The sequence below is a fragment of the Hordeum vulgare genome, chromosome 3H (assembly GCF_904849725.1).
Source record: "Hordeum vulgare subsp. vulgare chromosome 3H, MorexV3_pseudomolecules_assembly, whole genome shotgun sequence".
Taxonomy (NCBI): Eukaryota; Viridiplantae; Streptophyta; class Magnoliopsida; order Poales; family Poaceae; genus Hordeum; species Hordeum vulgare.
Window position 1 is genome coordinate 545,379,238 of NC_058520.1, and position 72,089 is coordinate 545,451,326.

The 72,089-nt window shown below is 46.5% G+C and overlaps 2 protein-coding genes, 1 long non-coding RNA gene and 1 pseudogene across 3 annotated transcripts; 1 reads left to right on the plus strand and 3 right to left on the minus strand.

Annotated features, from left to right (window-relative positions):
• Positions 1 to 26,740: 26,740 nt before the first annotated feature.
• Positions 26,741 to 28,224, minus strand: LOC123444866 (leucine-rich repeat extensin-like protein 3). Its single transcript, XM_045121733.1, has one exon. It carries the CDS (start codon positions 28,117 to 28,119, stop codon positions 27,013 to 27,015), a length of 1,107 nt encoding a protein of 368 aa, XP_044977668.1. The 5' UTR covers positions 28,120 to 28,224; the 3' UTR covers positions 26,741 to 27,012.
• Positions 28,225 to 41,435: 13,211 nt separating this feature from the next.
• On the minus strand, positions 41,436 to 44,200 carry LOC123444867 (pentatricopeptide repeat-containing protein At2g41080). Its single transcript, XM_045121734.1, has one exon. The coding sequence runs from the start codon at positions 44,082 to 44,084 to the stop codon at positions 42,141 to 42,143; it is 1,944 nt and encodes a 647-aa protein (XP_044977669.1). The 5' UTR covers positions 44,085 to 44,200; the 3' UTR covers positions 41,436 to 42,140.
• Positions 44,201 to 45,205: 1,005 nt separating this feature from the next.
• LOC123442005 lies at positions 45,206 to 47,849 on the plus strand (annotated as a pseudogene).
• Positions 47,850 to 49,053: 1,204 nt separating this feature from the next.
• LOC123440521 lies at positions 49,054 to 49,879 on the minus strand. Its single transcript, XR_006630323.1, has 3 exons — positions 49,787 to 49,879; positions 49,303 to 49,440; positions 49,054 to 49,210 (listed from the first exon to the last, which is right to left on the minus strand). It is a non-coding gene; the product is annotated as an uncharacterized LOC123440521 (long non-coding RNA).
• Between the last annotated feature and the right edge of the window lie 22,210 nt (positions 49,880 to 72,089).

The window sequence follows — 72,089 nt, forward strand, 5'->3', positions numbered from 1 at the left end:
AAAACACTCGGGGCCGGACACGATGGTCCTGCAGCCACTTGGACGATCCAGATCGTTGCCATCGCGGTGGGCTCGACCCCTGTCGACTCTTCGCTGGGCGATTCGCCCTCTTGCGTCGGGTCTCGGGTCGTAAGTGTCGCCGACTGAACGCCGATCATCATGATGTCGGGACCCATAGGGCCCACCCCGCGGAGGGGTGCGCGAACGGCGACGATCTTCACGGACCATGGAACGACTGCCTCCCCTGTGGTGCTGATAGGAGCCGTGGCTGTGAACCGACCGATGTGTGTTTGCATGGGCGGAACTATTGTGGATCCGATTGTGCGACTAGGAGACTGCCGAATTCTGCTGCTGCGCCGTGTGCAACAGAGCACGGATCTGCTCGATTCCTCTTCCTGCCTCTGAATCAGTCGGCTGGAGGGAATCGGCGATCTTGGCTGCCGCAGCCAAGTTGAGGAGAGGTGTGCGGAACAACTCTACGTTGCTCTGCCGGGTGTGCCGACTGGCAGAACGGCGAGGCGGACGGCGTGCACCGGATGCTTCACCGGCTTCGCGCTCGTTCCGGCCAGCCTGATGGGGATCTTCATGGGTGTTGGCCATGTGAACTTCTGCTGCAGGCCCGAGGCCCATGTACTCGGAAGGGAGCTCAGTCGGAACCGAGCCCGAGCACTCGGGACGCAGGGCAACCACAACAGACTCCAGAACCGCCACTTGAGAGGACGCGAACTGACGCGCTCGGGCATGTTGCACCCAACGTTGTAGACGCGGACTGCGAGATCGTTTGCTGCGGCGCGTGACGAAGGTGCAAGCCGGCAATGGAGCCGATTGTTGGAGAAGAAGAACGCCGCGAGCGCCGACACGGAAGTGTGTGGCCCCGCGACGAGGAAGCGCCTCGACGTCGAGAGGTGCCTCTCGAAGCCACGCCGAATCGTCGACGACGAAGGAGAGAGCGCCGAAAAGGATCTGGTGACCCATGCTCGAACCTCCACCGGACGACATGACAAAAGGAAGTAGTCGCAAACTCGCCGGAAGTCGCTTAGACGCCTGCCCCACGGTGGGCGCCAACTGTCGTGGGTATAAGCCTGATAGTAGATGTGTAGGGTACGAATGAGATGGGCAGAGTCCTAGCTACGGCGAGGTTGTATGAGTTCGGGCCCCTCTGCGGTGGAGGTAACAGCCCTACGTCTCAGTGCTCTCGGAGCTTGTTACCGAGTGTGATATGGAGTACAAAGATTTGCTAACCCTTTTACCAGTGGGGGAGGGCGGCTTATATAGAGTGCGCTGCCCTCCACAACGGTTCTGATTCAAGGGTGGAGTAGTGGCGATTGAATGCATACGTTACAGGTAACGTATGCTCTAAATGCTAGTAAATGCACCCGAAAACGTACAACAGTTTCCCTCGAGAGAGGTTATGGCGCACCGAGTGTATCCAGTCGGTAGGCCGGGTGTTCTCCGAATGTTAGTCTCCGACTGGATGATTTCGGGCCTGCTACCGACTGGATGATGGGGGCACCTTAATTCAGTCGGGGCATACTTAAGGTCCTGTCCCTTGTGTGGGGTAGTCCTTGGGTAGGACGTGTAGGGCAGGCCTATGACCCTACCCTAGGACTATGACCCCATCAATATTCATCAGCATCATCTCCTCTCCAAACCCTAGTTCATCTCTTATATCTGATCTTTGTCTCAAAACCTGAGGTTGGTACTTGTGAGTTGCTAGTAGTGTTGATTACTCCTTGTAGTTGATGCTAGTTGGTTTATTTGGTGGAAGATTATATGTTCAAATCCTTTATGATTATTAATAATCCTATGGTCATAAATATGAATATGCTTTGTGAGTAGTTATGTTTGTTCCTGAGGACATGGGATAAGTCTTGTTATAAGTAATCATGTGAATTTGGTATTCGTTCGTTATTTTAATAAGTTATATGTTTCTCTCCTCTAGTGGTGTCATGTGAACGTCGACTACAAGACACATCACCATAATTTGGGCCTATAGGAGGGCATTGGGAAGTAATAAGTAGATGATGGGTTGCTAGAGTGATAGAAGCTTAAACCCTAGTTTATGTGTTGCTTCATAAGGGGCTGATTTGGATCCATATGTTTAATGCTATGGTTAGATTTATCTTAATTCCTATTTCGTAGTTCTGGACGCTTGTGAGAGAGGTTAATCATAAGTGGGAGGTTTGTCCAAGTAAGGGCAGCACCCAAGAATCGGTCCACCCACATACCAAATTATCAAAGTAACGAACGCGAATCATATGAGCATGAGGAAAAGTAGCTTGACATAAATTCCCATGTGTCCTCGGGAGCGCTTTTCTTTATACAAGAGTTTGTCCATGCTTGTCCTTTGCTACAAAAAGGATTGGGACACCTTGCTGCACCATTGTTACAATTGTTACTTGCTACCTTATCACAAAACTACCGATAATTTCAGTGCTTGCAGAGAATACCTTAGTGAAAACCGCTTGTCATTTCCTTCTGCTCCTCGTTGGGTTCGACACTCTTACTTATTGAAAGGAGTACGATAGATCCCCTACACTTGTGGGTCATCAAGACTCTTTTCTCGCGCTGTTGTCGGGGAGTGAAGCGCCTTTGGTAAGTGGAACTTGGTAAGGAAAAAATTATATATTGTGCTGAAATTTACTGTCACTTGTCACTATGGAAAATAATCCTTTGAGGAGCTTGTTCAGGGTATCTTCACCCCCCCACCGGAAGCACAAATAGATGCTCCTCAACCTTCTGCACCTACTAAAAATATTTATTACGAAATTCCTTCGGGTATGATAGAAACACTGTTAGCTAATCCTTATGCAGGAGATGGAACACGGTATAGGCTATGTGATGATATTGGATCTTGGAACTACAACCGATTGAAATTGGAATTTCATCAGAAATTTTATCCTATGCATCTGGTTCATCGTGATCGGAATTATATTTATAATTTTTGGCCTCATGAAGGAGAAAGAATCGCTCAAGATTGGGGGAGGCTTAAGTCAATGTCATATTGAGGCCCCAATCATGAGCTCCCGAGATAAATTATTATTTAGAATTTTTATGCTCGGCTCTCTCGTAATGATCAACTCATGCTCGACACTTCTTGTGTTGGTTCCTTTATGAAGAAAAATATTGAATTCAAATGGGATTTATTGGAGAGAATTAAACGCAACTCTGAGGATTGGGAACTCGACGAAGGTAATGAGTCGGGTATAAGCCTTAAGTTTGATTGTGTTAAATCCTTTATAAACACCAATATTTTTCATGATTTTAGCACTAAATATGGACTTGACTCTCAGGTAGTAGCTTCATTTTGTGAATCTTTTGCTACTCATGTTGATCTCCTCAAGGAGAAGTGGTTTAAATATCATCCTCCCATTGAAGTTAAAGTGGCAGGACCTATTAAAGTTGAAGAAGAAACTACTATTTATAATGCTGGTCATGTTATTCCTACTACTTATATTGAGAAACCACCCTTTCTTGTTAGGATAAAGGAACATGCTAAAGCTTCAACTGTGGTTCGTAAGAGTTGTGCTAGAACACCTATACCTCCTGAACAAAGTAGAGTAGAACCTAATATTGCTATGGTTAAAGATCTCTTGGTTGATAATATTGATGGGCATGTCATTCACTTCTGTGATGAAGCCGCTAGAATTGCTAGACCTGATACTAAGGGTAAACATAGACCTATTGTTGGTGTGCATGTTGTTTCTGTTAAAATAGGGGATCATTGTTATCATGGCTTACGTGATGTGGGTGCTAGTGTGAGTGCAATTCCCTTTACCTTATACCAAGAAATTATAAATGATATTGCACGAGCCGAATTAGAGGAAATAGATGTTACCATCAAGCTTGCTAATAGAGATACTATTTCACCAATTGGGATTGTTAGAGATGTTGAAGTCTTGTGTGGGAAAATAAAGTATCCTATTGATTTTCTTGTTCTTGGTTCCCCACAAGATGATTCTTGCCCCATTATATTCGGTAGACCCTTCTTGAATACTGTTAACGCTAAGATTGATTGTGAAAAAGAAACGGTTACTGTAAGTTTTGGGGATGCATCTCATGAGTTCAATTTCTCTAAATTTCGTAGACAACCCCATGACAAAGAATTGCCTAGTAAAGATGAAATTATTGGTCTTACTTCTATCATTGTGCCTCCTACTGATCCATTAGAACAATATTTGCTAGACCATGAAAATGATATGTATATGAATGAAAGGAATGAAATAGATAAGATTTTCTTTGATCAGCAGCCTATCCTGAAACACAACCTACCTGTTAAAATACTTGGGGATCCTCCTTCACCCAAGGGTGATCCCGTTTTTCAGCTTAAACAATTACCTAATACTCTGAAGTATGCTTATCTTGATGAAAACGAGATATATCCTGTTATTATTAGTGCTAACCTTTCAGAGCATGAAGGAAATAGATTATTGAAAACTCTAAGAAGAATCATGCCGCTATTGGATATACTCTTGATGATCTTAAGGGCATTAGTCCCACTCTATGTCAGCACAAAATGAATATGGAGCCTGATGCTAAACCAGTTGTTGATCACCAATGACGATTAAATCCTAAAATGAACGAAGTGGTAAGAAACGAAATACTAAAGCTTTTGGAGGAACGAATAATTTATCCTATTGCTGATAGTAGATGGGTTAGTCCCGTTCATTGTGTCCCTAAAAAGGGAGGTATTACCGTTGTTCCTAATGATAAAGATGAATTGATCCCACAAAGAATTGTTACAGGATATATAATGGTAATTGATTTCAGGAAATTAAATAAGGCTACTAGGAAATATCATTATCCGCTACCTTTTATTGATCAAATGCTAGAAATACTATCCAAACATGCACATTTTTGCTTTCTAGATGGTTATTCTGGCTTCTCTCAAATACCTGTATCAAAAGAGGATCAAGAGAAGACCACTTTTACTTGCCCTTTTGGTACATTTGCTTATAGACGTATGCCCTTCGTTTTATGCAATGCACCTGCTGCCTTTCAAAGATGTATGATGGCTATATTCTCTGACTTTTGTGAAAAGATTGTTGAGATTTTCATGGATGATTTTTCCATTTTGAGAACTTCTTTTGATGATTGCTTGAGCAACCTTGATCGAGTTTTGTAGAGATGTGAAGAAACTAATCTTGTCTTGAATTGGGAGAAGTTTCACTTTATGGTTAATGAAGGCATCGTCTTGGGACATAAAATCTCCAAAAAAGGTATTGAAGTTGATAAAGCTAAAGTTGATGGTATTGAAAAAATGTCGTGTCCAACAGATATTAAAGGTATAAGAACTTTCCTTGGCCATGTTGGTTTCTATAGGATATTTATTAAAGACTTCTATAAAATTTCTAAGCCTCTCACTAATATTTTACAAAAGGATATTCCATTCGTTTTCGATGATGATTGTGTAGAAGCATTTGAAATTCTTAAGAAAGCCTTGATAACTGCACCTATTGTTCAACCACCTGATTGGAACCTAGCCTTTGAAATTATGTGTGATACTAGTGATTATGCTGTTGGTGTTGTTCTAGGACAAAGATTTGATAAGAAATTAAATGCCATCCATTACGCTAGTAAAACTCTAGACGGTGCTCAAAGAAACTACGCTACCACTGAAAAGGAATTTTTAGCAGTTGTGTTTGCTTGCGATAAGTTTAGACCTTATATAGTTGATTCCAAAGTAACTATTCACACTGATCATGCTGCTATCAAGTACCTTATGGAAAATAAAGATGATAAACCTAGACTTATTAGATGGGTTCTTGTGCTACAAGAATTTGATTTGCATATTATTGATAGAAAGGGCGTTGATAACCCCGTAGCAGATAACTTGTCTAGATTACAGAATGTTCTTGATGACCCACTACCTATTGATGATATATTTCCTGATGAACAATTAGCTATCATATATGCTTCACGCAATGCTCCTTGGTATGCTGATTATGCTAATTACATTGTTGCTAAATTTATACCGCCTAGCTTCACATACCAACAAAAGAAAAAGTTCTTCTATGATTTAAGACATTACTTTTGGGACGATCCGCACCTTTATAAAGAAGGTAGATGGTATTATTAGACGTTGTATACCTGAGCATGAACAAGGACAAATCCTATAAAAGTGTCACTCCGAGGCCTATGGAGGACACCACGCTAGAGATAGAACTGCACACAAGGTATTACAATCTGGTTGTTATTGGCCTACTCTCTTCAAGGATGCCCGTAAGTTTGTTTTGTCTTGTGATGAATGTCAAAGAATTGGTAATATTAGTAGACGTTGGGAAATGCCTATGAATTACTCACTGTTTATTGAACCATTTGATGTTTGGGGTTTCGATTATATGGGACCTTTTCCAAAATCCAACGAGTATACTCATATTCTAGTTGATGTTGATTATGTTACTAAGTGGGTAGAAGCTATTCCAACTAGTAGTGTTGATCATAACACTTCTATTAAAATGCTGAAAGTGGTTATTTTCTCTAGATTTGGAGTCCCTAGATATTTAATGACTGATGGTGGTTCACACTTTATTCATGGTGCTTTCCGTAAATTGCATATCCTTATCATCCTCAGTCTAGTGGGCAAGTAGAATTGAGCAATAGAGAAATTAAGTTGATCTTGCAAAAGACCGTTAATAGATCTAGAAAGGATTGGTCTAAGAAACTTGACGATGCATACGTTCCCCCAACATGCCGCTCCGTGTGTGTCGCGGCCCAGAAGCAATCTTACGCGGGAAGGATGGCCCAAGTGGGTGGTGTTGGTCAAGAGAGCAATGATGGCAGACGTTGCACACAAGGTTTATGTCAACTCACTCGGGGTGGTTCCCGAAGCGTTGCAGGAACGAGAAGAGCCCCACAACCCGTCGGGTGCCACGCGTCGAGCCTAGCCCACAGGAGGTTAGGGCCCGCGTCGCTTCGCCCCTCCCATCGAGGGGAAACATGCACGACGCAGGCCCAGGGGTTACTTGTTGGGTTCCGTAGCATAAATTCAAAAAAATTCCAACGCATATTTAGATCTACCTATGGAGAGACCAGCAAAGAGAGAGGGGTGAGTGCATCTTCATACCTTTGAAGATCGCTAAGCGGAAGCGTTACTAGAACGCGGTTGATGGATTCGTACTCGCGGCGATTCAGATCGCGGTGTGATTCCGATCTAGTGCCGAACTACGGCACCTCCGCGTTCAACACACGTGCAGCCCGGTGACGTCTCCCACACCTTGATCCAGCAAGGAGGAGGGAGAGGTTGGGGAAGAACTCCAGCAGCACGACGGCATGGTGTCGATGGAGAGACGAGGTCTCCCGGCAGGGCTTCGCCAAGCACCGGCAGAGAGGAGGAGAAAGAAGGGCAGGGCTGCGCTGAGGGAGAGGGAAAAGTGTGTCCCCCAATGGCCAAAACCCCTCTCTATTTATAGGAGGAGGGGAGGGGGGTTAGCCACCCCTAGGGTTCCCTCCCTAAGGGCCGGTTGCCACCAGATGAAAGAGGGGGGCGGCGGCCAGGGCAGGGAAAGGGGGGCGCGCCCTAGGTGGGCCTTGGGCCTCCCCTGCGCCTAGGGTTCCCCCTCCCTCCCTCTCTGGTGCGCATGGGCAGGGTGTGGGGGCGCACCAGCCCACCTAGGGGCTGGTTCCCTCCCACACTTGGCCCATGTAGCCCTCCGGGGCTTGTGGCCCCTCCCGGTGGGCCTCCGGAACCCTTTCGGTGGTCCCGGCACTTTGCCGGTGGTGCCCGAAACATTTTCGGCGTCCAAACCCATCCATCCTATATATCAATCTTTACCTCCGGACCATTCCGGAGCTCCTCGGGACGTCCGGGATATCATCCGGGACTCCGAACATCCTTTGGTAACCTCGTATAACAATTCCCTATAACCCTAGCGTCATCGAACCTTAAGTGTGTAGACCCTACGGGTTCGGAAGACAGGCAGACATGACCGAGACACCTCTCTGGATAATAACCATCAGCGGGGTCTGGATACCCATGGTGGCTCCCACTTGCTCCATGATGATCTCATCGGATGAACCACGATGTCAAGGATTCAATCAATCCCGTATACAATTCCCTTTGTCTGTCGGTATAGAACTTGCTCGAGATTCGATCGTCGGTATACCTATACCTTGTTCAATCTCGTTACCGGTAAGTCTCTTTACTCGTTCCGTAGCTCGTCATCGTGTGACTAACTCCTTAGTCACATTGAGCTCATGATGATGTTCTACCGAGTGGGCCCAGAGATACCTCTCCGTCACACGGAGTGACAAATCCCGATCTCGATTCGTACCAACCCAACAGACACTTTCGGAGGTACCCGTAGTGCACCTTTATAGTCACCCAGTTACGTTGTGACGTTTGATACACCCAAAGCACTCCTACGGTATCCGGGAGTTGCACAATCTCACGGTCGAAGGAAAAGACACTTGACATTAGAAAAGCTTTAGCATACGAACAATACGATCTAGTGTTATGCTTAGGATTGGGTCTTGTCCATTACATCATTCTCCCAATGATGTGATCCCGTTATCAATGACATCTAATACCCATGACCAGGAAACCATGATCATCTATTGACTAACGAGCTAGCCAACTAGAGGCTTGCTAGGGACACATTGTGATCTATTTATTCACACATGTATTACTGTTTCCTGTTAATACAATTATAGCATGAACAATAGACGATTATCATGAACAAGGAAATATGATAATAACCATTTTATTATTGCCTCTAGGGCATATTTCCAACAGTCTCCCACTTGCACTAGAGTCAATAATCTAGTTACATTGTGATGTATCGAACACCCATAGCATTATGGTGTTGATCATGTTTTTCTCGTGGAAGAGGTTTAGTCAACGGGTCTGCAATATTTAGATTTGTGTGTACTTTACAAATATCTATTACTCCACTCTGGACATGGTCGTGGATGGAGTTGTAGCGGCGTTTGATGTGCTTGGTCTTCCGGTGAAACCTGGGCTCCTTGGCAATGGCAATGGCCCTAGTGTTATCACAGAAGAGTGTCATTGGACCCGACACGCTTGGAACCACTCCAAGGTCGGTGATGAGCTCCTTCATCCGAATTCCTTCATGAGCCGCTTCTGAAGCAGCTATGTACTCCGCTTCACATGTAGACGCTGCCACGACTTCTTGCTTGCTGCTGCACCAGCTCACTGCCCCACCATTCAAAACATATACGTATCCGGTCTGTGACTTAGAGTCATCCGGATCTGTGTCGAAGCTAGCGTCGACGTAACTCTTTACGACGAGCTCTTCGTCACCTCCATACACGAGAAACATTTCCTTAGTCCTTTTCAGGTACTTAAGGATATTCTTGACCGCTGTCCAGTGTTCCATACCGGGATCACTTTGGTACCTCCCTACCAAACTTATGGCAAGGTTTATATCAGGTCTGGTACACAGCATGGCATACATAAGAGAGTCTATGGCTGAAGCCGCGGTCGGCGACTGAGTCTTACTCAATCTCATACCTTGCAAAACTGGCAAGAACCCTTTCTTTGAGTTTTCCATATTGAACTTCTTCAATATCTTGTCAAGGTATGTACTTTGCGAAAGACCTATGAGGTGTCTCGATCTATCTCTATAGATCTTGATGCCTAATATGTATGCAGCTTCTCCAAGGTCCTTCATTGAAAAACTCTTGTTCAAATAGGCCTATATGCTTTCCAACATCTCTATATTGTTCCCCATCAATAATATGCCATCCACATACAGTATGAGGAAAGCTACAGAGCTCCCACTCACTTTCTTGTACAGACAGGCTTCTCCGTAAACCTGTATGAACCCAAACGCTTTAATCACCTCATTAAAGAAAATGTTCCAACTCCGAGATGCTTGCACCAGCCCATAGATGAAGTGCTGGAGCTTGCACACTTTGTTAGCACCCTTAGGGTCGACAAAACCTTCTGGTTGCATCATATACAACTCTTCCTTAAGGTTCCCGTTAAGGAACACTGTTTTGACGTCCATTTGCCAAATTTCATAATCATAAAAGGCGGCAATTGCTAACATGATTTGGACTGATTTCAGCTTCGCTACGGGAGAGAAAGTCTCTTCGTAGTCAACTCCTTGAATTTGTCGAAAACCCTTTGCGACAAGTCGAGCTTTATAAACGGTTACATTACCGTTTGCATTAGTCTTCTTCTTGAAGATCCATTTATTTTCTATGGCTCGCCGGTCATCGGGCAAGTCCACCAAAGTCCATACTTTGTTCTCATACATGGATCCTATCTCGGATTTCATAGCTTCAAGACATTTGTTGGAATTCGGGCCCGCCATCGCTTCTTCATAGTTCGAAGGTTCACCATTGTCTAACAACATGATTTCCATCACAGGGTTGCCGTACCACTCTGGTGCGGAGCGTGCCCTCGTGGACCTTCGCAGTTCAGTAGTAACTTGATCCGAAGCTTCATGATCATTATCATTAACTTCCTCTTCAGTTGGTGTAGGCGCCACAGGAACAACTTCCCGCGCTGCGCTACTATCCGGTTCGAGAGGGGGTGTAATTACCTCATCAAGTTCTACCTTCCTCCCACTTACTTCTTTCGAGAGAAACTCTTTCTCTAGAAAGGATCCGTTCTTGGCAACAAAGGTTTTACCTTCGGATCTAAGATAGAAGGTATACCCTATAGTTTCCTTAGGGTATCCTATGAATACGCATTTCTCCGCTTTGGGTTCGAGCTTTTCTGGTTGAAGTTTCTTCACATAAGCATCGCAGCCCCAAACTTTAAGAAACGACAACTTAGGTTTCTTGCCAAACCATAGTTCATACGGTGTCGTCTCAACGGATTTAGACGGTGCCCTATTTAAAGTGAATGCTGCAGTTTCTAATGCGTATCCCCAAAATGATAGCGGTAAGTCGGTAAGAGACATCATAGATCGTACCATATCTAATAAAGTGCGATTACGACATTCAGACACTCCTTTGCGTTGCGGTGTGCCACGCGGCGTCAGTTGTGAAACGATCCCACACTTCCTTAGGCGTGTGCCAAACTCGTGACTCAAATATTCTCCTCCACGATCAGATCGTAGACACTTAATTTTTCTGTCACGTTGATTCTCGACCTCACTCTGAAATTCCTTGAACTTTTCAAATGTCTCAGATTTGTGTTTCATCAAGTAGATATACCCATACCTACTCAAATCAGCGGTGAGAGTGAGAACATAACGATAGCCACCGCGAGCTTCAACGTTCATTGGACCACACACATCAGTATGTATTATTTCCAATAAGTCAGTTTCTCTCTCCATTATTCCTGAGAATGGAGTCTTAGTCATCTTGCCCATGAGGCATGGTTCGCATGTGTCAAATGATTCAAAATCAAGAGACTCTAATAGTCCATCAGTATGGAGCTTCTTCATGCGCTTAACGCCGATATGACCAAGGCGGCAGTGCCACAAGTATGTGGGACTATCATTATCAACTTTACATCTTTTGGTACTCACACTATGAATATGCATAACATCACGATCGAGATTCATCAAGAATAAACCATTCACCAGCGGAGCATGACCATAAAACATATCACTCATATAAATAGAACAACCATTATTCTCTGACTTAAATGAGTAGCCGTCTCGCATTAAGCAAGACCCTGATACAATGTTCATGCTTAAAGCTGGTACTAAATAACAATTATTAAGGTTTAAAACTAATCCCGGCGGTAGATGTAGAGGTAGCGTGCCGACGGCGATCACATCGACCTTGGAGCCATTCCCGACGCGCATCGTCACCTCGTCCTTTGCCAGTCTCCGCTTATTCCGCAGTTCCTGCTTTGAGTTGCAAATGTGAGCAATAGCACCGCTATCAAATACCCAGGAGCCACTACGAGCGCTGGTAAGGTACACATAAATAACATGTATATCACATATACCTTTAACGTTGCTGGCCTTCTTGTCCGCTAAGTATTTGGGGCAGTTCCGTTTCCCGTGACCCTTTCCCTTGCAATAGAAGCACTCAGTCTCAGGCTTGGGTCCATTCTTTTTCTTCTTCCCGGCATCTGGCTTACCGGGCGCGGCAACGGCTTTGCCGTCTTTCTTGAAGTTTTTCTTACCCTTGCCCTTCTTGAAACTAGTGGTCTTGTTGACCATCAACACTTGATGCTCTTTCTTGATTTCTACTTCTGCAGACTTGAGCATCGAGTACAACTCGGGAATGGTCTTCTCCATCCCTTGCATGTTGTAGTTCAGCACAAAACCTTTGTAGCTTGGTGGGAGAGATTGGAGGATTCTGTCAATTATAGCATCATCCGGAAGTTCGACTCCAAGTGAAGTCAGACGACCGTGTAACCCAGACATATTGAGTATGTGCTCACTGACAGAACTGTTCTCCTCCATCTTACAACTAAAGAACTTTTCGGAGACTTCATATCTCTCGACACGGGCATGAGCTTGAAAAACTAGCTTCAGCTCTTGGAACATCTCATATGCACCGTGTTGCTCAAAACGCCTTTGGAGCCCCGTTTCTAAACTGTATAACATGCCACACCTAACCAGAGAGTAGTCATCACTCCGCGTTTGCCAGACGTTCAGAATGTCCTGGGCTGCTGCGGGAGCGGGAGGGTCACCTAGCGGCGCATCAAGGACATAAGCCTTTTTAGTTGCTTCAAGGATGAGCTTCAAGTTGCGAACCCAGTCCGCATAGTTGCTACCATCATCTTTCAGCTTGTTTTTCTCTAGGAATGCGTTGAAATTGAGGTTGACGTTGGCCATCTACAATATTTATAAAGAAAACTTTTAGACTAAGTTCATGACAATTAAGTTCATTTAATCAAATTAAGTATGAACTCCCACTTAAATCGACATCCCTCTAGTCATCTAAGTGATACATGATCCATGTTGACTAACCCGTGTCCGATCATCACGTGAGACGGACTAGTCACCATGGTGAGCAACTTCATGCTGATCGTATTCAACCATACGACACATGTTCGACCTTTCGGTCTCTTGTATTAGAGGTCATGTCTGTACATGCTAAGCTTGTCGAGTCAACCTAGGTGTTTCGCGTGTGTAAATCTGGCTTACACCCGTTGTATGCGAACGTTAGAATCTATCACACCCGATCATCACGTGGTGCTTCGAGACAATGATCCTTCGCAACGGTGCACACTTAGGGGAATACATTCTCGAAATTTTAAGAGGGATCATCTTATTATGCTACCGGCATTCTAAGCAATAAGATGAAAAACATGGTAAACATCACAATGCAATCATATAGTGACATGATATGGCCATTATCATCTTTGCTCTTTCGATCTCCATCTTCGGGCATCGCATGATCATCATCGTCACCGGTGTGACACCATGATCTCCATCATCGTGTCTCCGTGAAGTTGTCACGCCAACTACTACTATCACTACTACTATAGCTAACCATTAGCAATGAAGTAAAAGTAGTAAGCACATGGCGTTCCATCTCATACAATAAATTAAGATAACTCCTATGGCTCCTGCCAGTTGTCATACTCATCGACATGCAAGTCATGAAACCTATTACAATAACATGATCATCTCATACATCATACATGCATCATCATAACTTTGGCCATATCACATCACATGTCAAACCCTGTAAAAATAAGTTAGACGTCCTCTAATTGTTGTTGCAAGTTTTACGTGGCTGATTTGGGTTTCTATCAAGAACGCTTTCTTACCTATGTGACAGCCACAACGATGATATGCCAAAGCTATTTACCCTTCATAAGGACCCTTTTCATCAAATCCAATCCGACTAGAGTAGGAGAGACAGACACCCTCTAGCCACCTTTATGCATGGTGTGCATCTCTGCCGGTGGAACCAGTCTCACGTAAGCGTACGTGTAAGGTCGGTCCGGGCCACTTCATCCCACAATACCGCCGGAAAAGAATAAGACTAGTAGCGGCAAGCAATTGAAAAATCATCGCCCACAACCTTTTGTGTTCTACTCGTGCATAGAATCTACGCATAGAAAACCTGGCTCGGATGCCACTGTTGGGTTCCGTAGCATAAATTCAAAAAAAATCCTACGCATATTCAGATCTTCCTATGGAGAGACCAGCAACGAGAGAGGGTGAGTGCATCTTCATACCTTTGAATATCGCTAAGCGGAAGCGTTACTAGAACGCAGTTGATGGAGTCGTACTCGTGGCGATTCAGATCGCGGTGTGATTCCGATCTAGTGCCGAACTACGGCACCTCCGCGTTCAACACACGTGCAGCCCGGTGACGTCTCCCGCACCTTGATCCAGCAAGGAGGAGGGAGAGGTTGGGGAAGAACTCCAGCAGCACGACGGCGTGGTGTCGATGGAGAGACGAGGTCTCCCGGCAGGGCTTCGCCAAGCACCGGCAGAGAGGAGGAGAAAGAAGGGCAGGGTTGCGCCGAGGGAGAGGGAAAAGTGTGTCCCCAATGGCCAAAACCCCTCTCTATTTATAGGAGGAGGGGAGGGGGTGCGCCACCCCTAGGGTTCCCTCCCTAGGGGCCGGCTGCCACCAGATGGGAGAGGGGGGCGGCGGCCAGGCAGGGAAAGGGGGGGCGTGCCCTAGGTGGGCCTTGGGCCTCCCCTGAGCCTAGGGTTCCCCCTCCCTCCCTCTCTGGTGCGCATGGGCAGGGTGTGGGGGGCGCACCAGCCCACCTAGGGGCTGGTTCCCTCCCACACTTGCCCCATGTAGCCCTCCGGGGCTTGTGGCCCCTCCCGGTGGGCCTCTAGAACCCTTTCGGTGGTCCCGGCACTTTGCGGGTGGTGCCCGAAACATTTCCGGCGTCCAAACCCATCCATCGTATATATCAATCTTTACCTCCGGACCATTCCAGAGCTCCTCCTGACGTCCGGGATCTCATCCGGGACTCCGAACATCCTTCGGTAACCTCGTATAACAATTCTCTATAACCCTAGCGTCATCGAACCTTAAGTGTGTAGACCCTACGAGTTCGGAGACACGCAGACATGACCGAGACACCTCTCCGGCCAATAACCATCAGCGGGGTCTGGATACCCATGGTGGCTCCCACTTGCTCCACGATGATCTCATCGGATGAACCACGATGTCAAGGATTCAATCAATCCCGTGTACAATTCCCTTTGTCTGTCGGTATAGAACTTGCCCGAGATTAGATCGTCGGTATACCTATACCTTGTTGAATCTCGTTACCGGTAAGTCTCTTTACTCGTTCCGTAGCACGTTATCGTGTGACTAACTCCTTAGTCACATTGAGCTCATGATGATGTTCTACCGAGTGGGCCCAGAGATACCTCTCCGTCACACGGAGTGACAAATCCGATCTCGATTCGTACCAACCCTACAGACACTTTCGGAGGTACCCGTAGTGCACCTTTATAGTCACCCAGTTACGTTGTGACGTTTGATACACCCAAAGCACTCCTACGATATCCAGGAGTTGCACAATCTCATGGTCGAAGGAAAAGACACTTGACATTAGAAAAGCTTTAGCATACGAACAATACGATCTAGTGCTATGCTTAGGATTGGGTCTTGTCCATTACATCATTCTCCCAATGATGTGATCCCATTATCAATGACATCTAATGCCCATGACCAGGAAACCATGATCATCTATTGACTAACGAGCTAGCCAACTAGAGGCTTGCTAGGGACACATTGTGATCTATTTATTCACACATGTATTACTGTTTCCTGTTAATACAATTATAGCATGAACAATAGACGATTATCATGAACAAGGAAATATGATAATAACCATTTTATTATTGCCTCTAGGGCATATTTCCAACATTACTGTCGGGCCCCTGGGACCGGGGGTACACATGCTCGTCGGCCTGCGGCCCCACACGGGACGCGCTACACACGCCTGGTTTGGCCCATCGGCGAGCCTAGCAAGGAAGACCCTTGAGAGGGCCCACGCCTCGCGAGGCAAGCGCCATAGGATCGTTGCCAAGGGCCACGAAAGGTCACCTGCTGCAAGGACGCGTCCTGAGGCCACCCCTGAGGCTCTCACGGGCGGGCCCGTCAAGCGTGACCGACCTCGGGATCATGACCTTGTGCATCCACGTGGGTGACACACGCTGTGTAGGAGCGGTGCCACTGGGCACGGACAGGGAGGTTTTCCACTTTCGTGCTAAGGAAGCGGGGCCAGCTGGCGGGCTCCCAGAGCAACCCCCAAAGGTTTCCCATTTGGTGCAAGGGGACCAAGGCTGGGGGCTCGGCAGGACGAAGGTCACCCCCGAGCCCACGTGTGTGTCACGGCGAAGAGCTTTGGCACGCGAAGACCACTTTTGTCAAGGTGGACTGCGGTCCTGTCCCTTTCCGAAATGGCCGTTGTGGCAACCCTTCCCGATGAGTGTTTTGGGGGGGAGAGGATCAATACCAGTATAAAGAGAGAGGCTCGGCCTCCATATCAAAGATCCACCATTCCCACTAGGGCAAGAATCCATCTTTGTACTCATCTTCACCTCAAGCAATCCAGACAAGTAGGAGTAGGGTTCTATACCGCAAGGTGTCCTGAACCTGGGTAAACTGGGTAAACTGCTCGTGTGTTCTTGTTCGCTTTCCTTAGCTCGAGCCGTCGGAGAGTCGTAGTGAAGTTGAGAGGTAGAATGGGGTAGGAGAGCGAGCGCACCCCACAGTTTGAACCTTTCTGAGTCAGCGGAGCCCCGATTCCGACTCCGTAAGAGATGGATGTCACACGTCATCCCATTATGTTGCTTCATCACAACGATGTTCTCGATCGTGCCATGGAACAAGTAGAATATATTGTCGACCATGATTTATGATCTACATGTATGGATTGCATGAATTTAAAAATCCACATTTAAGATGTGTGTGGCCGTGCGACAAACCAAATAAGGGACATGACACTGTCTACCAACGTGCCCACGAAGGTCTAGGGAGGCGGCCAAAGTTACACACGTCGCCTCCGTCCGAGCTATGCCCGCCACGCCTAAAAAAGAACCCAAATGATAACACCCACACGTATGGCAGGTTTATACTTCGCCCACACGCGTCTATTCACATTGATTCTGTTTTGAACAAATCTTAAAGGAATCTATTAAAATTCCAGTGCCACATAGACATCATTGTGTGTGTGGGCGTTGGAGACTTAGCCCACACGACCCACAACGCACGGTTGCCAGCCACACCGTGTGGGCGAATCAGTTTCTGCCCACACAGTTATCACCTAGTTCACGCGCGTGTAGATGAACTGATATTCGCCCACACGACGCTCGCACGTTGCTAGATGGCAACTGTGGTTGCGCGTACGTGGCAACTATGTAAACACATATGGCAACTATGATTCGTTGCTACATGGCAACTGTAGTTGCGCGTTCATGGCTACCAGATAAACACACATGACAACTACAATTAACCATACATGGTAAATGTGGTTGGAACACACGCAGCAACTAAATAGACACACATGACAACTATATCCGGGTAACTAAAGTGTTATGTTGTGGGTAACTATAGTTAACCAAAACATAGAGTCGTCATGCTTTTACAACTATATTTGTCATCGCGGGTAACTAGAGCTGCCATCCCCGGGGTAACTAAAGTGTCATCTTGCGGGTAACTAACATAGCTGCGCGAGGATGTATGGGCAGATTTGCTTCATGCCATATGCGCGGGTGGGAATGAGTAGTATTTGTTGGACATGTGACACGTAGTGGTTGTGCCCATACTTGTGGACAATTCTATTGTTTGTCCATACACAACCCGTGTGAAATGTCTCATGTGTACGCCACACATGTTATGTGAACGGATGTCTAAGAGCAACTCCAACGGGGCGACCCATTTCGTCCGCTGGCGTCCGTTTGGGTTGGCGCGGACACAAAAGTCGGCCTAACGCGTCGACCCAAACGAACGTGCGTACGCTTTTCGTTCGCGAGCGACCCATTCCCGGCCCATTTTTGAGCCAGATTTGCGTCGTCGCAGACACCAGACGGACGCATGCGCGCTCGCCTTCTCCTCCCCCCGGGCCCGCTGGTCGGTGGCACATTGGCCTCCCCCCATCCAACAGCAACCCTCGCCCCCTTCGTCGCCGACTTCCCCGCCCATTTTTCTGGTGACTCTGCCAGCTGCCGGCGTTGCAACATCCGCTCAGCAACGCCGCCACCTCCCATGTCGCCCGCCACCGTCGTCTTGCTGCCGGGGAACCGATTGCTTCCCACCCCCGCTCCCCCCGGACACAGCCGCGATCGCGACCAAGAAGCCGCCTCACCGCCCTGGCCAGATCCTCACCGGCTCGCTCGTCGGACGCCGGCGGGGCAACTAGCTGGTCCGTGCGTGCCACGACTCCCTTCACCGGTCGTCTCCTTCGTCGATGCCCGCAAGTTGTTCGACAGTTTGCCAAGGTACAAAATGGACTCCGCCGACGGGTTCTTTTTTCACAATTTCCTTTGCGACTCCGACGATTCATCGTCCGATGACGAGGAAGAGATATTGGTTGTCGTGTTGGTCCATCACCACCTCAATAGCCAGCGGACGTTGTTCCGTGGCTCCATTTCGGGCCACCTTCCGATGTTGAATCGCAACCGAGAGAGCGGGCATCTCCTTCTTTGGAAGGACTACTTTGATACAACAAATCCGTTGTTCAAACATCTGAAATTCCGCCACCGTTTCCGTATGAGTAGGCATCTTTTCAACTGTATTAGAGAGGAGGTGGTCGGCTACGATGACTATTTCGAGTGCAAAGAGGATGCCGTTGGAAAGATTGGTTTCTCCTCTTATCAGAAATGCACTGCCGCCATCTGAATGCTTGCATACGGGGTGCGCAGTGATCTCATTGACGAGTACGTCAGTATGAGCGAGTCTACATGCCTAGAGTCCATGTATAAGTTCTGCAAGGCTGTTATTGCTGTGTTTGGACCTAAGTACTTGAGAGAGCCGACTCCTGAAGATACAGCCCGTTTATTAGCGATGAATGCCAGTAGGGGCTTCCTAGGGATGCTTGGCAGCATAGACTGCATGCATCGGGAGTGGAAGAACTGCCCTTCTGCTTGGCAAGGGCAGTATAAGGGCCATGTCAGGGCTTGCACTGTCATACTAGAGGTCGTGGCGTCTCAAGATCTCTCGATCTGGCACTCATTCTTTGGCATGGCTGGATCACACAATGATATCAACGTGCTTCATCGCTCGCCGATGTTTGCTAGGCTTGCCGAAGGCAACAGCCCACCGGTGAACTTTACTATCAACGACCACAACTACGACAAATGATACTACCTGGGTGACGGTATCTATCCTCAGTGGACCACTATTGTCAAGACAATCCCCAACCCCGTCGGAGAGAAGAGGAAAAGATTTGTCCAAGAGCAAGAGAGTGCCAGGAAGGATGTCAAGCGTGCCTTTGGTGTTTTGAAATCTCGATGGGCATCGTTCGGTATCCTGCTAATACCTGGAGCACGCAGAAACTGTGAAAGGTGATGACTCCTTGTGTGATCATGCACAATATGATCATAGAAGATGAGCGTCCGGAACGTCTGTACGATCAAGGGTTTCAGTTTCAGGGTGAGAAAGTTGTGCCTGAGCATGGAGGAGCGACAACGTTTGAACAGTTCACTAAATTTCATCATGACATGCATGATTGAGAAACTCACGTGCAACTGCAAAATGATTTGGTTGAGCATATGTGGGCTTATGTTGGCAACCAATAGATGTATCTTCTTTATTCGGCTTGCAAAACTATGTGAGACGTTTTGACTTTTATTTGGGTTGTAAAACTATGATATTTTATTCGGTTGAAACTATGTTATTTGACTATATGTTTGAATGCAAAAAAGCAATGCAAAAATAAACTATTTATTGAAATAGGCGGCCAGCCGGCCAAGCCGACACATATGGGTCGGCGCGTTGGACGCAATGCCGACCCAAATCTAAAACAGGACGGACGTTGGACGAACGGCCGATCCAAACGAACAAAAAGCAGACAAAATCGCCGTCCGTTTGGATCGATCCGTCGGAGTTGTTCTAATATGTGAGACATGTGATGAATATCGGGATAAAAAAATTGTACCCGCCACCAATAGCCTGTTTTCCTGGTAGTGCGTTGACCCTCCGCCACTGATGGACGGTGGTAGTACGTCGTGCATCACAACTCGTAAGAGTCGGTCCCCTTCCGCCTGGCGCATTTTGTCGGGTGCGCGACGCCTCGTGGCGACCGCACCAACTGCTCGCTTTCCCGATTTGTCGTGCCGTCGTGCGTGCGCGGGCCGGGCAGGGTAAACCCTTTTTGCTCCGGAGGAGGTCAGGAGCACCATCGGCGGTCAGTGCGTTGGCGTTTCGCTGCACACGTGTTGCTCGGGTCCTCCCGGTCTTCCGGTCTCCGCCCCTGCTAATCACACCTGACGTTTCCGCATTTCACGTCGATCGCCCTCTCTAGTGGAGCCCATCGTCACTCATCAAGGTGCCTTGCCCTCGACACACGCTGGCAGCGACGTCTCTCCTTGTCGTGGCCCGTAAATTCGCACGCCCAACACGAGGAACGGCACATGCTGATGGCAATCACGGCTAAACAAAATGTACGTACACCCATAGATTACTAGCAGCGCTACTAGCTAAGTAGGCAGCACTGGGTAGTAATTAGTAAAGTACCACTACCAGCACAGCAACGCCGTCCACAATCGTGATGTGATGCGAGCAGAGCAGCTAGCCTAGCCAGGCCACGCCACGCCAACCGAACGCGCTAGTGCCTGTGTTCGTTCCTCTGACCGTGACTGATTAAGCATTAAACCCAGCGGATCAAGCACATGGTAACACGGGAGATACGCATCCCGATCCTGCACTGTAGGAGAGCTCCGTTGCGCGCGCTGCGCCTAGTGGCCGGCCGCCTGACATAAACCGCGTATGGGCGTGCACCCGGCGAGCCGAGCGCACCTTCGTGGCCGGCACCGGAGCCATCCGATCGCCGACCCACTTGCGGAATTATGTTTTCTACCAAGACCCACTTGAAGGAATTATTACACCGACGTGTCAGCGCGTCGCGTGCAGCTGGTGCACCGAGGACAGTGGCCGTCTACCTGGCACGATCGACCCCGAATCCGTCTTTTTTTTCTTCTAGCGTCAGTAGCAGTGCTGCGAGCGAAGAGAGCATTTTTCCTTCCGAAGATAGACGGAATAAAATAAAAGCAAGCCGAGATAAATGGATGGATGGCGCATTTCCGGGCACGGTGCCGGGTCAACCCGCCAGCCGCGTTCGTGCGTGCGGTGCAGCGAGCAGCAGCATATGCAGCTCACCACTCCAGTTGGTTAGGAGTGAAGGCTTTGGCCTGCGCTACGGCTAGTGCCGTCAGGTTCAGTGTACGCCCGGGGTTCCCCCTAGAGCCTAGAGCCTGCCTGCTCGCCTAGACGAAACGGATGGTGGCGACGGGCGGAGAAAAAGCGAAAAGGGGAGGATAAGATCTGCCTGAATCCCTCCATGCACGAAAAAAAGGTCACGTGCGGCACCATCATCGGCCGCGGTGAAGGCGACGGCGTTAGTGGAATCAGGCCAGTAGCTCTCACAAGTCACAGGGCATATGTATATAGGGCGACGTGTCGGGCGCGAGGAGCACCAGCTAGAGGGTGCACAACAGTGGCTTCTGTGGACAGACCGGGCTGCGCGAGTCGGCGTCAGCCGGCCCATATTTATTGGACCAGCTCGTTGCCTCGGCGTATATTTAAGCCGGTGATGGATGCCGGCCCGGAATCCCGTCTGGGACGGTTGCACCCAGCAGGCCAAGGCAGCGAGATATATATATATATATATAAACAGACGCCACCACAACACGCAAATAACGCTCACCGTAGAACGAAGAGCAATCATGAGAACGGATGGGCCTCGCCTGCTTGAAGTTTTGGATAAAAATCATCGACTCCGTCCATGTCAGCAGCTCAGCGAATGGATTAAGAACACGATCGACGAACAAAGGCCAATGGTTTTTATAAGCGTCGGCGTATTATTTGGCCAGTTTCCACATAAGAAAACCAAGGATAAGAGTCCGTGGGACAGATTCTGCTGAAAAGAGTATCGAATTCGGGTAAGAGAAAAATCAGAGAGCAATGCATGGACTAAAGATATATCCTACTCCAGCCAGTCAGCAAACTTTGAACAACTACAACGAATCAGTAAACTGCTTTTATTTAGTTGAGCCCTCCTTTAAATTTTCTCAGCCTTGATGCCATTCATAAAGACTATAATGGTTGTGCGCCGTTGAATCTGTTGAGATTCTTAAATTTCTTTAGTCACTTTATTTAAAATATATGATGTATTATTATTTTGAAAAGTTAAACCTCTTTAAATTGAATGACCAAAGTCTAAATTGAAGCCTTAATTAATTGTGAAGGTTTAAAAATTGGGAAGCATATTGTATTGTGTACAAAATTAAATGAAAAGGTTGAGAAATTGTTGACCCGGCCAAAATCGATGATCAAATTTCAATTGAAGACTTCAGTTGAGTTAGTGATATAGTATATTCCTACAACGATCAAAACCAACTTCTGCACTGACAAAACGAGCAGACATTTATCATAAGGAAAACCAGTGCCAGTAAACATATCTAAAGGGAAAGGAAAATTTCCCTTTCCCTGTGAAGCAGAGCCGTAATTTTCAGACTTGCACAAACCAGTAGCTACACCTTGTTATCTATGACAAACTGTGAATAAAAAAAAATACAGACTGTTCAAACAGAATAATCAGTTGTCAAAGCCAACCAGTGTATAGCAGCTTATTTGGGATTGCTCCTCTGCCACATGAAATGGAAATGGATAAGAGGCTTGGGGATAGACGTGTTAAGATAGGGTTGCCAATATTGGTGGTGGTGAATTCAGGCTAATATTCTGAGACGCACACCATTCAGTGAAAATGAAGAAGACAATACAGAATGAAATTGTTGTACGGATAAACATGCACAAGGATGTCTACCGGTTAAACATGTCCAAATCTGTTTTTCTCCTTTTGACAATGCATGGATGATACAAAACAGGCATGTGAAGACTGGACATCTCCGCAGCAAACAATTACTGATTATATATGGATTTTACACCAGACTTTCACTGGCATAAGAAAAATTCAAGTAAAAGGGAACAGATCAACACATAAATCAGTATATACAGATCATTTTATCTTTCAGCCTCAAGTCCAGTTTCAGCAAAGGGAGTTAAGAGTTTCTAAATAAATAAAAATAAAGATTTGAGTACTCTATTGTATGTAACATGTATATAACATGTTATCCAATACAGCTGAAGCCTTATCCCTTTAAGAACCAAACTACATCAGTAATAGCCACTTATCATCAAAGGCTTCTTTGGCGACATAACAAAAACAATTTTAAGACGGTCAACATAAGGGAAACCAACACATCAGAAGCATGTATCCTCTGATAAACAATAACGCAATAGTTAAATATCATATCAAAGCCTCGGGACATCACAAATGAGCAAACTGATGGTCAAAGTAAATCTATCACTCTTGCAGAAGGATGTGTGCTTTGGCCCACCCTTAATCCTTAGAAGGGGAGCTAACTGTTAAGAACTGCTATGTTCAAAGAAGACCGATATCGTATTCCAAGAAAGAACAGTTCTGGCACACACACAAAAAAAAACAGTTCCATGTTGGGCTTTTACATGGGAAGTGACAAGCTACTAAACCTTTAGACCGACTGCTAATCAGGAATACACACAATGTTCTGTATTTAAGTAAACTCCCTCCTCACATGGAAGAAAGAATCTGCGGTACTAAGAACTAAGACTTGGAGACAGTTACAGAAACTTAGCTTCACTACCTTATCTCACAGTTTCATTACAGACTACAGCAGCAGCAAGAAAGCAGCAAGAAAGCAGCTTACCCAACAAGCAACTCAATGTGATCTTATGGAACAACAACAACAACAACCAAGCCTTTCAGTCCCAGACAAGTTGGGGTAGGCTAGAGTTGAAACCCATAAGATCTCGTAGCCAAGTCATGGCTCTGGAACGTGGATAGCTAACTTCCACGCACCCCTGTCCATGGCTAAGTCAATGTGATCTTATGTAACAAAGAGTAAAAATCATCTGTACAATGAAACCTTTAAATACAGATAAATGAGCATTGGTGGGCATTTTTTTATTGCATTTTCAGGTAGGTACAGCAACATAATTGCGGCCCATATCAAAAGCTAGCCTCAGATCTGAAGAAAACTAGATTACAGCGGGCTAACATTTTAGCCATTCCTGAGGAAAACTAGAACCAAGCATCATAATATAAAGTGGGTGTATGATATTCCTAGTTACTCACTGATGATATTCCCAGCATTGACTACTGAATACAAAGATTCCACTTCACCAACTAGGTATCAGTTCTCAGATAGTCTAATTTGGCACTGTTCCTCCTTTACAGTGCCAATTTATTGTCTCCCCAAAAAAAAAGCATGTCATTACATAGTGCCATCATCAACATTACCATCCAGCAGCACGAGTCGCCATTTTTGTTGTATATCTTTCTGTGCTATTGCAGATTATGTCATGCATATTGCGACAAGACCAAACATTATGTGAATTAAAACTGAAACGAAGTGTTAAAACTTATCAAAAGGAAACAAGTCCTTTCTCTTGGCTTTTTGGATGCAAATGCCCCAGTGTAAAATCTGTCAGATAAAGATACATGCATTGGTGCAAAACACGGCCTTTTTCAGAGATGCGGCTACTTTCTACCCATTTTCAGCTTAAAGCTTGGACATGCGTCTTTTATAAGCATAAAGAATAAAATCAATTAGAAAATAGAATCCAAGTAGAGATGACACCATTGCGCTATAGTTCAGGCAAGAGGATTACTGCACAGGTGCACAGCCTTTAGGAGCTGACAAGTTTCCAAACAACATCTCAATGAATATTTTTTCTGTTGTGAAACAAGTGTAGAAGTGAAGATATGAAAATGTTATGCAGCACTCTACGCTCGAGATGTGTCTAAGGTTGCTGTCATGCAAGGATATTGGTACATAAGTGCAAAAGAAGATTGGGTGCAACCTAACTACAGGAACTGCATAACTAGGAAATTTATGTCGAAGTGGTTATCACATGAATAGAAAATAGGACCATGTTTTTTTCTGATTTTAAAGGACAATGATATTTTTTTGATTTTAAAGGATAATGACCACGTCTGGTATATCATTGAAGACACTGCGATCAACCAATAAATATACATCATGGTACCGCATATCATTTTTTTTAGGAACGGTACATCATACCTTGGCTCTTAGCAAATTTGTAAGGACTTAAAAAACACACCGAACAATAAGTTGTTCAGCTTACAATATGCAAAGCAAAAAAGGTTCCTCCAACAACTACACATTATGTAAGAAGATCAAACATTATGTGGATTAAAACTGAAGAAAAAATGTCAAAACTTATAAAAAGAAAAAAGGTTTGTTCTCTCGGCTTTGATTGCAAATGCAGCACTATAAAAACTGTCAGATAAAGATATGTGCAGTGGCGCAACAGTGCATAATACGGCCTTTCTTGGAGATACGGCAACTTCCTACCCTTTTTAAGCTTAAAGCTTAGATATGCATCTTTTACAAGCATAAAGAATTGAATCCATAAGAAAATAATCCCTCCATCCCACAATATAAGACCGTTTCGCAAGCTAGCATAGCATGCAAAACGCTCTTATATTGTGGTACGCGGGGGGGGGGGGGGGGGGGGGGGGTAGAATCCAGGTAGAGATGATGCCATTGCGTTATAGTTTCAGGCAAAAGGATTACGGCACAGGTGCACGGCCTTTAGGAGCTGACAAGTTCCCAGACAACATCTCGATAAAAAGCTTTTCTCTGTTGGTAGAGGTATGAAAATGGTATGCAGCACGCTATCCTCAAGATATGTCTAAGGTTGCAGTCATGCAAGGATATTATTGTATCAGTGCAAAAGAAGATTGGGTGCAACCTACAGGAACTGCATAACTAGGAATTTTATTGTCAGCTATGTCGAAGTGGTTGTCACAAGAAAACAAAATAGGATCGTATTTCTTCTGGTTTTAAAGGATAACGATGGTGTCTGGTATTATCATTGATGACATTGTGATCGACAAATAAATATACACCTTGGTATCACATATATGGGCTCTTCAGAAAGTTGAAAAGTACTTTAGAAAAGCATCAAACAAATAAGTTGTTCAGCTTACAGTACGCAAAGTAAAAAGGTTCCTCAAACAACTACGCTTTAGTATACATATTACCCATGGAAGCTCTGAGAATCCTAGTTCAATAAGTGCAAAGTTACTTCGCATTTAGAGTCCAGCAAAACAAAGGGTAGTATAATTCGAAAGAATATACAAGAGCTCCTAAATAGCACATAGGACTAGGGTGAGTTTGCACAGGTTCAGGTGTTTAAGAGGTGTACAACACAGAAAAATATGTCTACATTGTTTCCCATTATGCTGGATTTATTCTGAAACAAATCCATGCAACGTCAAACTAGCTTCCTGTGTTTTCCGCCAAAAAATTATATAGCTTTCTATGGGTCAGGTTACATTCACTTCCTTCGAGCATTACCAATTACAATACGTGGCTGCGAGATTAACTGAAGCATGACAACTCTGAACATATTATGTCTTCCAAAGCAAGAAATGCTTAGCTCACAGCGTGATCATAGAGAACTATAAACTTTTGAAGCATGGTGCAAACTTGTGAATCACGTGTTGATTGGAGTGTAGAAGCAAACATTCATATCAGATTTGGCATTATGTTCAACAAAGTAATATAATTTGACTGAAAGAAACATAAACCGAAGTTCACCACAATGCCAGGTAATAGGTATACAGAGACTAATGGAGCAGACATAAGACACAACTCAGATCTCAGAGATAAATTATACAGCGAATCATGAAGTTACAGGTAGAGCTTCAAAGATGATCACGAAACGTTCATGTTACACACCAAATATGTCATAATGCGTAGGCCATAATTCACAAGCACCATAATAATTCATGTCTCTCAAGCAAATATATACATATACAGAGCAAACCACGAAATCACACTGCAACTTATTCCCACATTAACAGGAATTGAGAAGAACCAACTCACAGCGCATCCTCGCCCACGTGAAGCCCCATCAGTACTCTCGACGATACTCGCTGTAATCGTCCCTTGCGGCAGGAGCCACCTTCTCTGCCACCCTCTCTGCTGCCTTTTCCTCCTTATACTTCACACCTTCATCAATCGCAAGCGCCCCAACGCCCCCAGCAACTGCACCCACAGCAAGCCCAGTGCCTAATCCATACCTTTCGCTCGGAGGTGCCCCCTCAGTCCTTCCTCTTTGTTCATACTGCCCAGTCACAGCCTCAGTCCTTCCTTTTGGCTCATACTGCCCAGTCACACCTTCAGTCCTTCTCGGATCATACTGCCCAGTCACACCCTCAGTCCTTCCTCTTTGCTCATACTGCCTGCCGTACTCCACAGGTGCAGAGGGCCCTGTGGTGTACTCGTACTGAGATGGAGGCGGTGGCGGCGGCGCAGAGTAGTACCCACTAGGACGGTAGTACTGGTCTGAGCCGTACTGTGGCGGTGCCGAATAGGTGGGAGGCGGAGGGGCTGGGAAATAGTAGGGGGAGGAGGAAGGAGGCGGATACTGCGGCTCAGGAGGAGGAGGTGAGCGCTCGCGAAGGGCGACGCGGATGCGGAGCTTGCCCTGTGGGCGGCCGGAGGGGCGCAGGAGCGGGAGGGTGATGATCGGTGAGGCGGGGGAGTCGGAGCTAGGGTTAGGGCTAGCGGGGAAGAGGAGGTCGCGGAGAGGCGAGCGGGCGGAGCCGACGAGCGGCTTGGGCGAGTCGGATGGCTTGGAGTGGAACACGTCGAGGGAGAGGAGGAGCGAGGGGTCGTGCGGCGAGAGGTGGGGCGGGAGCTGGAGGACGATGCGCTCGTTCCACGCGGGCTTGCAGCCGCCGGCGTCGTCGGGGCGGGTGGCGGTGCGGCGGGAGGGATCTAGGTAGGCGACGGCGTAGGCGCGGAGATCGCCGCGGCGCCAGTTGACGTTCTTCAGGTGCTTGCCCGAGACGACGGTGACCTCCAGATCCATGGCCTTGGGGGGCGCCCCCGGCGGCGGGGGCATCGAAGGGGGCGGGGTCTGGTACTGCGGGTGGGGGTGCTGGTGCGGGGGGAGCGGGTGCTGCTGGAGCTGGTGCGGGTGGAGAGGGGACGGGGACGGGGACGGGGAAGCCATGGCGCGGGGAGCTCTGGCCTTCGCGCTTGCTGTGGGGGGTTGGTGATGAGTCGCTGATCTGATGACTCGCTGCTGAGGCGATCTGCTTGTTCAGAGCACCGTGACGTGACTTTTTTTTTTCGAGGCAACCTCGCATATTTTATATTTTATATACTCCCTCCGTTCGAAATTATTTGTCACATAAATGAATAAAAATGAATGTATCAAGAATTAAAATACATCTACATACATCTATTAATGACAAATATTTTCAGACGAAAGAAGTATTAAACAATAAAATGGAATACAGTTCCATACATATACTCCTATATGAAAACAATCAGAAATACCGGAACATGACAAGTGTTCAAAAAGTTTTATAGAAAAAAAAACTCACGCAAACTCATTGGAGTCCCTGCAAACAGCCAAATCTGAAACTGTTGTTATCATCAGCGTCGTCGAGACGTACATCGAGGAAAAAGGTCGAGAACCAACAAACCAAAATAGAGGCTAGCGTCGTAGCCTTGTAGGTGTTGTGAGCCGAAGACCGGACCTGCAGAACAGGCACTTGACGATGTAGTGCGTCAGTCGAGGATGTTCACCACACCAACCTGCATCCAGATCTGACACATCTCACCGTTATTGCCGGGGAAGAACACCAAATCCGTCATCGTCGGGCCACCAAACTTATACCCGCATCAATCTGTCCCACTTGTCGGCGCCACCAAGATAGGCGACAACCACCAGATAGAGGAAACATAGGGCCTACCTATCTAAACGAACAACAAACAGGCAAGCGAACCGTCTCAGCGGCGTCGTTGGAAAGAACGTCACTGCGGTAAGAAAGAGACCAATGCCATCTTATTCGACACAACACCAACCTCATCGAAATGGCGCTACTAGACAAAGACAAAGCCCTATACCTATGGACCAACAGAAAGAGGAATGGGAACCCACCCCCACCCTCTCCTCCAGCCGCCAGAGCAGCAGACGGAGGGGAGTGGAGATCACAGCCTCGCCGACGTTTGAAGGCGGGAAGGAACGATCGCCTTGACGTGATTTGGGCACAAAAATCTAGGAGTAATCTGCGGACCGGAGAATAGAGAACCCAAGTGGCATGTGTCTTTTTTTCTTGAGAAATCGACTAGCCTATGTCTAATGGGCCATTGGGCTTGGTTGCTTCTTTGAACGAGCCCGTTCCAAGGTAAAGAAGCCCTCACGAGAAAACAAAAGAGCAACATAATAATCTTTATTTTTCTCAAAACAAACAAACATAATAGGGAAAAGATTACATTCTATCGGCTGATCACGCGCGCCCGTCTGCCGGCTCCGTGGCCGTTCGATCATGTATTGATCAGACAGTCGACAGCGTCCCACGATTCGCCGAAGCCACTTTCGTTTTTCCTGCAGCTCACCTATTGTTTCAGGACAGTTTTCTGCAACTCACCTGTTGTTTCGGGATAGTTTGCCGAAGCCGCTTTCGTTTTTTCTGCAGCTCACCTATTGTTTCAGGAAAGTTTCTTGCAACTCACATGTTGTTTCAGGATAGTTTGCTGAAGCTGCTTTCGTTTTTCCTGCAGCTCACCTATTGTTTCAGGACAATTTTCTGCAACTCACCTGTTATTTCAGAATAGTTTGTCGAAACCACTTTTCATTTTTCCTGCAACTCACGTGTTATTTCCTAGCGTCGTTCGCCGCTAAGCCCGAGCTCCGGCCATGGCCATGGCCGCTGAGCTCCTGTTGGGGAACGTCGCATGGGAAACAAAAAATTTCCTACGTGCACGAAGACCTATCATGGTGATGTCCATCTACGAGAGGGGATGTGTGATCTACGTACCCTTGTAGACCGTACAGCAGAAGCGTTAGTGAACGCGGTTGATGTAGTGGAACGTCCTCACGTCCCTCGATCCGCCCTGCGAACCGTCCCGCGATCAGTCCCATGATCTAGTGCCGAACGGACGGCACCTCCGCGTTCAGCACACGTACAGCTCGACGATGATCTCGGCCTTCTTGATCCAGCAAGAGAGACGGAGAGGTAGATGAGTTCTCCGGCAGCGTGACGGCGCTCCGAAGGTTGGTGGTGATCTAATCTCAGCAGGGCTCCGCCCGAGCTCCGCAGAAACGCGATCTAGAGGAAAAACTGTGGAGGTATGTGGTCGGGCTACCGTAGAAAAGTCGTCTCAAATCAGCCCTAAAACCTCCGTATATATAGGGGGAAGAGGGGGAGCCTTGCCTTGGGGCTCAAGAGGCCCCAAGGGGGTCGGCCGAGCCAAGGGGGGAAGGTCTCCCCTTCCAAACCGAATCCAACTTGGTTTGGAAGGTGGAGTCCTTCTTCCCTTTCCCACCTCCTCCTTTTTTTTTCTCTTTGATTTTCTTCCTATGGCGCATAGGGCCTTCTTGGGCTGTCCCACCAGCCCACTAAGGGCTGGTGCGCCACCCCCAAGGCCTATGGGCTTCCCCGAGGTGGGTTGCCCCCCCGGTGAACATCCGGAACCCATTCGTCATTCCCGGTACATTCCCGGTAACTCCGAAAACCTTCCGGTAATCAATTGAGGTCATCCTATATATCAATCTTCGTTTCCGGACCATTCCGGAAACCCTCGTGACGTCTGTGATCTCATCCGGGACTCCGAACAACATTCGGTAACCAACCATATAACTCAAATACGCATAAAACAACGTCGAACCTTAAGTGTGCAGACCCTGCGGGTTCGAGAACTATGTAGACATGACCCGAGAGACTCCTCGGTCAATATCCAATAGCGGGACCTGGATGCCCATATTGGATCCTACATATTCTACGAAGATCTTATCGTTTGAACCTCAGTGCCAAGGATTCATATAATCCCGTATGTCATTCCCTTTGTCCTTCGGTATGTTACTTGCCCGAGATTCGATCGTTAGTATCCGCATACCTATTTCAATCTCGTTTACCGGCAAGTCTCTTTACTCGTTCCGTAATACAAGATCCCGCAACTTACACTAAGTCACATTGCTTGCAAGGCTTGTGTGTGATGTTGTATTACCGAGTGGGCCCCGAGATACCTCTCCGTCACACAGAGTGACAAATCCCAGTCTCGATCCATACTAACTCAACTAACACCTTCGGAGATACCTGTAAAGCATCTTTATAGCCACCCAGTTACGTTGTGACGTTTGATATACACAAAGTATTCCTCCGGTGTCAGTGAGTTATATGATCTCATGGTCATAGGAACAAATACTTGACACGCAGAAAACAGTAGCAACAAAATGACACGATCAACATGCTACGTCTATTAGTTTGGGTCTAATCCATCACATGATTCTCCTAATGATGTGATCCCGTTATCAAGTAACAACACTTGCCTATGGCCAGGAAACCTTGGCCATCTTTGATCAACGAGCTAGTCAACTAGAGGCTTGCTAGGGACAGTGTTTTGTCTATGTATCCACACAAGTATTGTGTTTCCAATCAATACAATTATAGCATGGATAATAAACGATTATCATGAACAAAGAAATATAATAATAACTAATTTATTATTGCCTCTAGGGCATATTTCCAACAGCTCCCAGCTCTTGAGCTTCTCCGCTCGTCGCAGTAGCCTCATCGCATTTGCCGCACTTCCCTGAGCCTGTAGCTGCCTCCAGCTCCTCCCCTCGTTGCCCCTAGTGACAGGCCCGACCTAGCCGAGCTCCGGCCGCCGACTCTAGCGTCGTTGCCGTCGTCTCCGGCCATCCCTCAGACCCCGAGGACCCCCATCCGATGCGGATGAGTAGGGGCTACGCCCCAGTGGCCTCAGGTGCCGCCCCCGTGCCCGGCAACGCGTTCTCCACCACGACAAGAGACGTTGTTTTAAAAATTGTTTCCACAACGCATCCGTTGTTTCTGCAACTAGACCGTTGCTTCAGGAATTAATTGGTCGGGGGAAACGACTAAGCTGCGTGCTAGCAGGTAGATCGTACGGCTACGAGCGCGTACATCGGACGGTCATTCGGATGGCAGGTGTTTAGTATGGATCTGCCGATGGACGCCTAGCTGTTCCCAACATAATAACCTTTCTTTTTCTCAAAACTAACAAAAATAATAACCTTTCTTTTTCTCAAAACAAACAAACATAATAACCTTTCTTTTTCTCAAAACTAACAAAAATAATAACCTTTCTTTTTCTCAAAACAAACAAACATAATAACCTTTCTTCCTCATAATTGTCAGTGATAAAAAATAATTGCCACTGAATCAAGGAATCAGATGGATGAGAAACAAGAAGGAACGGAATCTTGTGTCTGCGCAATTGAAATCATGTGATGAACGGAGGACCATGGGATTTTCGTTGAGCGGTAATAGTTATGGAGGAATATGATGGCCTATCTAATTTCAAGGATTATAAATTGGATCGGATCCCTGTGTGGGCTCAGATTATGGGTATCCTTGAGGCTGGCCATAGTGAAGAGTATCATATAGTAGTATCATGCATATGATATTATTATATGATACTACACTTATAGTGCATAGTATCATAAACTAGTATCATAGATGACCTCATTTACTGATATGCATGACACATAGTAGCATAGCATTTAATATATTATGGTATCTACCTATGTTACTCTAACCCTCTCTCTCTTCTTTAATTGTCTGTTACATTAACATATTTGCTATTTCCAAGTGCTAAGATATGGAGATGGATGCTAGAGGTCTTGATGGAGCGATCATACCTACGGCACGGAAACGCCTCATTGCACAGGATGGAACTGTTGCATCGTCACCTGTGGTTCCCTCCCAAACTCCACCGGCGGGGTTTTCCAATGACAAGGTACATCTGTTGGAGAACATTGCTACATATTTAGTGGACAAATCTTTGCTCGGTTCTCCACAGAAAATTCACGATAACAAGAGGTCGAGATTTGAGTCGAGCACTTCGGTTCGGAACACAAATGATTTTTCAGCGACTCCCCTCGAGGGTGATCGTCGGACACAATGAAAACAGTATGTTGAAACTGCCGCAGTATGGCCAGTAACGAGGCAGTATGGGCTCTTCTGGATATCCAAAAGCAGTGGGGGTGAGATGTGTTTTTTCTGACCGAAACACATTTGAATACAGCTAGGGTAAAAAATTTGATGAGGAAGCTAATTAGCTAAAGATGGATCATGTTGAGGTGGCGGAGAGTTTTGGTGCCATTGGAGGTCTCTTATTCCTATGGCGCAATCCTTGTGTAATAGAGGTCCTCGAAAATCAAAGAATTTTATTGATGTAATGGTGGGTGCTGCACCGGATGAAATCTGGAGATTCACTCGTTTCTACGGTGAGCCCAAATGGGAAGATAAATCTTTGACATGGGGTTATCTTGGGAGTCTATACCTTGAGGCTTCACTCCTTTGGGTCGTTGTAGGTGACTTTAGGCCTCCTTTGGTTCATAAGATAGAAATTTCATAGGAATAGCAAAGTCATAGGAAGTGAGATGACATGTCATTTAATGCATAGGATAGAAATTTTTTCATTGAGTCTAGGCTAATATATTTTTTCCTTTAAAATGTGAAGGATTGATTCATATCCTACATAGGAATAGGTATCTAATCCTACAAACCAAAGAGCTTCATAGGAATTTTTCCTTTAAAAAACATATCCTTTGATATTCCTACAAGATTCCTACGAACCAAAGGTTAATGAGATTTTATACTCCCATGGGAAGGAGGGTGGTGCTCTGAGACTAGTTCGTACGTTGCAAAAATTTCGAGACACTGTAGATGACTCTGAGCTGGATGGCATGAGCTTCATAGGAGAGCAATTCACTTGGAGGCGAAGGCGGATCAGGGAACGACTAGACCGAGCGGTCTCCAATGCGTGATTTCATGAACTATTCCCAAATGTGAGGATCATAAGTGCTCCACATTCGAAGTCTGGTCACCGGCCTGTAGTTCTGGAAACTGAGGGGGGGGGACAGACACCTTGCTTGAGAAAGGATAATTCCAACAACAGTTTGAGGCGCATTGGCTAAAGGATAAGGAGATGGTGGATAGGATGACTTATGGATGGTCGCAAACCTCGAGTAGCTTGTCTTTCGCACAGCGAACAACAACGGTTCATCAAGAACTCCATCACTGGGATAGAAAGGTGTTGAAACCACCATAGGGCCACCTTAAAAGGTAAAAGGAGGAGTTGGAATTGTTGCGATCGGACCCTCACATTGATGAGTCGGCAGATCGGCAACGACTTTTGTGTTCAAAGGGCTTGCGCAAACTGGCTCAAATTCGGCGACCGAAATACAAACTTTTTCAATAATTTTGCTTCGGCTAGAAAAAAGAGGAATTCTATAAGGAGACTCATGGATGCCAATGGTGATTGGAAAGAGGATAATGAGGCTATGAAGACCCTGATTGATAGCTACTTCTAGCTTTTGTTCACAGCTGAGGTGCATGTACCGAACCCGGAGGTGCTTGAAAAAGATAAAACCAAAGGTAACATCATACATGAAAGAGACACTTTTGGCACCTTATACTGAGGTGGAAGTGAAGAGAGTATTATTTAGTATTGGGGACCTAAAGGCTCCTAGGCCTGATGGTCTACATGCAATTTTTTACAAAAAAATGGCATCTGATTGGTGATGATCTAGTTGTGGAGGTCCTTAATGTTGTTAATAGTGGTGTCACTCTCTAGGGATGGAACACTACTACAATTGTTTTGATTCCAAAAGTTGATACACCTGAGGATGTTGCACAATTCAGACCAATAAGCCTCTGTAATTTTGTCTACAAAGTCATAGCGAAGATGTTGGCTGCTAGAGTTCAAATTTTCCTCGTGGTGGAACAATGATGTCCAGAAGGCAATTAAGGGGAAGAAAGATTGTTTCAGATGCCTATATTTGGATAGGAGTGCAAACAACATAGAGAAGTACAAGATGACAAAGAAGGCCGTAAATCATGTTGTGAGTGAAGCAAGGGGTCGGGCGTATGAGGACCTCTACCGACAGTTAGACACGAAGGAATGCAAAATGGACATCTATAAGATGACCAAGATCCAAGAGAGGAAGACGAGGGATGTTGACCAAATCAAGTGCATCAAGGATGGATCAGATCAACACCTGGTGAAGAACGAGGAGATTAAGCATAGATGGCACGAGTGCTTTGACAAGTTGTTCAATGGGGAGAGTGAGAGCTCTACCATTGAACTGGACGACTCCTTTGATGTTACTAGCAGTCGTTTTGTGCGGCGAATTCAAGAGTTGGAGGTCAAGGAGGCTTTAAAAAGGATGAAAGGAGGCAAGGCGATGGGCCGTGATTGTATCCCATTGAGGTGTGGAGAGGCCTCGGGAACATAGCGATAGTATGGCTAGCCAAACTTTTCAACCTCATTTTTCGGGCAAACAAGATGTCTGAAGAATGGAGACGGAGTATATCAGTACCACAAGGGGGATGTTCAAAGTTTTACTAATTACCATGGAATTAAACTGATGAGCCATACAATGAAGCTATGCGAGAGTCACTGATCACTGCTTAATAAGAATGGCAAGCGTAACCAAAATTCATTTTGGTTTCATGCCTCGGAGGTCGACCATGGAAGCCATTTTCCTCGTCCGGCAACTTATGAAGAGATATAGGGAGCAAAAAAAGGACCTGCATATAGTGTTCATTGACTTGGAGAAGGCCTATGATAAGATATCGCGAAATGTTATGTGGTGGGCCTTGGAGAAACACAAAGTTCTGCCAAAGTACATTACCCTCATCAAGGACATGTACGATAATGTCGTGACAAGTGTACAAACAAGTGATGGCGACACTGATGACTTCCCGATTAAGATAGGACTGCATCTGGGGCCAGCTTTGAGCCCTTAGCATTTTGTCTTGGTGATGGATGAGGTCACAAGGGATATACAAGGATATATCCCATGGTGTATGCTCTTTGCGGATGATGTGGTGCTAATCGATGATAGTCGAACGGGGGTTAATAGGAAGTTGGAGTTATGGAGACAAACCTTGGAATCGAAAGATTTTAGACTTAGTAGGACTAAAACCGGGTACATGAGGTGTGCTTTCAGTACTACTAGGCATGAGGAGGAGGAGGAGGATGTTAGCCTTGATGGGCAGGTGGTGCCTCGGAAGGACACCTTTCGATATTTTGGGTCAATGTTGCAGAAGGATGGGGATATCGATGAAGATGTGAACCATCAAATTAAAGCTGGATGGATGAAGTGGCACAAAGTTTCTGGCATTCTCATGACAAGAGAGTATCATAAAATCTAAAAGGCAAGTTCTATAGTACGACGGTTCAACCCGTAATGTTGTATGCCACCGAGTGTTGGCCGACTAAAAGGCGACATGTGCAACAGTTAGGTGTGGCGGTGTGATAGCCTAGCTTATTAGGAATGATAGACTACTCATATCAATAAAAAATTCCTTCTTTTTTGGGAGCCCATTCAAACGGAACGGCTTGGAGTAGTTCTAGGATAGGTGATCGACCGGAAAGTTGATCCTGGGTGCGCATGAGTGAGGACAAAGTACGCAGAAAAGACTAGTATTGATATGTGGGGCCAATCTAGATTCCGTCAGGAGTAACGACCGAGGGCGGGTGCGTCGGAGCGTTACAAGTTGGTATCAGAGCCGACCCTCGCGGTTACACGGATGTTTGTGGATAGGTGTGCGGTCATATTGCTCATGAAGTTTGCGACCCGTCATGGCACATAACATGGCACATGTACTGGACTGGATGCATAAACGTTTGTGCCAAGAGGGAACGCTTCTGTGGCCCGACGAGGACGTCGGTTCCTCTGAGTGGTGGTGTATGTGATAGCCTGGCTTATTAGGGATGATAGACTACTCATATCAATAAGGAATTCCTTTTTTTCGGGAGCCCATTCGAACAAAACTCCCAGGTTAAGCATGCTCGGCTTGGAGTAGTTTTAGGACGGGTGACCGACCGGGAAGTTGATCCCGGGTGCGCATGAGTTGGGGTAGCGCCGATTGAAGAGAAGCTTGTCCAACATCGTTTGAGATGGTTTGAACATATTCATCGCAAGCCTCCAAAAGACCGAGTGCATAGCGGACGGCTAAAGCATGCTGATAATATCAAAAAAAAAGGCTAGGGTAGACCAAACTTAACATGGGAAGAGTCCATAAAAAGAGATCTGAAGGACCGAAGCATCACCAAAGAACTAGCCATGGATAAGGACGCGTTGAAGCTTTCTATACATGTGCCAGAACCATGAGTTGGTAGTGAGATCTTATTGGTTTCACCCCTAGCCTACCCCCAACTTGTTTGGGACTAAAGGCTTTGTTATTGTTGTTGTTGTTGTTGTTGTTGTTGTACTCACTGTGTTTTTGTTCGAGGTCGTATGATTACAGATAGCGTAATTGTTTGCTTATGAATGTCTTCACGCTATGAAAAAGAAGAAGGGAAAAGTTGGAAACTGTGCGGTTAAGCTGGATATGCAAAGGCATATGACCGCGTGGATTGGGTCTTTCTAGAAGCTATGCTACTTAAACTTGTTTTTGATGTACAGTGGGTTCATCTCATCATGACATGTCTTACCTCACTTCAGTACAAAGTGAGTTTAACTCAAATGAGACATATGTGTTCTCCCTCATGAGAGGCTTGAGATAGGGCGACCCATTATCACCCTATCTATTCCTGTTATGCGTGGAAGGTTTACCGACACTGATTGCTCATGAAGAGGAGAATGGGCAGCTCAAGGAGGACTGTGTGTGTAGGGACTCCCCTTTTATTTTCCACTTATTATTTGTTGATGATTCGTTGATTTTAATTAGGGCAGATGCTATGAATGCTATTGCATTGAAGATGATATTGGATGACTATTGTGAGGACAGATGGTGAGTGCGGCAAAGTCCTTCACTTATTTCAGCCCCAATACAAAAGTGAAGGAGAAAGTGGATGTTTGTCGGATTTTGGATATTATGACGAAATCTCTCTGACAAATATTTGGGACTGCCTTATATGTTTGGTGTTGACCGTGTCGATTGCTTCAAACATCTCATAGAAAGAATTCATAAATTAGTCAATGGATAGAAAGAAAGGACTTTATCCTATGAAGGTAAGGAAGCTCTAAGTAAAGCGCTGGCTCAAGCCATCCCGACTTATGCGATGGGGATATTCAAATTTCTAAAGAAAATATGCAAGGGAATCAACGATGCCATATCACATTTCTGATGGAGTGACGAAGAAGACTAACATAAGATGCATTGGTTCGCGTGATGAAAAATGTGTGTTCCAAAGAATTGGAGGGGTATGGTGTTCTGTGACATACATAGTTTTAATTTGGCCATGTTAGCCAAAAAAGTGTTGGCGCCTCATTGATAATTATGATTCCTATTGTGCAAAAGTTTTCAGAGCTAAATACTGTCCCTCCGGTGACCTTTTAAATTGTGCACTTAAAAAAAGGATCGCCGTATGTATGGCAAAGCATATGGCCAGGCATTCAACCTTTCAAGAAAGGTTGCATTTAGAGAGTTGGCAATGGTATGAAAATCAACATACGGGAAGTCTGTTAGATCCCAAGTAGTACCTCAAGAAAGATCATTACTGTTCATAATAATTATGTTTTGACAATGGCAGAATGAACTAATAAACCCAGCCACGGGTGATTCGGATGAAGAGCTATTCCGGGACAACTTCTGGACTATTGACGCAAAAAGGAATTTTTTTTCGCTTCAAATTCCTATCTATCAGCGCGAAATAGAGGACTACGTCGCTTGGCATCTTAGAACATCTCCAACGGCGGCGTAAAAAAACGCTTGCGCGCGGTAAACTGTAGTTTTAGCGCGCGTGGGACGAAATCACGCGCTTCAGCGGACACGGGAAACTAGCGCGTGGTAAACTATTTTGCGCGCGCGGGAGAAAGCGGGCTGCCGCGTGCTAGATTTGACGCACCGCTTTCAGCGCGCCTATAAAATGCGGCGCTCGCCACACGGCTTCCCATAGCCATGCACCCTCTTCCCGCTCCCTCTGTCGCTCCCTCTGTCGCTCCCTCGCCGCCGCTCCCTCTGCCACCATGCCGTCGCGCCGCTGTGGATCCTCGGGTTACCGCAGCGTCCGCGAGCGCCCCATCGGCGTCTACTACGCCGAATCAGGTCCGGCAACGTGCGCCTCAGCCTCGGCACCTTCGAAACCGTGCACGAGGCCGTCTGCACGTACAACGCGGCGGCGTGGCGCCTAGGGAGGCCTCGTGCGCAGATGAACTTTCAGGATGTCTACACGCGCGAGCAGGCGCACGACCTCGCCCCTCCACCACGTCTGATATCAGACCAGGACCGTCAGGAGCACCGTCGGCAGCAGTGCTGGCTCCTCGTCGCCGAGGAGGACGAGCGAGCCATGGCGGAGTGGCGCCAGCGCCACCCGGAGGACGTCGCTGCCGAGAACGCCTTTTGGGCGGAGAGGACGGCAAGGTGTCGCGAGGAGCGGCAGGATATGCGTCGGCGCAAGTTACTCGCTATATCGCAGTGCGTGGCTGTCAACAGCGATATGACGTCCATCTTCACTTCTAACGATGAACGTTGGGAAGACGCATGGCTATCTACCTCGGACAGCACCCACGGTGACGACTCGGAGTAGTTTTATCTATCTATGTAGTTTTATCGTGTTGGACTAGTTTTATTATCTACATTATCGTGTTGGACTAGTTTTATTATCTATATTACCATGTTGGACTAGTTTATTATCTATATAAATGAATTATGTATCAAATCTATGCATATATTTTTAACGTGTTGGACTAGTTTTGCGTTTTAATTTACAGCGTCTATTGGAACACCGCGTGCGCACTAAAATATGTTGCGGCCGGCGTAGCCTCCCGGCCCAGGCACGGAGGCTATACGGGCCGGCCCGTAGGCACGTCAGGCCCACTAGCCTGTTAGTTTTTTTTTTATATTTTAGGCTGTTATTTATCCTAATTTTGACCTGGTAGGCTGTTTTTGGGCCGACTTTAGTATATTGGGCTGTGTTTTGGACCGATTTTGATCTATTAGGTTATTTTTATTATATATATATATATAAATAAATAATAAAATGGTAAACGGGTCGTGCCGTGCCGACCCGCGTACCCAGCCCTCATGCCCAGGCACGGCCCGAGGCGAGCCACGTATCGGGCCCGGTCCGTGGCGTGCCTGGCTGGCGTGTTTTCAGGCCGGCCCAGAAAGCACGGTCCGTTTGGCCAGCTTTGACTTTGGGGAATGAAGGTTCCAAGTAAAATAAAAAAATTCCTTTGAAGATGCTTACATAATGCGCTACCTTGCTGCTGTGTACTAGCGAACAGGCACATATCTCGCTCTGGCCAGTGTCCAATATGTTCAACGCATGCAGAGGATATACTTCCTTCCTTCCTAAATATAAGTCCTTTTAGACATTTTGCTAAGAAACTATATACAAAGCAAAATAAAAAATGAATGAATCTATATTCTAAAGTATATCTATATACATCCGTATGTTGTCCCTAGTGAAATGTCTATAAAGACTTAGTATTTAGGAAGGGAGTAGCTCACATGGCCTTTAAATGCAATAATCGTGCACAGGAAGTTTGGGCGGGGCTAGTTCTAATAATCGTGCACAGTAATAAGAAGCGTGGCTGTACAATGTCGTATCGGCAGAAGCGGCTGCTCTGGTTGAAGGTTTGAAACTTGCCAACTACTCCCTCCATCCGGAAATACTTGTCATAGGAACATCCATTTTTATACATTTGTGCGACAAGTAATTCCGAACGGAGGGAGTACTATATTGGATGCCATTCTATCTTAGTGCAGATGGATAATATGACTGTAATAGAAGCTCTCCAGCATAACTCCGGTCAATCAATGGTAGCAGCTCCGATCATTGATGAATGCAGAACACTGCTAAACGACTTCGGGAAGGCCTTGATAGAATATTGTAATCGTGAATCTAATATGGTAGCTCATGTGCTAGCTCAGAATGGAAGCATTGATCCCCCAAATTTGTGGCTGGACTCGCCTCCTGGTTTTATTCTTGAACCTTTAACGGACAATGCAAGTGTTGTTTAATTTTAATAAAGCTAGCCGTAAAGACCTTTCCCTAAAAAAAAAGAGCGGACAGAATTTCAAAAAAAAAAAGGGGAACAGAAAGAAACCCGAGGAATCTGAAAACAATGCTGTCAATTAGTACAAACAAACAGCATGACCTCAAAAAAAAAAATTAACTATCAATCTTATTCAATACCAAGCACAGCAATGAAAAGAGAAAATCCTAAATTAATGTCAATGCATAACGGGAATCAATTAAAAGGGAAGTCCGGTGCATGTAGCTCCTGCTTGCGCAGAGTCCAGGGAAGGGTCCGACCATATTGGGTCTATTGTATGCAACCTTTCCCTACATTTCTGCAAGAGGCTGTTTCCAGGACTTGAACCGCAAAAATCTTATTGACCAAAATATACATCCATTGAAAAGAAATAAAACAATGTCACTTGACATACCAATCAGAGTTATTGCATGACAAGCAAAAGAGACTTGCCTTCCATTTTGTAGCGTTGCACCATTGTAGCTCCATGTATCAGTGCACCCACCGTTTCTACTGCCATACTCTCAAAAGGATCAGAACCTTCAGAACCTCCAGGCTCCAGCAACACATGCTCCAAATTTATGACCAACCTGAGCAGATATTTAAAGCCTTAAGGGCATGTATATATTGGCAAGAGATGAACGGACATCGACAACCAGAGGATTAGTTGTAGAGAAACAAAATCTTGTATTTCAGCGCTGTCCACTAATATTCATATCATTCAGAATGTATATCCTAAACTTCAGAATCCTAGCAAGAGTTGGGCGAAAAATGCTAGTCCATCACTTATAGAAGGCAATGGTTTGTTTGAGTTTCATAGTGAATGCGTTTATTCTGGAGAATCAAGGACCCGGCAAAATTAATGATTTCCAGAGTACAGGTCAAATTGGCGCAGACTAGCTGAAATTCAAATAGTCAATTCAATAGCCTGTCCCTCGGTTGAGTAGACCCAAACATGCTGACTTCAAAAATTCCATAAACCAAGTATACAGATCTTGTTCCTGACAGCAAATGGAAAAGATACGCATAGTTAAGTGCTCCTATCACCAATAATCACGGCAGGAGCATTTCCCATCTCTGAAATGGTGAAAGCGGCTTACATCTCTGACCACAATCTCTCGACCAGTGACCTGGGACATCAACTTAATAGCAACATGGCAGTCATCACACACACGTAGATTCTTCATTACTCGGATAGGAACTCCTCCAGGTAAGCTCAGAAACGCAAATGCTATCGCCAATTTCTCACTGTGGTGAGTTAAACTAACTTCTTTCTCCTCATCCTCCATATCATGGAACACCATGCTCATGTCTGGTGCATAGCCACATTGCCTGATTTTGGCCATCATTTCTTCCAAGTACTCATCGATCTCTCCTTGCCTTGGATGGGATTTATCTCCTGTGCAGAACTGATGCACTTGACCCTTAAGCTCTACCCAACTGACACCAGGTTCCTTTCTCACGTTCTTCTCCCTCATGTTTTTCCTTACCTCGCTGACATCTCCCCATCTCCTGCTGGTAGCTCGAATATTTGATAGCAGAACATAAGGCGCAGAATCTTGAGGGTCAAACTCAATGACTCGTTCTGCTATCCGCTCGGCCATGTCAAAATTCTTCTGGGTTTTACAAGCAGATAGCAGTGTCTTCCATACGACCCCGTCAGCACGTACAGGCATTGACAAGATAAGGGCCTCTGCTTCATTCAGACAACCTGATCGCCCAAGAAGATCCACAATACAAGTGTAGTGTTTCACACTTGGTTGCAGCCCATAAGCCTTGGTCATAAGCTCAAAGAACTCCAAGCCTTCGTCTTTCAGACCACTATGGCTGCACGCATATAGCAGGGCCAAGAAAGTAACCTCATTAGGTCTTGCCCCTGCATCCATCATCTGTTTAAACAGCTCAACTGCTTTATGTCCTTGCCCATGGAACCCACAAGCTGAGATCATTGCACTGAGAAGAAAAAGATCCAATCCACAATAACCAGAGTAAACTCTTTCCGAGTCACCTAAGCAACCGCATCGAGAGTACATATGCACGAGGCAAGTAATGACTGGAATAACCTTGTCAACTCCAGCCTTGATAACCTGTGCATGAACTTGCTGACCTTGTGCGAGAGCTGCCAAGTCTGAGCAACAGCTAATAACACTAACAAATGTGACCACATCAGCCGCTAGCCCAACACCTCTCATCATGGAGAAATACTCCAATGCTCCCTCGGAGTCTCCATGCTGCGTCCTACCAGTGATTGTGGTATTGAATGACACAACTGTAAGAGAAGGAAGCGCTTTGAGAACGGACTCTCCTTCTGCAAGGCACCCACACCGCATGTACATGTGAGCCAAGGAGTTCCCAACACACATGTCAATGTCCATTCCACACCTGACGACATATGCATGGACCTGGCGTCCAGAGACAAGATCGGAGAGCCCAGCACAGCACCTGAACACGCTCCCAAGGCCGAACTCATCAGGATGCAATCCCTCCCTTCGCATGGCAAGGAAGAACCCCAAGCTGTCCTCGTCAAGCCCTGCATTGGTGAGCCCAGCGACCATGGCATTCCAGGTGGCGACATTCCTCGTGGGCATTTCGTCGAACAGCTTCCGAGCGCTTCCAAGGTCACCGTTCTTGATGTAACCCCCGATCAGAATGTTCCAGGACATGACGTTCGGCTTGGGAATTCTCTCGAACAGCCTGCACGCAGTGGGGAGGTCTCCAAGGTCCGCGTAGGCGAGCATGAGGTTGTTGGTGGTGAAGCGGTCGGCGGCGGCGCCAGAGGTGGCGGCAAAGGCGTGGAGCTGGTGGAGGAGCGGGATGGCGCGGCAGGCTCGGAAGACGTGGGCGAAGAGGTTAGGGTCCGACCAGAGGACGTCCCGGAAAGGGTGGTGGAGGGCATCCTTGAGGCGGCCGCTTGAGCAGAGACGGATGAACTCACCCTTGGCTTCCGGTGCCCCGGTGGTGAGCGTCTTCAGCGCCGGCCTGGCCATGCGGATGTGGCCGTGCGACCGCTCGCGCTACGACGCCGCCAAGCCGGTGGCCTGCGCGGCCCCCGAAAGCATGGCGAATTTGGAATTCTGGATACCGCGACTTGCAATGCAACAAATCGAACACCTCGACGGCATGTACGCGCGGCAATAAGTTCTACGGCGTCATTTCCCTAAAAATAATATGGGAGACGCTACGCGTCCACGGATACGTAAGAAATATCCACCATCGTTATAGCCGTTCGATGTAAGCGATGTCGTCCGTTTGATTCGATATCTTCCGACCAAGTAGAACCTGAAACTGCTGCTCAGTTTCAGAAACTAACAGGCTGTTGCGGTTCCGACAGACTGTGCGCCACGCAGCCACCGCGGCGCCGCCCGCAGCCACCGCCTCCAACCACCGCGGCGCCGCCCCGGTAGCAACTGCTCCAACCACCGCGGCCCCGACAAACCTACGCCGCCCGCAACCTGCCTGAACTCCATGGCGCACCACATCGCGCGCCAGATGGTCGGATCGGACGCCAACCTAGCTGACCGAGCACGACCATCTTTCTCAGCTCCAAGCGCCTTCGGGGAGCTTCCGCCGCGAGCTGGATCTTCAAGTTGGTTCACAAATCCTTCGGTGGTGTTTCCTGAACCCACATCGAGCAGATCCCGTCAACAAAATTCGGTGAGACATCCAGTTTCTGAAACTGTAGCTCTGATCCAAAGTGAAAGAATGAACACCTGTGTGTTTCTGAACCTGTTCCCGAACCTGCCTAGTTTCTGAACATGTTCCTGAACCTGCCTAGTTTCTGAACTTGCTTAGTTTCTGAACCTGTTCCTGAATTTTTTTACTAGTGAAAGAATGAGCATGTTTCTAAACTTAGTTGCAGAAACAACTGCCTAGTTTCTGAAATTAGTTGGAATAACAGAACAATGAACCTGTTCCTCTCAAAAAACAGAGCAAAAATGAGCCTCTATGGCTTCTGAAAACAATTGTCTAGTTTCAGAAACATAACCTGAAAAAATTGACTGTTTATTTGCCCCTCTGCTCCCAATTTCAGTTACTATTGATTTTGATTTTGTTCCAACTATCATATGTGATTTTTGAAGTATGATGTGACTGTTGCACAATAATTGTGTTGCAGGAAAATGTAACTGAAGGTGAAGGAAGCTATGTCGAAGATTCAGAAGGTTTGTTGTTTGCTGAAGATGCAAGCCAATATGATTCAGATGATGGAGATGTTTCTTCGCAGCCGCTGCCGCCCTATGTTGGGATGGTGTTTGACACAGTTGACGATGCTCGCAAATTCTACAATGACTATGCCTTCAAGTTAGGGTTTGGAACGCATATATCTACTTCAAAATTCACGCAGAAGAGAGGTCAAAAGAAAGAGGATGCAACCCTCATAAAAAGGGTCTTTGGATGTGTGCATGCTAGAAAGCCCGTTAAAACGGAAACCAACAACAGTTCAGAGAGCATTGCAACTGGAACCAGCAACTCTAGTAGGCAGCCTAGTGAGGGGATGGATGTCACAAGAAAACGTTAAAAAAACAGAATGCTCCGTCATGATTGTAAGGCACATATGATTGTTGGGCTAAGGGAGGGGAGATGGACAGTGACTTGTTTTGTTGCGGAGCATACACATCCGATGATGGATTAGCCGGAGCGTGTTAGGTACTACCGCTCGCACCGCAGCATACCCAGCGAGGATTACCAACTGTTGTTGACGCTGCATGATGTGAACCTCTCCAATTCAGAATGCATGAGCGTCCTTGGCAGGATCCATGGAGGTGACACTAGGATACTCCCATATGTGAAAAGAGATGTTACAAATGAACGTGCAAAGCTCCGCAGAGGGTTAACATTTCGAGACATGGATATGACAGTGAAGTATTTTGAGAGGAGGAAGGGTGAGAATCCAGAGTTTTTCTTTGCGAAACAGCAAGATCCTGCAACAAACTCAGTGACTGCATTGTTTTGGGTTGATGGGAGAACAAGGGCGTTGTACCCGAAATACAAAGATTGTGTATTCTTCGATACAACATTCTGCACAAACAGATACGACCTGCCATTTGCTCCTATAGTTGGTGTAAACAACCACCTCCAGACAATTGCACTAGGATGTGCCCTGTTGCCGGATGAAACTATTGACACATTTAAGTGGGATTTCCAGCAGTGGATGGTTGCGATGGATAACGAGCATCCTACCAACATCATGACTGACCAGGACCAAGCGATGGCAACAACCATTGATCAAGTGTTCCCGAACACTTGCCATAGGTGTTGCAAGTTTCATGTGCTTAGCAATGCACGGTCCAAGTTGGGAAGGCTATTGAGCAGAGATGGGGCTTTTGCAGATGTGTTTTGCACTTGTATCAACCAATCCGAAACCGTGGAGGAATTTGAGGAAACATGGTAGCACATGTTGCATTGTTTTGAAGTTGCAGAAAATAGACACCTCAAAAATATGTGGCGAACAAGGCACACGTGGGCTCCAGCATATTTCAAGGACAAATTCTTCCAGTTCACGAGCACAACAGGCAGGTCTGAGGGTCTCAACTCATATTTTAAGACCCTGATTCGACCAGCTGATTCCGTTTGGAGATTTGTGCAACAATATGAAATGTGTCAAGAAACTATGCTTGATCGTGAGGACAATGCTGGATTCACTGGTGAAACAACAGCTCCGCCTCTATACTCTCGGTAGGCACACTTTTGAGCTTTGCCCAAAATTCAAAAACAAAATAAAAATGTTGTTGTTGACCTATTTCTTTTTATGTTCTTGCAGCTACAACATCGAGCGCCAAGCTGCTGCGTACTACACCCGCACTGTCTTCGGTAAGTTTCAGAAACAGGTGACAGCATCTACTGGCTTCATTGTCAACCAAGACACTGACTACCAAGGGCAAGGTGTCGTGTTTGAGCTGAAAGCAACATCCTATGAGAACCCGAAGCTGTATTCTGTGCATGTTGTGAAGGATGAAGGGTTGTTTGAGTGCAGCTGCCACTACTTTGAGATGAATGGGCTGATTTGTGCACACATAATAAGGGTGCTGGTTCATCTCAATGTGCAAGCAATTCCACAACAATACTTATTGGAGAGGTGGTCCGAAGCAGCCACTACAAGCATGGGTAGGACTGGCAGGTTGCTGGACTTTGGGCACCCCTCGACAAACACACTGAAATACAACTCCTTGTGTCGAAGGTTGACATGGCTTGCCTCTAATGCATGTTGCAATGATGATGCCTATAGAATATTGGATGATGCAATTAAAGCCCTTGAGCCTGCCATAGCAGCGGCCAAGAGAGGAGCCATGCCTGATCAACAAGCCACGCAACAGAGTGAACCTCCAACACCACCCGCTGCGACAACGGTAACAGTGAATGGTGACATGCCACAACGAGAACGCTCCGATATGCTGCAAAACCCAGCTCGTGTGCCTAAGAAAGGCCGACCAACTGACAGAGAGAAGAGAAAGAAGACCCTTGTAGAGCAGCGAGATGATGAACAAAAAAAGAAGATGAAACAACAAGGGAAAAAAGCAACAACATCGGACAAGACAACAGCTCAAAAAAGGATTGTTCGCTTCAAGCACTACAATGAATTGGGACACAATATTCAGACATGTGGCACCCTAAAAGCTGCGATGGAGGCGGCAGCAGCGCCCTCAAAATGCCAATTCTGCTCTGGGGTTGGACATGCAGTCCCAGAATGTCAATACTTGAGAGCTGTAATGGCAAATGATCAAAGAGTTGCCCAAATGACGCAACTGAACCTGTAGGGAAAAGATAGACAGAAACAGGGAGGCGACAAAACAACAGACACAATTTTTGTTTTATTTTCATCATGGTAAATGTAAAAAAATGTACTTGCTCTCAGTGTTTGGAAAACAGAGGTTGATACTTGTTGCATAATCTTTTTCTTATCTATTTTTTGCAATAAAATACTATTTTAAATTTCTGCAACAAAAGTTTGTTATACACTATTTTCTGCAATGAAGGTCATGTTTTGTAGAAAATTGTTGTTGCAGAAATGTTTTGTGAACTTGAGTTACAGTAGAAATCCTGTTTCAGAAATGTGTGTAATTTTTTTTGTAACAAAATGCTTTGTTGTAGAAAAATTGCCTGTTTAGTTGTCTCATGCTCCCAAAGTATTTCATTTTGGTTTGTTGTAGAAACAGAACAATGAAAAAACACATTAAAAAATGAGTTTTTTAATGTTGCAGAATGCATCCATTAAAAAAGATTACCACTGTACCAAAAATGTTACATGAAAAAACACATTACAGAAACATGAAAAAATGCTTTTGAAACACACCATCAGGATCAGGTAACTGTCCATTTGTATTTGTATTTTGTCATGTTCACACATCAGGGATCAGGTAACTGCAAATTATATTTCTCATGCTCGAAAAAGATGGCATGCCCCAGCTACATGTGATCAATGACAAAAAAGATCAGGTAATGTCTCTGTAACACATCAGGATCAGGATGAGGTAACTAGAGAACTCGGTTGCAAAAACACATGTCGCGCACACATGCACTGAAAAAAAAAGAAGCCTAAAACTACTAGCTAGGTCTTGTTGCGGTCGTCTTTTCACTTGAAACTATGACTTCTTCAGCAACTTTTCGAGCTCCTCCTTCGAGCTGAGGGTGTTTTGCGGATGTTTGAAAAGCTTTGCTGCGATGTACTTGCGGAAGTTGAGGAACGAGGTTGTGTCCTGATCATACACGACAACAAAAGAAAAAAAACATGTTTAGATACTACTAGCAACAAAAAGGGAAAAGCTAGTGTGTCCGGAAAAGAGATTCCGCAACACAGATTACACACAAAAAATGAGTAGAAGAAAAGAGGAAAAGCAAAAAGTCATACTGTATTGAATGGCTTTAACCCCCTTGCAGTTAAGTTCTCCATGTACAGAATAGCAAACAAGCCACAATCAAATCTGCTAGTAAAAAAAAGGTTGGAGAAAAATGAGATCACATATATGAAATAAAAAGTTGCCAGAAAAATAATGTATAGTTGCGGAAAACAGTACGTTGTTGACTGTTGTGGGTAGCCTGATGGACTGAAGCGCTCAAACATGTCAAGATTGTGCTTCCAAGGGTTTCTTCCTCTCACCAGAGTTTTGAAGTTCTCTATCTGCAAAAATGTAAGACTGGTTGCTTCCGAAACATTGATTTGAAAAAAAAAGGATGGTGAAAAAAGAAGAAAAACAAAATGCTACCCCATACCAAATTGGAACAAGGCTTCTCGAGGATGCTGACATAATCAGAGTCTCTAATGTTGGAGTCGAACACATTGAACTGTTTATGAATCAAGTTTAGAACAACGACCGCCCAATGGTCTTGTTTCACAATGGTGAAGAACAACTGCAAAATATGAAGAAGGAAAAAGGGTCACGATGGTTGGATGGTGCCGTGGATGGTTGTTTCTGAACATAGTTGCAGAAACAATTGCCTTAGTTTCAGAAACTAAGTTGCAAAACAATGAACTTAGTTTCTGAACTTATTTGGCAAAGCAGAACAAATGAACTTGTTCCTCTCAAAAACAAAGCAAAGGTAGAAAAATAACTGTTGTAACAGATGGAAGAAACTGCAAAGCAATTCCTCTCTCACAAAGAAGAATGCTATAATGATATAAGGGCATAGTTGCATAACAAGGTAGAAAAAATTTATTGCAATTGTAGACAGAACTTTGATGAACAAAAAGCCTTACTTGGTCAGCTTTGGCAATGTCGTTCTTCTCACAGGCCCTTTTCAAATCTTTCGTGCAGGAATTTGTATTGAATGAACTTGGGTCCACATAGAGTTTTGACTGCATATATAAGCAAAAAAATTGCAACAAAAAAGAAAGGTGAAAAAAGGGAATGTGGCTGTCTTCTAAAACCGACTATGTTGCGTTTCGAAATCACAAGTGACAACAATAGGGAAAAAACATGATAGTTAACTCACAGCAACATGTGGTGAGAATGCAAACTTCCTTGGCTTGCTTGAACTGTACATGTGCTCAATGTTGAAACTTTCAATATAGAGTGACATCACCTCATTGTTCACATGAGCCCGCTTTTTGAGCCCGTTGCTGAAATGTTTGAATGAAATATCGAAACCACCTATCCTTATGAACGAAGGGCTAATTTGTTACAAGAGATGACAGAAACTTGGTTAGGAGTTGTAAAACTATTCCTTTGGTTTATTTTCTCTCAGTACACAAAAAGAGCAAAAAAGCGTGAAAAAACTTACAGTGGCTCGCCTCGGGGTGGGTCCTCTATCTTATAATTGGTACAACAGTACCTCTGGTATATCGCATCATCCATTGCATCAATTTTTTTCTTCTTCATTTTTGGCAACTTTGCTGCGGTTGATTCGGTCGGTGCAGCTCTCTTAAGTGTAGGATGCTTCCGATCATGGCCTTGCCCGCTGCTGACTTCAACCTGCGCCTCCTCTATTGTATCATCAATACATGCTTCTGCCCCAAAAAAAATGAAAAAAGACAGCGGATGAGTAACAGTTTTGAATCATGCATGTGCTAAGTTTCAAAAAACAAAAAGAAAGGATGATATGTTGCGTAAACAAAAAATCACGGGAACGACTTATATAAACCTGCAGGGCCTGTTGATATTGGCGGGAACGTCGCGAGTGGAGTGACATCATAAACAGGACCGGGTGAAGCAGCGGCAGCAAAAAGGTTATCAAACAAAGGGCTCCTCGCTCGAATCTCCATGAAAGACTCGATATCAACAGCAGGCGATCGTGGAGGTGATTCAACTTGTGGCACATCCTGAAACAACAAGGCATCGGGGCTTCCAGGTTCAAACAATCCAAATGAAGGCCCGTCTTCGGGAGTTGTTTCTCCTGGTCTCCTAATCAGATTCACGCGACTGCATATATGTTCTCCCTTTGCATTGTTGCGATCATCTCCAATGTTGTTCTCACTCTCACTCTTATGGGTTTTTTGTCAGCATTTGTTTTCCCAACTACAACTCCTGGATCAACACTCTTTGTGTTGTCCGGCTGAGAGGCTTGCTACATAGACGAGGCAATGACGGTGGATTGAGCAGTTGATGTATTACCTTGTTCCAAGTTGTTAGGCCGCTTGGGCTGCTGTGGAGATGAAATTGTGACAGATGCATTGACAGTTCCTGTATTAGTATCCCGTTTCTTCTGCTGTTGCGGAGACGAGTCATTAGCAGTTGCTTTGCACATGCCAGGAGCGGGAGCTGCTGCTGCATGAAAAGTGACATCATGTTTCGCTTCGTCACTCCTAAATCCAGCTTTGGATGCTTCAGACAACATCATGCCCATTCTTTTGAGGTAGATGCCCTCCAACAAACTCCCAAATGAGCTCAATGCACCTTTAAGTTCTGCAGCATGGATGTCTTTATGCTTGTTGAATATAGCACGCATGTGTGGGGGCAGCTGGAATGCATAAAAAACAAAAACCCAAGAACGGGGGAACGACATTAGCCTCAAAGTTTCATATTTTCTGTCAACCAAACAAGATATTATGCGGGGAAAAACAGAGAGTTGCAGAAAAGAAGAAATGCAAATATGGCTCACCTCTAATTCGTCAAATGCTGGTAGAGGGTGCAACCAGTCCTCCAAAGAACCACACACATCATCACCACCCTCTCTGTTTTTCGGAGGTGGCTCATGCACATTCCGTGTTGTGCCATCAGCTTTGTTTGTAGCACCTTCTGTTGGTTGTTGGACGCCATCAGCACCAACCATATCAGGAATCTCTGTTGCGGACATACTAGCTTTGTTGGGTAACTTGGCAAGCTGCTCTATGTATGATAGAAACTTGGTTGTTGCGTAAGGTGAAGTGGAGCTGAACTGCAAATCCAAAAAAGTAAATATATTGAAAAACACTTGAAAAAATGTGATAAAAAAGAATACAGAGTTGCATTGAAGGTATTGTTTGAACAGTTTGAAAAAAAAGAATACTTACAGGGCGCTTCCCGAAACCATCTTCAATGGTATCAACTGCAATAACAGCGGTGAAATCCAACTCCTTCACAAAACAAGCCCGTGGCAGAGAATAATCGATGGTATGATCAACTATACATCCTCTTGGGATGTCAATGTGGTCCATGTAAATTACCTACAAAAAAGAAAAGGCGCAGAAGCCAGTGTAAAACCAAAAGGCTCCGGAAAACAAAAAAAATGGGAATGCTGCGGGAATGAAGGGAAGTACCGGAAGCATTGGTAGACAACCGCCAATATGGAATTTTAGTTTGCCTTCATTCCTCTTATCCTGGTATTTCTTAACTTCCTTCATCGCGTCTAACAGAATATGCTCATCCCACTCAAACTCGTGGACAACACTCATGTCTTGCAAAGTGTGCAGATATTCCAAAGGCACCATATTTCCGGTACCAGGAGCTAGGACCAACGAAAGGCAAAGTAGAATCCATGTCCTATTAATGGTATCCTCATCGTCATCATCAGCGTTTGATAGGACAGAGACCGTGGTTGGTATTGGAGCCCTTTCGCCTTCCAAATAAATTTCACGGAAATCTGCTTTCCCCCTTTTCCCAAATTCAAGTGGCTTGCTTCCGGATGGCACATTAAATAGCTTCTTAACCATATCCCTTGTGAGTTGGATTTTCTTGTGGTCACTTAACCTGCGAGACATGAGAAAATCAGTACATGTTTCGAGAAAAAGAAAGATCAAAAGAATTTATGCAACATAGAAAAAAAATGAAGCAAAAACAAAAACAGCAAACACATACTTGAGCAGCTGCTTCTTAGTATCAATCCTCATGACTATGAAATCGACAAGTTCTTCTGGAGGAGGTGGTAAAGGGGAGATATGAAGCAAATCCCCGAAAGAGGACTTGCTTATGACATCCCTCCTTTTCTCTTTGACGGTGTTGGCTATCTCACGTAGCCGCTTCGCCGACCATCGAGTTATATAGATACCCATGCTGCAGAAACAAAGACAAATGGAAACACATGAGCTACTACAAAAGCAGTCGTAAAAAATGCAAAAGAAAATGAAACATTGTATGAGAAGCATAAGCTTGCACAAAGTTGCAAGAAAAAGAAAGTTGCACGAAGCATAAGCTTGCACAAAAGTTGCAAGAAGCATAAGCTTGCACAAAGTTGCAGGAAACACAGGTCATGTTGCAGAATTTTTTACAACATAGATCAAGTTGTAGATTTTTTTTATTGCAAACAAAAGGTCTTTTATTGCAACAAAGGTCTTGCTGTAATTTATTCTTGCAACAACAATCTTGTCAAATAAATTTCTGTAAACAAAAGTCTTCTTGAAGAAACTTTACATAAGTCAAAAAATTTGCACAAACATTTTGCAACAAAAGGTCTTGCTGCAGAATTATTCTGCAACTAAGATCTTGTTGCAGAAATTTGTATGTTTCCATAATCGATGTCCGTGCGAGCCGTGACCATGTTTCTGAATAAGATGAAGATATTTCTAAGAAACGAAAGGTGGACACGTGGTAGACGATGGAGGCGGTTGACGCTTAGGAGCGATCCGCCGGTAGGTAGTAATCATTTCCCTTATAAAATGGGCGACCCTACGCGTCAACAATAAATTTTCTGCAACAAAGACCTTGTTGCAAAAATATTTTCTTCTCCAATATCTTGCAGCAAGATCCATGTTGCACAACCTCTTCTTTCCTATTTTTCTGCAATAAGACCCCGGCGGATCGGCCATTCCTCGCGACAATGTCGGAAACCATAGCGAACGTCAAGAACCTAGCGCTGGCACTTGCCAAAGGCCACCAAATAGTGCACATGCCAGGATTGTACTTGGAATTGTATAACCGGAGAGGCTGATCTATCAACACTCCAACTACTACCTCTAATAGGTTTTACACACCGCACCAAAATCTTCAGTTCTCCAATACCATGGCGGGCAGTGGCACGAAATTGAAAGGAGCACTATTAAAACAAATGAACACCACTAGAGAGAAATGAACAGCTAATCTGCATGTGCAACATCAACGATTTAGGCAAGCACATAGAATTCAGAAAACGCCACTAGAGACCTGAAACTGAGTTTACGTCTGAAGATATCGACACTTTCGTCAGTTAACAGAAATAGGCTTGCAATGCCATCAACAAATCACGTCCTCCCAGTTCAGAATTCAGACATTCCCCGCTGGAGACTACGGCGGATCGGCCATTCCTCGGCGGAGCACCAGGAAACTGGCCCTGCCGGCTAGCTGCGGTCGGGTTTGCTTCGGCTACGCTGCCGGCAGGCGGGTGGCGCTACGGTGCTTGCGCTGCGTGGGGCGGCGGGTGGCATTGCGAGATCTAGAGGAGAAATGCACGCTGCCGGCAGGCGGGTGGCGCTGCGGTGCTTGCGGTGCGAGAGCGACGGGTCGCGCTGCGGGATCCAGAGGAGAACCGCACGCTGCCGGCAGGCGGGTGGTGCTGCGGTCCTAATGGAGCGTGGGGCGGAGGGTGGCGCTGCAGGATCCAGACGAGAGCCGTACCTGCTTGGGTCGTCGACGATCGCCGCCAATCTTGAAGAAGTCGTCGTCGCCACGCGTGGGTTCGCGCTGCCGTCCTCCCAGATCCAGTCGCCGTCGTCCTCCCAATCCCTCCAGCTGCGGTCAACTGCTTCCAGCTGCAGGAACAACATCATGAAACAATTGGAAAGTTTCAGGAAAACGGTCACGACTCGGTCACGGACCCGCCGGCCACGGGAATAATTTGAGCCGTTAGATCAGATAAGGATCAACGGACCAAGAGGCGGCAGACGAGTAAGACTGATCGGTCGGTGGGACGACAGAGTTTCCCAAATAATATTCTACGTCGTCATGGTCCTCAAAGAAAAAAAAAACTACAGCGTCATTTATTTTTTCTGGAATGGCCATTTATATATAAACTAGCATAAATGCCCGTGCGTTGCACCGGGCAAGATTTTTTTTTGAACATGTTTATTGTTCTATTATGCGGCACTAATTGAAATAAATTTGTTGAATAATGTTAAATGTTTTCTTCTAAAATATTAGGTACTGCTTACATAAAAGTTGGATGAATTTTTCAATAATAGCTATAATGTTTATTAAATTTAAAATTTCTTGTAGAAGATAAATTGTTAACCATTTTCTCAAAAGGATCTTTTTATTATGGGGTAACAATGTTTTGTTTTTTGATGGGAAATGGCATTTGTGTGTACCAACATATTTTCCATAAATATTTTTTGAATATTTTTTTTTGCACAACTTGCTTCATGTGCCATTGTGCATCATTTTTTATATGGATTTTTAATAATTGTCGGCGATAAGGTTAAATGTGTTTTAAAAACAATAATAATTCATTTATGCATAAAAATTGTAAGACTTTTTAAGAAGTATTTTCTTTTATGAATTTTCAGCTTTTGTTTGAAAAGGAACCTTTTTAAATAATTTGAACATTTTATGAATTTGGGGTTGGTCCAAATGACTTGCAGTACAATAACAATTGACGCTGTTAAAAAAAGACATTGATGTTTGGTAGACAAATTGCAGCATCATCTCTTCCGTCCTCATTTCATTTTTCCTATTGCTGTGGTCTCCTGCGACCCTCGTTCCCCTACGATCGCCTCCTTTGGTGAGCACCTCAAGTTCCTCCGCACTACATCCTCCGCCAAGCGAGATCGATCTCCGTTGGAGATCCTAGCTCCATCGTACTGCTCCCTCCGCCATGCCAGATCTAGGTCCACCGACGACCTTGTACTCGAACGCCCTCCTCCTTCGATGAGCACCCGCCTGAGCAGGACCAGGACCTAATGGTGTCGGCCGAGGCGCAAGAAGGTGTGCACCCACGCGGTCCATGGCTCCGTGCCATTAGCATCAACCGCTAAGGCGGCCGCGGTGAAGATCCGCGCGCTCCATGGCTCAACGCCATTAGCATCGTCCACTAAGGCGGCGGCGGTGAAGGTCGCCGTGTAGGTGGAAGGCTGGGTGGTCATCGTGGTGGTCAGGTGCCGTTCTCATCCCGACCTAGTTGTGAATCGAAATGAATCCGATCTAATTCATTCCGTGCTTCTGCATGAGGTCATCCGTGGTTTTTAGTTTTTTAGTTTTTTACATGTTTTATTCGTTTTTCATGATTTTTCTTCTCTTTCCTTTTCTTAATTATCTTTGTTTCTTTATTTTTCATTATTATTTTTTGCATCTCTTTCTTCTTCATTTTCTTGTTTCTTTCTTGATTTTCGTTGTTTCTTCAATTTTCATTATTATTTTTGCATTTCTTTCTTCTTCATTTTCTTGTTTCTTTCTTGATTTTAATTGTTTTTCTGTCTTTCCTTATTTATTTCTTCTGTTTCTTTGGTTCTCACCATCTTTCTTCGTATTTTTCATTCTTCAACACATATTTACATATTTTACACCATATTGCCGCTTCAAGCGAGCGGACGCCATAGTCACGCCCGCTTTTAGGTTACTCCATGATGTATTCATGGGTTGGATCCTAATCAAGATTAGGCTTTTAGGTTACTCCATGATGTATTCATTGCCGTTTTATTGTGTCATACTATTCTTAACACAAAAGTTTTGCCAAAAGTAATATCTGAACTCAAGAAAAAGTTAGCTAACGACACAACTCAAAAGAAACTACCAAAAAAGTTAATAATGAAAAGTTTGCTTTGCGAATCAACTCGAGGTAAGATGTTTAGGAGGACGATGATATTTCCAGCCCATCAGGATTTAAATTTTAAAATTAACATCAATGCTTGTATTTTTTAAGATAACATACCGGTTCAGTCTATCGAAGATGCTCAGAAAGATAGAATGTGTATGCATGTATTTATAAAATAAATATATATGTATGTATAGTTAAAGGAAATCCTTTGAAAATTTTAGGCTATTGAGCTTCTAGACAGCCGTGTAATCGATCCGTCGTAGCCCGAACGAACACAGTTTTCTCTCCACTTTGGCATTCCTCAGTCGTCAACTGCGAACCTGATCGCATTTCTTGTCAGTTAAGCGTACGAGGCGCTTTTAGATATGCACGGGCGGCTGTCGATGGCTTTCAACGGCAGCGGGGATGCCAGTAGAATATTGCGAAAGTATGCGTGAAAAGAAATACACATATCAAGGATCCTCTACGGCACCATGGCTCTCGTTCAATGAACGAGAACGATGGAACGGAATGCAGCTGGAGCTCAATTTGGCTGCATAGACAGACACTACCCATTTCATATCCATACTCGAACCGGCAGAGCTCAGTGGTGGCCGCATCGGATCCTTACTGATCACCCAACTGGCCAACTATTGTATACGCAGGTCGTTGAAAAGTAGGAGTATTTGGCGCACGAATTCGTGGTAGAGTCGCAGGTCGCCGGGTTTAAAATTTGTCCACGGTGCCGAGTGGGAGAGGAGTGCTCAATCTGCACCCGACACCGCATCGGCCGCGGACGAAACAGCTGAGGCCCGCACCGCGTCAGTCACCGCCGGGGCGGGCGGTAGTTGGTCACGTCGACGTGGGCCACGACAGCGGAGGATCCAATTCCAACCTCGATTGCTACGGCGGGCGAGCCGGCAACGGGGCCAAACTCCCAAAAACCTAAAATTGAGGCGGAAATGAAGCTGAAACACATATGATATACTAGTATCATGCATATGACAGTACAACCGCAATGTATAGTATCATATGTTATTTATTATCATGTATGACACATAATAGCACAACATTTAATATGATACGGTATCGTGATATGATACTCAACCTTCTTTTATTATTATTTAATTTTATGTCACTTCATCAAAATTGACATGCATAATACTACGTATGACACTCCCATTACGACCAGCTTAATGAAAATGTGCCGTTGGGCAACGTTTTTTGTCCATGCAAACACAAACGAATGCACCCACACAATATGTGTCGGTGTGTTGGAGTTGCTCTAAGGACATTGCTTTTCTGCAAGTGTACGGGACTGTTGTTACATTTTGTTGTGATAAGTAGCGTGTCGAATTCAAAGGGACCTGATAGAAAGGCATCATAACCACATAACTACGTTGTCACTTTCACGCACCCACGTACGCATAGTCTACTCTATATATTGTTAGGGAAATTAGAATAAAACGGTAATTAACTAAACTACTAGCAGGAGAGTAAAAAATAGTAAATAAATAGAGGCTACATTAGTGGTGAAGGTGCTTGCATAATAAAATGTTCTTCAAGATTCCAGAATTCCTACCAAATCGTGTATTCACTCGTCAAACGGATAAGTGGATAGAGACGGGTACATAACACGTTCTATTCGAGATAGACTTCGTGCCACACACACCATCATCACAGTCACCCCCATAAGGTTACAACTAATGATAGTTAAGGGTTACCGCATGGACGCGACCTCTCTAAGGGTTCTTCGTTACTCCCCTATCAATTGTGATGGCAAGGAATCAAAGACTTTTATTATCACCTCTAATTACCCGAATGCCCAAACCCATGATAGTAGTTCCTCTACGACCTATATGGCAATAGTGCAAGCGAGGCCTCCTCTCAACACTTGTGAGAACCCTAACTCTAATCATGAACAAAAGATATTGGATCACATCAAGAATCATATATGGTTGAACCATATCCTTAAGAACTATTATAATTACTCAAACAAGTTAGTGGTACACATAGAAGAGAGGGTCAAGTTACAAGCTGACATCATGTTGGTGAAGGGAGAAGGCATGATGTGGATGATGATGGCGGCGGCGGCGCAGTGAAGATGGTGGTGATGAGGGTGCCAACGAGGTGGAGAGGGCGCTCACGTGGTGGAGCCACCTCCTCTTCCTTTTGATCTTGTCCCTTGCTCTATGGTGGTGATGGAGCAGCAATGGGGATGAACTTGGATGTGTTCTAGATGCATGAGATGTGATGTGGCAGGTAGGGTTGAGGAGGTGTATATAAGGAGCCTCCCTAGCCTTCTCTCTTGATGGGCTTCATCCAAGGGCTCTTGATGTCTAGTACGAAATTTTATTCTGACGGATTCTGTTGAGCCTCCAAGCAGAGAGTTTTATAGAAAAGTAGCAAATTTCCCTCAAGTGGATGACCTAAGGTTTATCAATTCATGGGAGGTGTAGGATGAAGATGATCTCTCAAACAACCCTACAATAAAAAATAAGAAATCTCTTATGTCCCCGACACATCCAATACAATGGTAAATTATATAGGTGCACTAATTCAACGAAGAGATGGTGATACAAGTGTAGTATGGATGGTAGAAATAGGTTTTTGTAATATGAAAATATAAAAACGGCAAGGTTGCAAGTAGCAAAGAACAAGCAAAACATTATATCAATGCTTGGAAACAAGTCCTAGGGTTCATACTTTCAATAGCGTAATCTCTCAACCGTGCTAACATAATTGATTCAGATAAATATCCCTCAACATGCAACATAGAATCACTCTGAAGTTCCTATCTAGCAGATAACATAAGATAAAATTGTTGTAGGTAGTAAAACCACCTCAAAGTTATCCTTTCAAATCAATATGTTCAGCCATCCCTATAAGTGTCACAAAAGCCCTACAGTTTGTACTAGAATTTCACCTATGATACACATCAATCAACGCTAATATCACCTAGATACTCCAATGTCACCACAAGTATTCATGAATTAATTATTCGACATGCATCAAATAATTTCAGATTCATCATATTCAATCGAACACAAAGAACTTCAAAGACTACCCCCAAAGTTTCTATGGATAAAGTAGGATGAAAATGTGCATCAACCACTGCTACAATTACGTGCTATATAAACAGTTTTTATCCCCTTTCCGCGACGAAATTTTAAACCGTCGCCTAGTGAGTGTGCGCGATAGGGGGTTCTTCCCACACGACCGAGAAACCGTCGGGGATAGACGAGCGCCTAGTGAAGATTGCCATAGAATAAACGTATGAGAAGTCGCGCCTGTCCCACACGTTACGTCTCGACGTTACGTTTCTGGTCCGAGAGACATCCGAAACGATTACGCCGCTATAGTCGTGTGGAAAAGGTGGATATCACAAACATTTAAACTACCGATGTGTTTGTGATATGCACGTTATCACACACTTTAAAAATGTAAAATGTGTGCAGTGCCTCTACTATCGCCAACGTGTCCATTTTTATAAATGTGTGCGATAGGTATTCCTATCACATACGGGCCCATATATGCACCATCTTATTTTTATACAATATTACAAACACATACATGTTTGAAAAGTTTGCCGTATTACCATGAATTGCACATGCATATGAGAGGAAATTGTGTGTGCGTCCGTCGACCATCGCAAATGTTTTGTTGGAAATGTGCCCTAGAGGCAATATTAAAGTAGTTACTATTATATTTCCTTGTTCATGATAAACGTTTATTGTCCATACTAGAATTTTATTGAATGGAAACTCAAATACATGTGTGGATACATAGACAACACACTGTCCCTAGTGAGCCTCAAATGGACTAGCTCGTTGATCAAAGATATTCAAGGTTTCCAGGCCATAGACATGAGTTGGCATTTGTTAACGGGATCACATCATTAGGAGAATGATGTGATGGACAAGACCCAAACTATGAACATAGCATATGATCGTGTCAGTTTATTGCTATTGTTTTCTGCATGTCATGTATCTATTCCTATGACCATGAAATCATGCAACTCTCTGACACCGGAGGAGTACCTTGTGTGTATCAAACGTCGCAAGACTATAAATGTGCTCTACAGGTATCTCCGAGGGTGTCTGTTGAGTTGGCATAGATTAAGACTGAGATTTTGTCACTTCATGTGAGGGAGAGGTATCTCAGGGCCCACTCGGTAATACAACATCACAACAAGCTTGCAAGCAATGTGACTAAAGAGTTAGTCATCATATCTTGTAATACACAACGAGTAAAGGGACTTGCTGGTAACGAGATTGAACTAGGTGTTGTGGGTATAAGTCTGACAGTAGATGTATGGGGTACGAAAGGATGGGCAGAGCCTTAGCTACGGCGAGGTTGTATGAGTTCAGGCCCCTCTACGGTGGAGGTAAAAGCCCTACGTCTCAGTGCTCTTGGGAGCTTGTTGTCGAGTGGAATATGGATTACAGTGAATTGCTAACCCCTGCACCAGTGGGGAAGGGCGGCTTATATAGAGTGCGCTGCCCGTCACAACAGTTCGGTGCATAGGGGTGGAGTAGTGGAGAATAAATGCCTACGTTACAGGTAATGTATGTCTTAAATGCTAATAAAGGTACATGGAAACGTATGACCGTTGCCCACCAGGGGGGTTACGATGTACAGAGTGGAATCCAGTCGGTAAGTTTGATACGCTCCGAATGCTCATCTCCAACTGGATGATGAAGGAATCCTCACCGACTGGATGATGGGAAGTCCTTAATTCAGTCGGAACTGACTAAGGGCCTTATCCTTTATGAAGGGTAGTCCTTGGGTAGGACCCATAGGGCAGGCCTATGACCCTACCCTAGGACTATAACCCCATCATTAGTCCCCGAATGGATTGGGGTTGGAACGACGAAGCGCTGCTTGGAGCACGGATCCGACTGGTATGGATGCGAATTTGGCGTTGTCTACCTCGATCCATTTTATCTTCTTGACCAGTGATCCGAGTGGATGTATCTGTGAAACGAACCGTCAGGGACCGAGTGCTTGCGTGGAATCTTTTGACGTGACCAGTCAACTGACAGCGGCGGATTTTCTGGGATCCTCAAATTTCGGTTGCCGCGCGCTCAGCGGGGATGACGACATCGCAATCGAGTAGTATTTGCCGCCTCGATTTCCGCGCCTTCATCTCCTCCACTAATTTCGCAGCAACCGGTCGGGGGATAAGATTTCGGGGCCACCTGCTAGTGACTGAGTCGGAACCTTATTTAAACCTCTACATCGAGGGTTTTTCGTTGCACTCGCCTGATAGCTCGCACTTGTCTCGCTTATCTTGCGATCTCCTGCGCATCCCAAGCTCCTCCCTTCCCCTCCTCCCCCGCGGATCTACATCCTCCACCATGACGAAGGGGCAGACGAGCAAGCTCGAGGCGCGGAAGAAGAAGAAGGCGGCGGCTCCTGCTCAGCGGCGGCAGCGAGCACTGCCGGCGGGTTGGATCCAGGGGGATTTCCTCCCCTCCACGGTGACGAAGGAGGACATGCTGGAGCTGGTGGAGCAAGGCATGATCGAGCACAAGACGTGGAGGCTGCCGGCGGAGGGCGAGACGGAGCCGGCGCCCCAGGAGGGGGAGCGCGTCCTGCTGCTCAGTCACGTGTACCGAGGCTTCTCTCTGCCTCCTCATCCCTTCTTTAGAGGTATAATGAACCACTTCGGGGCGTAGCTCCACCATTTTCCTCCCAACGCAATAGCTCATCTCTCTGCCTTCGTCGTGCTGTGCGAGTGTTTTATCGGCTGTCCTCCCCATTGGGGGCTCTTCAAGCACATCTTCTCTGCTAGATCTCAAACCATCAAAAGACTTAGCCAGTCGGACGACAAAACTCACCTCCTCCAGCTCTGCGGAGGCTTAGGCTTCCAAAAGAAAAGTAAAAGTAGCTATCCCGCTCTTCAGTTGTCTGAATCCGTTAGGAACTGGCAGTCGACTTGGTTCTACTGCCAGGACGTTGCGTGTCCGAATGCCGCAACTGGACTGCCACCTTTTAGCCTAGACCGTCCGGCTCCACCTAGGCAGCTTGCGCTCACGAAGATGGAGAAGATCCAGATCCAGCCTCTGGTCGATGCGCTGGTAGAGGTCGTCCGAAAGGGAGTCACTGGCATAGATTTGCTGGAGATTTTTCTGGGTCGGCGTATCCTGCCTTTGCAAGCTCGACACCACGCCATGTGGCACTACGCGGGGCCTGAGGACTCCACTCGAACTAACCCCGAGTGCGTGACCGGGGAGCTTGTGACGTCGTGGGTCCGCAACATCACAGGCGCCTGCGACAACCCCAGAGGAGCCCGGCGAGTGAAGCCCTTCCGCGCGGACAACCCTCCTCCGAATGAGGTGAGTATAACTTGTCGAGTGCACACAATTGTCTTAGATTCATCGCTTTTTCTTGTATCACTGTTTGACGTCTGATGTTGTCGACTGTATCTCGTGCAGGCGTGGACCAACTGGTTTTCTCCCGTCTCGAACGGGAATCCGGCTGAGGAAGAGGAAGGCAGCCAAGAGGGCAGCATGGAGAGCGTCGAGTACGTCTCCGACAGTGGGGAGATGGAGGAGGAGTCCGAAGAAGAAGAGGGGGAAGATGAGGAACAGAACTCGCCACCCCCACCACCAGAGCCTCGAACTAAACGCCGCCACGAACCCGTGGCTCCGTCGGCTCCTCCAGCGGCCTCGAGTGCCCCGCCAGCTCCTCCTGTGCTTCCGAGTGCCTTGCCAGCTTCTCCCGTGGTTCCGAGTGCTCGGAGCACAAAGAGGACCAGGGACTCTGCTGCTGAGCCTGCGGCCAGCCCTCTAAGGTGGCCAAACCGAGTGGATCCAAGCCTCGGAAGGCTTTGCCGCGGATGAGGATCGCCGTTCCCGTCGCCTCAGCGTAAGTGTATTGTTCTTCTATCTTCTTCCAGTATTTGATTGAACTCATGCTTATTGGTCGAGTGAATTTTACTCGACAGAGCTGCCACCTCTGCCACTTCTCTACCACGCCAGGGGGACGATCCCATGGATACGGACAACGTTGTCACATCCCAGCAAGGTACGTCATGGCGACTCCGAGAGCTTACTTTATTGTTTCACGAATTCTGTCTTTGGTCTTGTCCTTTTTCCTGTGGTCTCACGTCGTTTGGTCGGGCTTCCTTCAGAGGTGATCCATGTGGAGGAGGACGATCGGAAGAGGTCCGAGCAAGCTGTGGCGCCTGTCCTTGAGGCTGTTCCGTCTGTTACTACTCCCACCATGGACGCGCCGCCAACCGAGACGATGCCGTCGACTGACACGGCGCTCATCGTTGCTGAACCGACTGGAGCAGGACTTGGGATGCCCAAGGAGTCTCTTGTGGTGCCAGGTCCGTCGACCGTCCAGTTCGACGCCCAGCGCCTTCCGGAAGATCAGGTGGGAGATGCCAAGGGGGCCATGGTGCAGGCGGAGTTGATGGCGGTGATGCCAAGAGAGCGTACGACTCCATCGCGTCTGTATACAAGCGAAGCTTGGAACTCTGGGACGATATCCGAGTAAGTGGGCTAGTAAGTATTTGCTTTCCCCTTGTAACCCACTGGGTGTTTAAGCAATATACTCGGATGCAGGATGATTATTTTGCAGTGGGTTCACTCTTAGTGAACCCAGTGGGTGTAGTCCCCGAGACTTCTGTCGAGTGCTTGCATCGGCAGTTGTCTTTATATACATTTTCTTTAAGTTGCTCAGATCAAAACTAATCTGTTCGAATGTTACCGGTGGGGGCACTCCGAGTGCACCTACTGGATTAGTCCCCGAGAGTAATTTTACTCAGGTCGGGTAGTAGTAGCCTCATAGGCTTGTTTTTGTTATGTATCTCAATAGGGCGGACCTGTTTGAGCTTCATGCCAGTGGGGTCACTCTTAGTGAACCCACTCGGTGTAGTCCCCGAGACCGCTGTCGACTGCTTGCGTCGGCAGGGGTCTGAAGAACTTCGAGTTTTTATTGTCTTCCATGCTGAATTTGTCTGATCGTCTCTTCGGGCTGACTTGCAGAAGACTTGCGAGATGGGATCGGCGTACAACACTCTGAAGGCTGAAAAGATTCAGTTTGTTGCGGAACTGGATGCAGCAATGCTTGCCTTGGCTGGTCTGAAGGGTGTTCTGGCTGAACGAGAGAAGTCCTTGGAGGAGTCCCGTGAGGCAAACAAGGCATTGGTGGCTGAAATGGAGAAAATGGGGAAACAAAGAACCGAGCTGATGGGGCAGATGAAGGTGATGAACACGCGGTGCATATCACAGGAGAAGTACGTCAGTGACTGGGCAAGGCAGATGATTGCACTTCTCGGTGGTAAGTTCTGTTTTTCCGAGTGCTTGTTGACTGTGTAGTTCATTCTGCGCTTACTTGCTGCTCGTCTTGTCTTTGCAGATTTTTGTATGGACGCTGAGGCTGAAGCAGCTGACGTTGAGCGGTTGGTTATTCCGAACGTTCCACTCGGCGAGGACGCCAATCGAGACCTGCTCCGAGCGCACATTCGCCTCGGCAAAGTGGGACCTTTCATAGGTCGACTGAGAGAGGTCGTCGGCCGAATCGACAAGGAGCTGTGGCCCGAAGACGAGTCCCGGCAAGAGATGGAAGGGTTGGTGACTCGGCTGGAGGACGTCCCGAACCGAGTGCAGGCGTGGAAAAAGTCTGCTGCTCGCTGTGGTGAGGACGTGGCGCTGTCGCTGGTCCGAGTGCACTGCAAAGAGGCTCGCGAGGAGAAGCTGAAGGCGCTGCAGGTCACAAACACCAAGAAGCTTCGATTTGAAGATTTCATGGAGACCTTCCTTGAGAGCGCCACTCGTATCGCGGACGGGATCGACCTCGACACTTTCGTGGAGCCTGCCAGTCCCAGTGCCAGTCCTGACGATGCTTGAGAAAACTTTTACCTCGGTATGCCGAGTGTTACTTGTATCAAACTTTGGCCACTGCTGTTGGCCGTCACATTCGTGGTTCGGTGTGGATAAGCTTGATCTACACCGAACCGACTATCTTTAAACCAACTTTGAATTTGAATCGATTCTTTTGCTCTTCCTTTGCCAAAGAGTTGTTGACACGATTTTGGCTCGTGGTTTTTGTTTGGCGTTTCTTGGTGAAGCCAATGGAAAACATGCGGAGCATGTAATTGTCAGTTGTCTTGACATCTACATGAGCCTCACTGAGGGTCTGCTGAGTCTCCGAGTGGATCTGTAGGATATACTTGAAGGCAATTGTGTACTTAGGCGATTCGTGATCGCGGCTAAGTCTTCGAGTGTGACTGTAAGGTCGTACTCGGAGCGAGTTGTTACTCATGTAATTGTCAGTTGTCTTGACATCTACATGAGCCTCAATGAGGTTCATGCTACTCATGTAATTGTCAGTTGTCTTGACATCTACATGAGCCTCAATGAGGTTCATGCTACTCATGTAATTGTCAGTTGTCTTGACATCTACATGAGCCTCGATGAGGGTCTGCTAAGCCTCTGAGTGGATCTGTAAGATACACTCGAAGGAAGCTTTCTACTTAGGCGATTCTGGATCGCGGCTAAGTTCCCGAGTGCGACGTTTAGTGCACACTCGGAGAAAGTTATTACTTAGGCGATTCTGGATCGCAGCTAAGTCCCCGAGTGCGACGTTTAGTGCACACTCGGAGAAAGTTATTACTTAGGCGATTCTGGATCGCAGCTAAGTCCCCGAGTGCGACGTTTAGTGCACACTCGGAGAAAGTTATTACTTAGGCGATTCTGGATCGCAGCTAAGTCCCCGAGTGCGACGTTTAGTGCACACTCGGAGAAAGTTATTACTTAGGCGATTCTGGATCGCAGCTAAGTCCCCGAGTGCGACGTTTAGCGCACACTCGGAGAAAGTTTGTACTTAGGCGATTCTTGATCGCAGCTAAGTCCCCGAGTGCGACGTTTAGTGCACACTCGGAGAAAGTTATTACTTAGGCGATTCTGGATCGCAACTAAGTCCCCGAGTGCGACGTTTAGCGCACACTCGGAGAAAGTTTGTACTTAGGCGATTCTTGATCGCAGCTAAGTCCCCGAGTGGGACGTTTAGTACACACTCGAAGAAAGTTATTACTTAGGCGATTCTGGATCGCAGCTAAGTCCCCGAGTGCGACGTTTAGCGCACACTCGGAGAAAGTTTGTACTTAGGCGATTCTTGGTCGCAGCTAAGTCCCCGAGTGCGGCGTTTAGTACACACTCGGAGAAAGTTATTACTTAGGCGATTCTGGATCGCAGCTAAGTCCCCGAGTGCGACGTTTAGTGCACACTCGTAGAAAGTTTATACTTAGGCGATTCTGGTTCGCAGCTAAGTTTTTTTTTGAGACCGGAGTCTGCGAACGCGGAAGAATTTTGAATCTGCAAAAACTCAATCTGCCTTGTATTACTTCAACGATACTTGTTCTTTACATTGCTTCAGTCGACGGTCACGTGTAGAAGCACTTCAGGAGATCTCCGTTCCATGCTCGCGGCTCGTCCGTTTCCCTGTCGAGGTTGTAGAGTCGATATGCTCCATTGTTCAGCACCTTGGAGATGATGAAGGGTCCTTCCCAGGCAGGAGCCAACTTGTGAGGTCTCTGCTGATCCACTCGGAGCACCAAGTCGCCTGCTTGGAATGTACGACTCCTGAAGTGTCGCGCGTGAAAGCGCCGCAGATCTTGTTGATAAATGGTTGAGCGAGTCAGTGCCATCTCACGCTCCTCCTCTAGAAGATCCACTCCGTCTTGCCTTGCTTGCTCTGCTTCAGCTTCGGAGAAGAGTTCAACTCGTGGAGCGTTGTGAAGCAAGTCACTCGGAAGGACTGCCTCTGCTCCGTAAACGAGGAAGAACGGGGATCGCCCTGTAGATCTATTTGGGGTTGTGCGGAGACCCCAAAGTACCGAAGGCAGCTCGGTGACCCATGCGCCGGCGGCATGTCCCACTTCTCGCAGGAGTCGAGGCTTCAAACCTTGCAGAATAAGTCCATTCGCCCTCTCTGCTTGCCCGTTTGTTTGGGGATGCGCCACAGATGCAAAATCCACTCGGATACCTTGGCCTGTACAGAAACCTTTGAATCTGTCCGAGTCAAAGTTTGTTCCATTGTCAGTGATTATGCTGTGAGGTACCCCGAATCTGGAGATGATGTCCCTGACAAACTTGATGGCCGTAAGGGCGTCGAGCTTCTTGATGGGCTTGGCTTCAATCCACTTTGTGAACTTATCAACTGCCACTAACAGATGTGTGAATCCCCCTTGGTCTGTCCTGAATGAACTGACTGTATCTAATTCCCATACTGCAAACGGCCAAACAAGAGGGATTGTCTTCAACGCAGATGTCGGTTTGTGGGACTTGTTAGAGTAGAACTGACAGCCTTCACATCGATCGACCATATCTTTCGCCATTTCATTCTCCTGCAGCCAGAAGAAGCCAGCTCTGAATGCTTTGGCGACGGTTGCCCTTGAGGAGGCGTGATGACCGCAGGTCCCCGAGTGAATTTCTTCCAGGATTAACTGTCCCTCCTCAGGGGAGATGCATCGTTGAAGGATGCCTGAAATGCTTTCTTTGTACAACTGGCTATCAATGACAGTGAACGACTTTGACATGCGGACGATCTGTCTGGCTTGGACTTCGTCTTCTGGTAATTCTTGCCTCAGGATGTATACAATAAACGACACAGTCCAATCGGGGATGATAGCAAGAATCTCCATGATCAAATCAACCACAGCAGGGACTTCGACTTCAGTCGGATCTGTCGAGCTCTTTGGTTGTACTGGTTCCTCTGTGAAAGGATCTTCTTTAACTGAAGGAAGGTGGAGGTGCTCGAGGCAGACGTCACTCGGGACTGGTCTCCAAGTGGATCCGAGTTTTGCCAACTCATCAGCTGCTTGGTTTTTCAATCGCGGAACATGGTGGAGTTCCAGACCTTCAAACTTTTTCTCGAGCTTCCTCACTGCATTGCAGTATGTGGTCATGGTGGGGTTCCTGACGTCCCACTCCTTCATCACTTGATTAACCACCCAATCCGAATCGCCATAGACCATCAGGCGACGGACGCCGAGTGCGATGGCCATGCGCAGTCCATAAAGGAGAGCTTCATACTCTGCCTCGTTGTTGGAGGAATCAAAGTGTATCTGCAACACATACTTGAGTTTGTCACCCTTTGGCGATATGATCACAACGCCAGCGCCGGAGCCATTCAACATCTTGGACCCATCGAAGAACATTGTCCAATAAGCCGAGTAGATGTGGGTCGGTTGCTATTGTTCTATCCATTCTGCTATGAAGTCAGCCAAAGCTTGAGACTTTATAGCTTTCTTGGCCTCGAACTTGATGTCGCAGTATAACATCTCCATTGCCCACTTCGCCACTCGGCCCGATGCGTCCCGATTGTGTAGGATTTCCGACAACGGAGCATCAGAAACGACGGACACCGAGTGGTCTTGAAAATAATGAGCCACCTTCTTCGCAGTCATGTAAATCCCATAGATAAGTTTTTGATAATGGGGATACCTCTACTTGGAAGGAGTCAGGACTTCGGAGACATAATACACTGGCCGCTGAACCTTGTATGCTTTGCCTTGTTCTTCCCGTTCGACTGTGAGAACAGTGCTGACGACTTGATTTGTAGCCGCGATGTAAAGAAGAAGGGGTTCTTTACTGAGCGGAGTAGTAAGAACCGGCTGGGTGGAAAGTAGGACTTTGAGGTCGCCGAATGCGATTTGGGCTTCGTCTGTCCACTCGAAAGTAGGACCTGTGAGTCTTTGAACATCGTGTATTCTGACCGGCCTCTCCATTCGGATGATGGTCCCGATTTTTTCGGGGTTGACATCGATCCCTCGTTCGGAAACGAAGAAACCGAGTAACTTTCCACTGGGAACGCCGAATGAACACTTGGCTGGGTTGAGCTTGATATCGTACCTACGAAGGTTGGCAAATGTTTCTGCCAAGTCAGTCAGCAGGTCGGAACCTTTGCGTGACTTGACTACGATATCATCCATATACGCCTCCACATACCGACCGATCTGGTTGAGGAGGCATTTTTGGATCATGCGCATAAAGGTTGCTCCTGCATTCTTCAGATCAAATGGCATAGTGATGTAGCAGAAGCACACGAATGGGGTGATGAAGGCTGTTTTTAATTCATCGGGGCCATACAGACGGATCTGATGATAGCCCGAGTAGGCATCAAGGAATGACAAGCGCTCGCAACCCGCAGTCGAATCGACAATTTGATCGATGCGGGGGAGCGGAAAATGGTCTTTCGGGCAGACCTTATTGAGATGCTTGAAGTCGATGCATATTCGGAGCGACTTGTCTTTCTTGGGCACCATGACAACATTGGCGAGCCACTCAGAGTGGTGTACCTCGCGAATGAAGTTGGCTGCCAAAAGCTTAGCCACCTCTTCTCCGGTTGCCTTCCTCTTGTGCGCGGCGGACCGACGCAGGCGTTCTCGGACAGGCCGAGCGGCGGGATCCACATGCAGTCGGTGCTCAGCCAACTCCCTGGGTACACCTGGCATGTCAGCGGGCTTCTATGCGAAGATGTCCCAGTTCTCACGGAGGAATTGGATGAGCTCGGCTTCCTATTTAGGGTCGAGGGTGGTGGAGATGTTCATCGGGGCAGCGGTGTCGTCCGTCGGGTGGATGCTGACCTTCTTCGTCTCTCCCGCCGACTGGAATGCGGACTCCGAAGCTGGCTTCTTCGAACGCATCAAGTCGGCGGGGTCGACTATTTTCTTGTACTCGTCAAGCTCGAGGACAACCATCTGCTGATCGGCGATCCTCGATCCCTGCTGCAGACACTCCTCGGCCCGCTGCCGATTGCCGGTGATAGTGATCACACCTTTCGGGCCTGGCATCTTCAGCTTCAGGTACACGTAACATGGACGGGCCATGAAACGCGCATACGCCGGGCGGCCCAGAATTGCATGGTACGCACTCTGGAAGTCCACCACCTCGAACGTCAGCCTTTCCTTGCGGAAGTTCTTGTCAGAGCCAAAGACGACGTCCAACGCGATCTGGCCGAGTGACTTGGCCTTTCGTCTAGGGACGACTCCATGGAACTGCATGCTGCTCTCGCTAAGTTTGGACATCGGAATGCCCATCCCCTTGAGAGTGTCAGCGTACATGATGTTCAAGCCACTGCCGCCGTCCATGAGGACTTTGCGCAGTCGGACTCCTTCCACCACCGGGTCGATGACCAGAGCATGTCTCCCTGGGGTAGGTACGTGCGCTGGATGATCCGACTGGTCAAAGGTGATCGCAGTCTGAGACCATTTGAGGAACGTGGGGTTGGTCGGCGTGGCCATGTTCACCTCCCTGTTCACCAGCTCCAGTCGACTCTTGCTCTCAATGTCAGCAAAAATCATCAGTGTTGCATGGATTTGGGGGAACAGATCCTCCTTGTCCTCCTCATCCTGTTCATTGTCCTTTTCACTCGGCTGCCCTTCGCCAAACCCCTGGATCAGGAGGCGACATTGCCGAGTGGTATGCTTCGGAAATATGGCGTTGCCCTCTTCATCCATCTTCGTGTGAACTGGACATGGCTGGTCCAGGATGTGGTTTCCGAACTGCTTCTTCTTGGGGGTGAACTGAGCCTTCCCCTTGCCCTTGAACTTGGCATTGGTAGCGGCTGCGGCCTCTGCCTGCAGAGTGGACGGAGCTTTCTACTTCTGCTTCCGAGTGATGTTCCCATCTCCATCGGCGACTGCTTTGTGCTTACCACTATGGATGCGGTCCTCTTCTTCGCCATTTGCATAGCGTGCCGCTATCTCCATCATCTTACTCATGGAGATGTCGCTTGTTCGACCGAACTTCAGGTACAGATCTCTGTACCGCACGCCTGCCTTGAAGGCGCAGACTGCTTGGTGCTCTGTGCGTTCTCCACTGTGTGGTAGAGGGTCGTCCAACGTTGAATGAAATCGCGCAGGGGCTCATTTTACTTCTGGACACAGTGCTGGAGCTCCACGAGACCAGCAGGGCGTTTGCACGTCCCTTCGAAGGTCCTGATGAAGACTCGGGCCAGATCTGCCCAGCTGTAGATGCTTGAGGGAGCCAACTGGTTCAGCCACGCTCGTGCCGAGCCGTCGAGCATTAGAGGGAGGTGTTTCATGGCGACGTGGTCGTCCCCTCCTCCGATCTGGACTCCACTCGGTAGTCGTCCAGCCACGTTTCTCGCTTGGATTCTCCTGTAAACTTGCTGATCCCCGTCGCCAATCGGAAGTTGGGAGGGATGTCAGCCGAACGGATGGCTCGACTGAAACACTCTGGACCAGAGACGATGGTCTTGCTTCCACTCGGACGGTCTATATCGTGTCCATCGCGGTGGGCCCGGCCCTTGTCGACCCTCCTCTGGGCGATATATCCTCTTGCGTCAGGTCTTGGATCATAAGTGTCACCGACCGAACGCCGATCATCATGATGTCGGGGCCCGTAGGGCCCACCCCGCGGAGGGGTGCCTGAACAGCGACGATCTTCGGGATTCATGGAATG

Bases quoted from the DNA above. Each gene is read 5' to 3' on its own strand.
- LOC123444866 (XM_045121733.1), bottom strand. From the start codon at position 28,119: ATGGCTTCCCCGTCCCCGTCCCCGTCCCCTCTCCACCCGCACCAGCTC.
- LOC123444867 (XM_045121734.1), bottom strand. From the start codon at position 44,084: ATGGCCAGGCCGGCGCTGAAGACGCTCACCACCGGGGCACCGGAAGCC.